We start from the raw sequence: 72,089 nt of genomic DNA on the forward strand, positions 1-72,089 counted from the left end.
GTTATTTCGGAAGGAATTTGGGTTCTTGCAAATGACTCTGACTCTTCCTATACACCGTACGTAGACCACATGCCCTTACTGCTCCCTTTAAAATGTGAATTTTTCCCTTTCATTGCTGGATTTTCCTGAAAACGAGTTGGTTGCCCGGCATTCACCAAAGGTCACCAGTAAGGTTCCTCTTTGTTGTTGTTATTGTTGATGAGTGTCATTATGAACTCCTGGCTTTTGAACATGTTGGTGGGCTTCAAACCACTGTTATGTGGTGTTGAGCAGAGGAGTGAAATGATTTGACTTGCGCTCTGCTGCTGGGTTGAAAAGAGACAGGTAAGGGAGCCAGGATGAAAGCAGAGGGGCCAGCTGGACAGCAGTACAGTCCAGGAGGTAGCTGTTGGTATCTTGGCCAGGGTGGTGGTAATGAAGGTGGTGAGAAGTGGCCGGCTTCTGGACATACTTTGAGAGAGGGGCCGAGAGAATCTCCTGACCAGTTGGATGTGGAGTGTGGGAGAAAGAGAGCACGCCGGGCCCCCTCCGAGGTTTGGGGACTGAGCAAGTGGCATTTGTGGGTCAAATGCCCTATCTGTGTTTCCTTTCACTTCCAGTTCCACACAGGGAAAGTCCCAAGGTTGTGAGTAGCAGGATTGTCCTGACAGCGGGCCACACAGGGAAAGCAAGGGCTCCCCAGAGGAGTTCATCTGAGGCCTGGTCATAATCACTCCATCGTGGAGTGATCAGCAGTGGGCGGATCTTTACTCATAAGCGTGCCCTGAGACAACATGGAATAGTTAATGTACAAAAGGCACAGCACACAAACCTAGAGAACCTTAAGTATTACAACCCAACGGAAGCTGGTTTCTAACAGTGTAATTACCATAATCCTCCCTCCCCACAAGCCACTAGTATGATTATCTGCTGGTTCACTGTTTCAGTGGAATGCGTTAAAAATAAAATACCCTTAGTGAATCCACCCATGGGAGAGAGAATTGACACGATCTTATTTCTGCAGGTGCGGAAAAACTTTCAAATCTTTTGACATGGTGAATTAGATATGCTGGAGGGGAGAATTTGTGGGTGGAGGGGTGAACAGCAACACAACTGCTAGGAGTGAATACAAGGTGAGGTATACCCAGGACACTTTCTAAGCGTGGCTGTAGCTTCAGTATCCAGTACAGTAGATGTCAGAGTAAAGAAAATGAACAAGAGCCAAAGAGAGGCCTTACAGAATGGTGAAAGGATCAGGACACCAGGGAGACATAAAGTTCCTAAATGTGTACGCACCGAACAACAGAGCCTCAAAGTACACGAAGGAAAAACTGGTGGAGCCGAAAGGAGAAAGAGACAGGTCTATATTTATAGTGGGAGCTTTCCACACCCACCTCCCCCTTAGCAAGTGACAGAATTACTAGAGAGAAAATCAGCAAGGATATAGGAGACCTGATTAACACAGTAAACTAATGAGATCTGCATGACATAAATAGAACAGTCTGCGCAACAACAGCAGAATACAGTTTTTTTCCCCGAGGGTCTCTGTAACATTCACCAAGTTAGACCATCTCCTCGACCATCAGACAAGCGTCAGTAAATTCAGAAAGAATTGAGGGACTTCCCTGGTGGCGCAGTGGTTAAGAATCCACCTTCCAGTGCAGGGGACGCAGGTTTGAGTCCCGGTCAGGAAGATCCGACATGCCGCAGAGCAGCTAAGCCCGTGCGCTTGAACTACTGAGCTGCGCTCTAGAGCCCTCGAGCCACAACTACTGAGCCCGCGTGCCACAGCTACTGAATCCCGCGTGCCTAGAGCCCAAGCTCTGCGACGAGAAGCCGCCGAAACGGGAAGCCCGTGCACCACAACGAAGAGTAGCCCCCGCTCGCCTCAAGTAGAGAAAGCCCGTGTGCAGCAAAGAAGACCCAACACTGCCATAAATAAAGAAATAAAATTATTTTAAAAAATAAAAAAGGAAGACTTGAAATCTCCCAGAGTGTGTTTCCTGGCCATGATGGAATCAAATTAGAAAACAGTAATAGAAAGCAAAAAGAAGAATCCCTAAACACTTGCAAATGCTGGTTGACACATCATTCCAGGTTATCATTCACACCCTTGTTAAAAAAGTGCTGAAATTAGGAAGAGTTGCCTGCTGAGCTGAAAGGCATTTCAGGCTGGCCCAATAGAGAGCTCACTCTGGCTCTTTCAAACAGTATTGTTCAGGGCAAGGCTGGAGGGAGGGAGACAGTTCAGGAGGCCGTTACATCAGTGCCACCTGACATTAAAGCTCCAAGTGCACTGGCAAAGGAAGTCCAGCTAGCTTGCTGGTTGTTAGTGGAATCGGTTTGGCGGCTCCTTGGACTTGGGAAGCATGAGAGAGGTATTGGTGTGGTTGCTGGAAAGTCCTGAGAGAAGGCAAGATTCGGGGGCCTTCCTGGTATCTCTATGACTGGTGTCCAGTCTAACCCATGGATGCATACACCTCGGTTCTTTATCAGTCCTGCTCCACTGTTTTAAAAGTTTCAGCGCAGTTGTCCTCTCCTGCCTCCTCTTTCTCCTCCCTCTTTGTCGTCCTCTTCCTCATCCTGCTCCTCCTCGATTCTTCCCCTGATAGTGCCATCTGTTGGATAAGGCTGTCCTCTCTGCACAGGCAGAAGAGTGTCCTTTCTGAGGCTTGTGGGACTGGTCCCTTAGGCCAGGTTGGCACTTTGCCTGCCCTACCATGCTGTTAGCCTAAGACATGGAATGTGGTAAGTGGACCACAGATGTGTCTGCAAACTTGTATTTTTGTTCCTCTTTTCAGAATACAGTGATGGTGGTAGACCACCTCAAGGAAGAAAGAAAGGCTGGAGTTCTTTCCCAGGTAATTCTGGCGAGAGGAGCCCTCATTATGAACACGATAGATGTGAGCCTCAGCCCTCACAGCTCAAGGAGGATGATGGAAACGTGGTGAAGAGGGATGTCCAGGAGGACCCCGAAGTAAGACAGTAAGTGGACAGGCAGCAGGGTTTGTGCACAGCAGCCCCTGGGACTATGCACCTCTCTCACGCTCCATGGACTTGTTTTTCTTCTCTCACTGCAAATCTGAGGCATGCTAGAAGTGAAATAATGGTTGAGCAATCCTAATTGTAGTGCTGGTGTCAAAGACACGAGGGTGTACAGAAGACTTTCTTAGCACTTAAGGCCACTCACCGTCCTTCTCTCCACATCCCCCCTGCAGCTCTCCTTGTACCATCCGAGGCAACAAGAGAGGAGTGAGATGGCACAGTGAAGGCCACATGCATACTACTATGTGGAGAAACAGAAAACCTCTGGAGAGAGAAATGGGGGAGAACACACAAGATGGAACCCCAGGGAGCTGGTTCAGGGTCACAGTGAGTATCCTGGAAAATATATGGAATGTGCAGGAGAGAAAAGGTAGGGGGAGCTGTGTTGGTCTCACGTAGAGATGCTGGTTTCTTTCACTGGGGACAGTTTGTAATCTGTCCCTTTTACTAGCGGGAGTTAACAGTCTTGTTCATCTAAGGGCAGGTTCAGAGAAGCAATGTAAAGGGAACAGGCTGACCGTGAGGAGAACGGAGGAGCCTGTCTCAAAGCAAAGATGGAAACTACTGCCAAGGATATGGAGCGACTCCACATTGGAGGTCTCAGTTTGGCAAGCTGAGTGTGGGAGACAAAGGGTCGAGCCTCTGGAGACCTTGTCTGAGGGGCAAGCAGTGTGTGCGCTGGGTAGGATCTCCTGCAAATTTATAAAAGGAACATCATCTCTGACACCTTGATTATGTGGAAGAGAGTTTGACTGGAGAGAAAGAGTACTTAGGAAATCCATATTACGCACACCCATAAGAAATCATGCCAGTGGTCCCTTCTTTACAAGCCCTTTCAAGCTCAATAGAAGGCCGGGAAAGAACAGGAAAAGGTTCGTCCTCCAGCCTAAATTCCCTGTTGTCTGTCCTCTCTCCCATGCCTTCTTTTCATCCTTAGATTCCTTGTGGGATAAAGTATGACAAGACATGGCTAATGAAGTCAATCCAGAGCCATTGCAGTGTCCCCTTCACTCCAGTGGACGTAAGAGAGGATGCCGAAGCCAGACGCGTGGGCACAGGGAAGGGGGAGAGAGAGAGACCTGGTTCAGCAGGGTCTGTTGGCTTCTGACTCTATTGCTGTTGTATTCAATCCCTGTAGTTCCACTTTGTGAAAAATGGGGCTCGATTCTTTGTCCAGGAAGCTAGCACTGCCTGTGCATTGATGGATGTCAGCTACAAGATACATGACGAGGAGAGAGGAAAGGTGTGTGTTGAGGGCGTTACGTGTACCTCACCCTGAGGCTGGAGTACAGGCCAGGGGCTGGGTTTTTTTTTGTTTGTTTGTTTGTTTGTTTTGCGGTACGCGGGCCTCTCACCATTGTGGCCTCTCCCGTCACGGAGCACAGGATCCAGACGCCCAGGCGCAGCGGCCGCGGCTCACGGTCCCAGCCACTCCGCGGCACGTGGGATCCTCCCGAATCGGGGCACGAACCCGTGTCCCCTGCATCGGCAGGCGGACTCTCAACCACTGCGCCACCAGGGAAGCCCCTGGTTTTCTTCTTTGGAACTAGAGTTCCTGGTGCTTACCCCACCTCTTCTTGCTGTAGATACCTGTCTTTGTCAGGCCCTCCGCTGTTCCCTACTCTGTGCGGTATAGGTTGAAGCCGGAAGAAATGGAGCAGCTAAAGGTAATGCAGATGCAAGGCATGTTGTGTGCCAATGCTCAGACCCACCTCTCCTTCTTCCAGTCCCCCATCCCGCTCGCCCCCGATTTCCCTGCCACCACCACAGCCTCAGAGCGGCTCTCTCCATCTCTCTCTCCGCAGCTGACCTTGAGCAAACGATTTGATGTCTCCCAGCAAGCTCTTGACCTCCAGAGGCTCCACCTTGACCCAGGTATGGCTGACAGCAGTAATTCTAGGGCGTGCGAGGGCACAGGGGTCTTCCTGGAGGGAGACTTAGGGATGGTAACGTGGGGAGGGGCTGTTGCTGGCCCCACACCCCACTCAGCCATCTGATTCCCTCCCCTCTCCTTCCTGAAGACTTGGTGGGCTATGATATTGATATATTTCTGAATCGAAGAAGCTGCATGACTGCCACCCTGCAGGTCATCGAAAAGAATTTCCCTGAGGTGAGGCTGTAGGCCCAGTGCTGGTATTAGGGTAGGGGCTGGAAGAGATGGGGAGGAGGGCAGATTTGTCTCCAAGGTCCTAGATAGTAACCTTCACTCTACCTCTTCTTGCCCCAAAGCTGTTGTCCTTGAACTTGAGCAACAACAAACTGTACCAGCTGAATGGCCTGTCTGACATTATACAGATGGCCCCCACGGTCAAGATCCTGAACCTCTCCAAAAATGAGGTGAGAAGAGGGAGCCAGGTCAAAGTTGGGTTGAGAGTAGGGGCGGGCATGTTATTGGCCATCAGAGTGATGACAGGAGGCAGATGAAGGTACCTGTGTGGGAGGGAGGGGTCTGGGGGTGCAGGGATCCAGATGTCCCTCTTTCCCTGGGATTCCTTTTCCCACTTCCACGCCATATTTCTCAGCTGACGTCTATGTGGGAGTTGAGCAAGATGCAAGGGCTGAAGCTTGAAGAGCTGTGGCTGCAAGGGAACCCATTGTGTGACACCTTCCCAGACCAGTCCACCTATGTAAGGTCAGTGTGAACACCCTGTCACCCTTCTTGGTGACCTTCACCCATGGGAGCCTAGACTATCTGTGACAGTGCCCCTTTGCCAAAGGTGGCAGCCCTGGTCTTCTGGGAGGATCACAGGCCCCACCTTCTGCTCTCTCTGTGCCTATCACCGGTGAGGAGTTTCCTTCCCCTGACCTGCTCACCTCTGCAGGCGCTCTGGGGTCTGTTTCCAGCTCTCTGCGCCCAGATATATTCCAGCAAGGCCTCCCAAGAGTGTGCCCCAGGAAGCAGGGCTTCTCCTCCTCACCAGGACCAGGAGCGACCAGCCTTGATCCAGATGCTGGCGCCCTGGACTGAGAAGGATCCTCCTGTCCAGGGCCTCTTGCTGAGAGAAGCCTTCCTTCTTCGTGCTGAGATGGGGTTTGCCTCCCCCGTTCTGAGAGGGGCCCTCTTCCCCTTCCTCCAAAGGGATCACCCCTCCTCTCCCAGGTTGACATGGGGGCTTTCCTGCGCCATGCTGAGGGCTGAGGCCATGGGTGGCTGCTGTCATGACATCCATTCTGCTGGCCCAATGCCAGGAGCTGGACCCTCCTTGGGAGAAAGCAGGGCTCCTTGAGTCAAGGGGCCAGACGTGGGCCCCTGCCAGTGATCAGAGGGCTTCCTGAGGCAGGAGTGGAAGGCAGAGGGCAGAGGTGGTAGAGGAGAGAGAAGGACAGGCCTCTGAGGGGCACTTCCCATCCCTCCCTGCACACGTCACATCATCCCGCCTGGTCCTTCACAGGAGCCCTGGGCAGCCTGAGACAGGTATGATTCCTCAGATAAAGAACCAACTCAGAGAGGTGCAGGGGTCATCGGGAGAGAAGACAGTGATCATCAGAGGGGGCCACGGATCCTCAACCCCATACTGAGCTGGGACCTGACCCTTTCCTCCTTCTGAGGAAGATCTGCCCCCATGGCTGCTCGGTTTCCCATGCCCAAGTCTGGCTGAGCTCACACAGGTGACAAAGTTTCAGCCAGCATCCAGTGGGCCCCCAGCCCAACATGTGCATATTTTCCATTCCTACCTGGTGTGTCTGGGCGATTCTGGGGCAGGTGAAGAGCTGCAACAGGTGTGCCTTTTCCCCTTTCTTCTCTCTTCTTCCCTGACCCCGACCACTGGAGAGCTTCTTTTCCTTCCCTTTGTTTTCTCTCTCTCCCTTGTCTCTGTGCCCCTATGTCTCTCTCATCTCTCCTTTCCTACCTTCACTCCCTTTCTGTCTTCATCCCCTCCATCTCCCTCCCTGAGCCCCACCTCACTCACCTCACTGTCCCAGCATCCTGGGCCATCCCGGGGGGTGTCGGGGTCTTGCCAGAGTGCTGGACCCCCAGTGAGGTAGCAGAGCCCCGGGCTCCCACTCCATCCCCTCTTCGCCCCACAGCATTCAGTGGGGCCCTGGAGGAAGGGAGGGAGGAGAAGGAAGCCCTGCAGCACGGGTTTGAAATGCTGGTCCCTGTGGCACTGGAGAAGGGAGTCCGAGTAGTCTGGGTGGGAGCTACCCAGACGAAGGAGAGGAAGGGAGGGAGGGGAGGAATATTAAAGTGAAGGTACTGAGAGAGATGAGGAGACAGTGCCTTTCAGACAGTAAGATGACAGATGCTCAGTGCTCAACAGGCAAGTGGACCGAAAACCCTTAAAATCAGGAGCAGAGGTGGGCAAAGGGTGCTGCTGGATTGGCCAGAACACACTGATCTCTGTTTATGGTATTATTGTTTTAACTCAAAGGAAGCATTGCAACCTTGAACTATCAACCACCTCTTCTCTATTTTTGGTTTTGGACAGGCCATCAGAGAATGTTTCCCGAAGTTGTTACGCCTGGTAAGTGCCTACGTAAATCATTGTCTCTTACGAATGTCGGTGGCCTCTGCACCTGCCCTCAAGCCCTTTGGGTCTTGCCTACATCACATATTAGCATCAGAACCTTAACCATTTTGGGGGACATGGACTCCTGAAAATGACATGGATATACTTGCTGGAAAAATACCCATAAATACACACACGCACACACACAAGTTGAATATAACACTAGAGACTTTCAGGACCTCATGATGAAGATATCCACTGTAAGCTTTCCCATGGAATTTCCAGGGCCCTTTCACACCTGACCTCTGACCCTCACCCTCCAGGGCCCATCCTTTTCCCGGATCATCCAGAGCCACTCCCCTGGTCTCCACTCCTGACTTCCTCTTCCCTTCTCCAGGATGGCCAGGAGTTACCGTCACCACTGACCATTGACGTTGACACTCCCTACATAGTAAAGCCCTGCAAGGTGAGGAAAAGGATCAAACAACATTTGGGGTGTTGCAGGGAGGCTTTATCTATTGCATAGTCTCAAGTGCCATTTGATTCCAGGGAAGCTACTTTGGATCTGATGAGCTGAAGAGCCTAGTCCTGCAATTCCTGAAGCAGTAAGTATCTCTGGGAAGGTGAGCAAGGGGGGCAGGTCTAGGACAGGTGAGGCCACCTAAGCACAGGTCTGCTCAGGGGAGTTTTCAAGTCCATTTGAGGTCCAGACCACAGAGATAGACTGTCTTCATTGCTTCTCCTTAGGTACTACTTGATCCATGACTATGGAGACAGACAGGTTCTCGCGGGTGCTTATCACGAGGAGGCCTGCTTCTCCCTGACGATTCCCTTCCACCCCGAGGACCCAGCCCCGTGAGTATGACAGCACAGGCTGTGCTCCCGGGCCTTGTGGCCCCCCAGCAGACACAGGCCAGCTCCTGCAAACACCCACCACCCACTGTTGCTCTTTGTCTCCTAGAAGCAGCTTGTGCGAGTATTTCAAGGACAGCAGGAATATGAAGAAGCAGGAATATGAAGAACCCCTGTGAGTGTGTGATGGGAAGACTGGGTGGGAAAGGGCGGTGAAGGGGTCAATCATAGGGCCCAGGGCGTGGCAGCCCCTGACCTTCGCTCGCTTCCCCTCCCCTCACAGACCTGCGGGTCCAGCTGCTGAAGCCCACAAAATGTGTCATTGTGCACACTCTCTGTGTGTTGCCCAAGACTCAACATGACTTCAGCTCCTTCTGGTGGACAAGTGGTTCCAGATGGTGAGTGCCTGCTTCCTCCCTCGGGCGGGCCCTGGAAGCCGCAGGTGGATGGGAGGTGGATGTGGTGTCTGGGCACCTCAACTCTTCCCTTTCAGGGAACGATGCTCTGCTTCTCTGTCAACGGGCTGTTCAAGGAAGGTGAGTGTGTGTAGACCCCCCTCCCCAGATTCCCCACTGCTCCCTTCCCGTGGCCAGGCTCATTCCCTTAACCACCCAGCTTCTCTGACCCCTCCGTCGCCTTCCCTTCCCTTCCCTTCCCTTCCCTTCTCTTCCCTGACCCCTTCCCTTCCCTTCCTTGCCCTTCCCTTCCCTTACCTGCCTTTCCCCTCCTTTCCCCTCCCCCCCCTTCCCTCCCTTTCTCTTCCCTTCCCCTCCCTTCCCTTCCCTTCCCATCCCTTCATTTCCCTCCTCCTCCTCCCCCCTCCCTCCCCTCCCCTCCCCTCTATTCCCTCCCCTCCCCTCCCTTCCCTCCCCTTCCTCTCTGTGTTCTCCAACCCTCAGTCTTCCCACAGAACACCCAAGTCTGAGCTCTGTCCGTGCCTGTCTGCCCTCCACACCCTGGGTGTTGGGCACACAGGCTGTGGAGTTTGGTGGCTCTCAACCCAAATACTTACTCTGAGAACTTGGGCCATTAATTAACCTCGCAGTTTCCGCATTTGCACAGTGGGGTAGTAGTATCCACCTCTTGGGCGGCTGTGAAAAATGCACCCCGTGAACTTGTGTGGTGGTCGTCAGGGGCCCTGTCACTGGGCGCAGACTGCTCCTATAGTTGCCCTCCCCATTCCCAACACCCTGGCCCCCGTGAACAACTGCCCTCTCAGCATGAGTGTCCAGTCACACCCTGACTGGGGACCGCTGTGTGAGCGTGTACAGCACGTGCAGCTGTAAGGGGTACTGTTGTTTGTTTGCTGTTGAAGTGGAAGGAAGTTCTCAGGGCTGTTTGCGTGCCTTCAACCGGACCTTCACCACTACCCCTGCCAGCTATTCCAGGTGAGAGCCCTGTTGTGGGTGGGAATGTCCATCCCAGCCTGGGCTCGGGGGCGTGGGAATGTGGTGGTGCAGATCTTAGGTTTACTCGGTATTGTGGAAAGCCAGCAGGGGGATCCCAAGAGCAGTGTAGCCTAGTGGTTAAGAAGAGCATGGGCTCTGGAATCGGCCTATGCATTATCTCCTTGACCTAACACTCACTCGCTCTGTGACCTTGGTCAAGTTGCATGACCTCTCTGTGACTCAGTGTCTCCTTCCAAGAATGGGGATCAGACTGTCCACCCCTTGGGGTGTGGTAAAGTGTAAATACAAAATTGCCCGTGGGTTGGGGATAAACCTATAAATCAAGTGAAGGTAGAAGACAGTCTCTCCAAAGGTGGGCTTTGTGGGGAGGGGCAGAGGTACCAGTCAAGGAACCGGGGAGACAGACACAGGAGGGACGTGGAAGGAATCTGGTTGCTGAGTGCCAGTGGGAGCAAGATTGTTGTTAGGGGTGTGGTGGTGTTCACCTGTCCAGTTATCTGAGTGACCATTTTTCCTTCAGTCTTTTCATCATGAATGATGAGCTGTTTGTATGGGATGTCAGCCCTAAAAAGAGCAAGAGCACATTCTCCATCCCAGTACCCACACCCTCCACCAGCTCCATGCCCAGTTTCTACTGGGAGCAGCAGCAAATGGTACAAGCTTTCTCCACTCAGTCTGGGATGAACCTCCAGTGGTCTCAGAAGTGAGTATTTTGTGTGCATGAGGATAAGAGAGAGCTGGGAGAATGAGGGAATTAAAAAGGGAACACACAGACAATTTGGAAAAATAAGTATTTGGGTATTTTGCTTCCAGAAAAAAAGGAAGCTCATGAAAAACGTATCCTAATTTTATGATGATATATGTGAAGCATTTTAAAAATAATATTATGCTCAGATGACATGATCTTTTATATGGAAAATCCTAAGAAATTTGCTAAGATACTGTAAGAATACATAAACAAGTTCAGCAGAATCTCAGGATATAAGATCAATACACAAAAATCATTTGTATTTCTATGCACTTACAATGAAAAATCCTAAATTGAAATTAAGAAAACAATTTGGTTTATCGTAGAACCAAAAAGAATAAATACTTAGAAAGAAATGTAACTAAAGAAGTGAGAAACTTATACTTTAAAATCTTCAAAACATTGTTAGAATAACTTAAACAAAACCTCAAAAAAATGGAAGGACATTCTGTGTTTGTAGACTGGAAGACTTAATATTGTTAAGATGGTAATACTATTCAAAGTGGTCTACAGAGTCTACACCATATCTATCAAAGTCACTGTTGGCTCCTTTCCAGAAATTGATAAGGTGATTCTACAATTCACATGGAAATGCAATAGACTCAGAGTAGTCAAAGCAATATTGAAAGGGAATAAAGTTGAAAACTCACAAGTCCTGATCTTCACAATTTCAAAACTTACTACAAAGGTACTATAATCAAGACTGTATGACACTGACTTTTGATTGGTGAATGCAATAGAACTGAGAGTCGAGAATGAAACCCTGACACTTGTAGCCAATTAATTTTCAATAGGTGCCAAAATAATTAATGGAGAAAAAAATAGTCTTTTAAACAGGTGGTTCTGGGACACATGGGTATTAACATGCAAAAAAAAAATAATTTTGACCCCTATCACACACCGTATACAAATATTGACTCAAAATGGATCAAAGGCCTAATGTAGAGTCTACAACTGTAAAAACCCTTACTGACTTTTTTCACTTAGTATGATAACCTCTAGGTCCATCCATGTTGCTGCAGCTGGCATTATTTCATTCTTTTTAATGGCTGAGTAATATTCCATTGTGTATATGTACCACACTTTCTTTATCCATTCCTCTGTTGATGGAAATTTAGGTTGCTTCCATGTCTTGGCTATTGTACATAGTGCTAAAATGAACATTGGGCTGCATGTATCTTTTCGAATTATGGTTTTCTCTGGATATATGCTCAGGAGTGGGATTGCTGGATCATACAGTACCTCCATTTTTAGTTTTTTTAAGGAACCTCCGTACTGTTCTCCATAGTGGCTGTATCAATTTACATTCCCACCAACAGTGTTGGAGGGTTCCCTTTTCTCCACACCCTCTCCAGCATTTATTGTTTGTAGATTTTTTGATGATGGCCATTCTGACCCGTGTGTGGTGACACCTCATTGTAGTTTTGATTTGCATTTCTCTAATAATTAGTTATGTTGAGCATCTTTTCATGTGCTTTTTGGCCATCTGTATGTCTTCTTTGCAGAAATGTCTATTTAGATCTTCTGCCCATTTTTTGATTGGGTAAGTGAAGTAAGACAGACAAATATCATATATCACTTATATGTGGAATATAATAAAAACAATACCAATGAACTTATTTACAAATCAGAAACAGACTCACAGTTCTCGAAATGAAACCTTATGGTTACCAAAGGGGAAATGGGGGGGGGAAGTGATAAATTAGGAGATTGGGATTAACATATACACACTACTATATATAAAATAGATAACTAATAAGGACCTACTGTATAGCACAAAGAACTCTACTCAATATTCTGTAATAACCTATATGGGAAAAGAATCTGAAAAAGAATGGAGTTATATATAACTGATTCATTTTGTTGTATAACTGAAACTAACACAACATTGTAAGTAAATTAACTCCAATAAAATATAAAAAAACACTTAGATGAAAACAGAGGTGTATATCTTCATGACCTTGAATTAGGCAACGGTTTCTTGTATATGACACCAAAAGCACAAGCAACCAAAGAAACAAGTAAATTGCTCTTCATCAAAAGTAAAAACTTCTGGGCTTCCCTGGTGGCGCAGCGGTTAAGAGTCCACCTGCCGATGCAGGGGACACAGGTTTGTGCCCCGGTCTGGGAAGATCCCACATGCTGCAGAGCGGCTGAGCCCATGAGCCATGGCTGCTGGGCCTGCATGTCCGGAGCCTGTGCTCTGCAACGGGAGAGGCCACAACAGTGAGAGGCCCGCGTACCACAAAAAAAAAAAAAAAAAAAAAAAAGTAAAAACTTCTGTACATTAAAGGACACTATCAAGAAAGTGAAAATACAACCCACAAAATGGGAGAAAATATTTGCAATCTCGTATCTGATAAGATCTACTATCTAGAATATTGAAGGATTTCACAACTCAACAATCAAAAGATAAATATCCCATTTAAAAATGGAGAAAGGATTTGAATAGATATTTCTCTAAAGATTGTATACAAGTGACCAACAAGCACATGAAAACGTGCTCAACATCATTAATCATTAGGAAAATACAAATCAGAACAACCACTTCACATACGCTAAGATGGCTTTAATCAATGAAACAAAAGATAAGCGTAGGTGAGGATGTGGAGAAATTAGAACTCTCATATATTACAGGTATCAAGGTTCAGTGGAGCACTCACTTTGGGAAAAAAATTTGGCAGTTCCTCAAAATGTTAAACACGGATTTACCAAATGACCCAGTAATCCTACTCCCAAGTATCTACCAGGAGAAATGAGAACATACGTTCACTCTAAAACTTGTTCAGGAACGTTCATAGCAGCATTATTGATAATAGCCGAAAAGTGGAAACAACCCAAATGTCCTTTAGCTGACACATGGATGAATAAATCTGGTACATCCATATAGTAGAATATTATTCACTCATAAAAATGTACAGTTCTGATATATGTCATAACATGATCAACCTTGAAAACATTATGCTAAGTGAAAAGCCAGTCACAAAAGTTGAATATAGTGTGAAATGTCCAGAATCGGCAAATCCACAGGGACCAAAAGCAGATTAGTGGTTGCCAGGTTCTGGGGGAAGGGGAGGAATAGGGAGTGATCACTAATGGTTAAGGAGTTTCTTTTCAAGGTGATAAAACTATTTTGGAATTAGATAGTTGTACAATCTTGTGGATATCCTAAAAAGCACTGACTTGTATTCTTTAAAATAGTGTGTACATTATATCTCAAAAAAAGATGGCTGGAAATTTGTACTTAAAAATGTTTCACTTAACGGCTATCATCAAAAAATCTACAGACAATAAATGCTGGAGAGGGTGTGGAGAAAAGGGAACACTCTTGCACTGTTGGTGGGAATGTAAATTGATACAGTCACTATGGAGAACAGTATGGAGGTTCCTTAAAAAACTACAAATAGAACTACCATATGACCCAGCAATCCCAGTACTGGGCATATACCCTGAGAAAACCATAATTCAAAAAGAGTCATGTACCACAATGTTCATTGCAGCTCTATTTACAATAGCCCAGAGATGGAAACAACCTAAGTGCCCATCATCGGATGAATGGATAAAGAAGATGTGGCACTTATATACAATGTAATATTACTCAGCCATAAAAAGAAACAAAATTGAGTTATTCGTAGTGAGGTGGATGGACCTAGAGTCTGTCATACAGAGTGAAGTAAGTCAGAAGGAGAAAAATAAATACCGTATGCTAACACATATATATGGAATCTAAAAAAAAAAAAGGTCATGAAGAACCTAGGGGTAAGACAGGAATAAAGACACAGACTTACTGGAGGACGGACTTGAGGTTATGGGGAAGGGGAAGAGTGAGCTGTGACAAAGTGAGAGAGTGGCATGGACATATATACACTACCAAATGTAAAATCGATAGCTAGTGGGAAGCAGCCGCATAGCACAGGGAAATCAGATCGGTGCTTTGTTACCACCCAGAGGGGTGGGATAGAGAGGGTGGGAGGGAGGGAGACGCAAGAGGGAAGAGATATGGGGATATATGTATAGGTATAACTGATTCACTTTGTTAGAAAGCAGAAACTAACACACCATTGTAAACAATTATATTCCAATAAAGATGTTAAAAGAAAAGACTAGTATGGAATCTAAAAGAAAAAGAAAGATTCTGACGAACCTAAGGGTAGGACAGGAATAAAGATGCAGACATAGAATGGACTTGAGGACACGGGGAGGGGGAAGGGAAAACAAAACAAAAACAAAAGCAAAAAAATTTTTCACTTGTTATTTTCTTGAACATCTTCCTTGATCAGTGTATATTAAGTTCCCTTGTTCTTTTGCACAGCTCTACTTTTGTGTTTTGAATTCTAGTGGGCATGAATGCTAGTGATAGATGGTTTGCTTTTCACTGGGTCTTTCTTCGTCATTACACATAGTGTTCATACTGGTACATGTGTCTCAGCAAGAAAGTGGCATAGATTTAGCGGTGTCATTGCATGGTCAGCGTGACTCTACTGTGGTACTAATGGAGATCACCTGTTGTTCTCCCACTGCAGGTGCCTTCAGGACAACGAATGGAACTACACCAGAGCTGGTCAGGTCTTAAGTATGCTCAAGGTGAGGTCTGGGAATCAAGTGGGTTAAAGATGAATGTTTCTGGGCCTTCAGGGAGGCCAAGAAGGTGGAGGCCGGTGGCCTAAGAATGGAACTTGGGGAGCTGGCTCTTCTGACATCACGACTCCTTCTCTCCAGACCAAGTGCAAGATCCCAGAAGAGGCCTTCAAAGAAATCCCCTAAAAGGAGTGCTTGGATGCCGTCTTTGTCTTCATCCATATCATCATTGTTTCTCTTTTCTCCAGCCTCAGGCCATGCCCATGAACAGGGTTGGAGGCCTGGCCGACAAAGAATCCAGAGTTACCTTGTAGGCCAGGTAACATAGCCAACTGAAGGGTCAGTTGCTTCTGTATTTTCCACACTCACAATTGCTGTTTGTTTTCATAATAAAGAGTGATGTTGCATGTTGTATGTTGTGTGTTCTGCATTGCTGTTCCCTGCCCCAATCATGAGCCAGTGAGTCCAGGCCTGAAAGGCCTTGGTTGCCTTCCTGCCCGACCCCCATTGACCCTGGCAATCCCTAGCAGATATATCAGGCTTGACTCCATAGGTAGTTTGTCAATAAATTCTGATGAGAGGGGACGTGATATGCTTCCAGGGATTGGTTTTTGGAGGCAGAGTGACTCAGTCAAATGCTCTACCTAGACACTCTCAGAAACAGGCATATGACCCGGAACAACAGAGACTTTGCAAGGGATGCCGACTGGCTAGTGGAGGGCTTTGTAAGGAAGGAGGAAGATGAGGATGAACATGTTTTACTTCTTGTCCATAATCATTTCCAAAGACCATACCGTGAACAATTTCAAGATTTGCATACAGGTGAATGAGAAACAGGCCTTTTCACACCTCTCACCATGCTTCCATAAGGATTCTCATCCATCCACTGTACTGCCCCCTCTCCCTTTCTGAAGGTGCACTGTGGGAGGGATCTCACTTCAGTACCTTAGAGTAGGGGAGAGTCAGCCTGTCTGCCCATGCATTTCTCATGTGCTTGAGCCATTTAATTTCACTTCCAAACAAACAACAATAACATGGAATCTCACATTATGGTCAGGTCTGTGTGACCTTTCTCATAAATGCAATTAGCAGTAGAGAATTGCAGGCAAGAGTTGAAAGGGACACTTGCACAACTTATTTTCTGTACTTCTGTAATTTTTGCACTTTAGACAACAAGTGGGCATAATTTTTGAAATTAAAATAATAGCAGTACCAAATTTCAAGTTACAATCGTATAATTGAACACACAGGTGAGGTACCACCAGTTTACAAATTATGCCTCCATTTTTGGGTCTTGAATAAGTTATTTCCTATCACTTGCCACTTTTCAGTTCTTTATGTCATTTACATGAAGGATCCATATATTGGCTTGTGAATGTCTTTAAAAATATGAACTAAGGAGATGATTGCCATTACATAAGGAATAATTCCATGTTATTCCATGTAGTGCCTCAATGATCAGAGACAATCTTGGCATTCTCACCTAAAGAACTGAACAGAGATCACAGTGTATACTTCTCAGCTGCACTGTGAAGAATAGAGGTAGACTCAGATGTAAACCAACAATTGCATTGTCTGGCTCAATTCAGGCTCTCCAAGCTGTTTGAGTTCCCTCGTGGGCAGGGAAAATGGAACTCATCACATGGCCCCTCTACTTCCTCTCTCTACATCATCAGGCTTCCACATCCTTCACCTCCTTCCCTAGCCAGCTCAGATGCTGCCTTTGTCTTCCATTCACTTGTTCTCCTGCCAATTCCTTGCTTTCAATTCCCTTGCTCTCATGATCCTAGGCAAATGCTAACCCTGCAGCCTGACTCTCTCTCTGTCTCTGTCTCTCTTTTTAATCTCCAACTAACTTGTGTGCCTTCCCTCAGAATTGCTCTGGCTCCTGTGTGGTACTTTCCACTCCCAACACTTTGTCCCAGAACTTTTGTCTGAACTGATGCCCTTACCCCTGGGATCCCTGCTTGTACCCCCCACCCCCAGCCATACTACTGCTTATATTCCAAAATATGTATTCCATTTATCCTATTTACCTGATCATAAAGTTTTAATGGTATCATTCCCTGAATGATCACAGGATTTCCCTCCAGGCACTACTCCTTATGATCCTACCACCCTGTAACCCCTGTGCTGGAGAAAGCCAGTGTTTGGATGTGAACACTTCATTCCCTCAGTGGCCATATCGAAGGGAAGAAACCTCAGACCCATATCATGCAAGATTAGACATTGTACCTCACCCACACCAAAATAATATAAAGAAGGAAGAATTGGTGTTCAGCTGTTCTTAGCACCCTAACATGCATCAAAGAAAGGTGATGAAGTACTGGTAGGAGGGCGCACTTCCTAGGGGTTGAGGATGGTGAGTGTCTGTGGCAGGGCCTGAAATTCTGCAGCTGTAACAGGATCCCAGGTGTGATGGTTAATTTTATGTGTCAAATTGTCTAAACTGTGGTACCCAGATATTTGGTCAAACACTATTATGGATATTTCTGTGAAGGCATTTTGGGGATGAGATTAATATTTAAATCAGTAGACTCTGAGTAAAGTAAATGACTCTCTATAATATAGGTGGGTCTCATCCAATTGGTTGAAGGCTTGAATAGAAAAATGACTGACCTCCCCAGAGGGAGAGGGAATTTTGCCAGCAGACTGCCTTCAGACTCTTAACTGCAGCTCTTCCCTAGGTCTCCAGCCTGCCAGCCTACCCTGCAGATTTTGGACTGGCCAGGTTCCACAGTTGCATGAGCCAATTCCTTTTTAAAAAATGAACAACTAGATGCCAACAAATTGAACAACCTACAAGAAATGGGAAAATTCTTAGAAACAACCTACCAAGATTGAATCAAGAAGAAATAGAAAATCTGAACAGACTAATTACTAGTAAGGAGATTGAATTAGTAATAAAAAAATCTCCCAGGGCTTCCCTGGTGGCGCAGTGGTTGAGAGTCCGCCTGCCGATGCAGGGGACGTGGATTCGTGCCCCGGTCCGGGAGGATCCCACGTGCCGCGGAGCTGCTGGGCCCGTGAGCCATGGCCGCTGAGCCTGCACGTCCAGAGCCTGTGCTCCGCAACGGGAGAGGCCACAACAGTGAGGCCCGCATACGGCAAAAAAAAAAAAAAAAAAAAATCTCCCAATGAAGAAAAGCCCAGGACTAGATGGCTTCACTGGTACATTTCACCAAACATTTAAAGAATTAATGCCAATCCTTCTCAAACTCTTCCAAACAATTGAAGAGGAGGGAACATTCCGAAACCATTTTATGAAGCCAACATTATTACCCGATACCCAAACCAGAAAAGGACACTACAAAAAAAGAAAACTACAGGCCAATATCTCTGATGAATATAGTTGCAAAAACTCTCAACAAAACACTAACAAACTGAATTCAGCAACATACTTAAAGGATCATTCTTGTCTTTTTAACAATAGTCATTCTGACTATTCTGTGACATATCTCATTGTGGTTTGTATTTGCATTTCCCTGATGACTAGTGATGTTGAGCATCTTTTCACGTGCCTGTTGGTGAAGATGTGGAGAAAAGAGAGCCCTCATTCACTGTTAGTGGGGATGCAAATTAGTGCAGCCACTATGGGAAAAAGTATGGAGGTACCTAAAAATATTAAAAATAGAACTTCCACATGATCCAGCAATTCCACTACTGGGCATTTATCCAAAGAAAATGAAAACACACTAATTCAAAAAGATATATGCACCTCAATGTTCATAGCAGCATTATTTTACAATAGCCAAGATATGAGAGCAACCTAAGTGCCCATCGACAGACGAATGGATAAAAACAATGTGGTGTGTGTGTGTGTGTGTGTGTGTGTGTGTGGGTGGGTGGGTGGGTGGGTGTGGGTGTGTATACACTATAGAATATTACTCAGCAATAAAAAAGAATGAAATATTGCCATCTGTGACAACATGGATGAATGTAGAGGGTATTATGCCTAGTGAAATAAGTCAGAAGGAGAAAGACAAATACTGTATGTTTTCACTTATATGTGGAATTTAAAAAATAGAAGAAATGAATAAATATAAAACAGAAGCAGACTCACAGATATGAAGAACAAACAGATGGTTGCCAGAGGGGAGAGGGGTGGGGGGAGGGCAAAGTGGGTGAAGGGGTTTAAAAGGTACAAGCTACCAATTATAAAATAAATAAGTTACAGGGATGTAATGTACAGCACAGAGAATATAGTCAATATTTTATAATAATTTTGTATGGTGTGTAATCTATAAAAATATTGAATATGTTTTACACCTGAAAGTAATATAATATTGTAAGTCAACTATACGTCAATGAAACATTCAAATAAAAATAAAGGATCGGGGCTTCCCTGGTGGCACAGTGGTTAAGAATCTGCCTGCCAATGCAGGGGACATGTTCGAGCCTTGGTCTGGGAAGATCCCACATGCCGCAGAGCAACTAAGCCCATGAGCCACAACTACGGAAGCCCGCGTGCCTAGAGCCTGTGCTCCACAACAAGAGAAGCCACAACAATGAGAAGCCCGCGCACCATAACAAAGACACAACGCAGCCCAAAATAAATAAATTTATTTAAAAAATAAATAAATAAAATAAAAAAATAAAGGATCAGTCATCATGATCAAGTGTGATTTATCCCTGAGATACAAGCATGATTCAATATATACAAATCAATAAATGTGATTCATCACGTTAATAGAATGAAAGAAAAAATCATACGATAATCTCAATGGACACAGAAAAATCATTTGACAAAATTCAACATCCATTCATTATTAAAAATTCTTAACAAATTAGGTATAGAAGGAATTACCTCAACATAATAAAGGCCATATATGAAAAGACCACAGGTAACATCATACTCAATGATGAAAGGCTGAGAGCTTTTTCTCAAAAGTCAGGAATAATACAAGGGTGCCCACTCTCACCACTCCTATTCAGCATAGTACTGGAAGTCCTAGCCAGATAAATTAGGTGTTAAAAAGAAATAAAATGCATCAGAATTAGAATGGAAAAAGTAAAATTGTCTCTATTTGCAGATGACAGGATTTTATACAGAGAAAATCCTAAAGACTGCCAAAAAAAACTGTTCGATCTAATCAATGAATTTAGTAAAGTAACAGGGTACAAAATTAACATACAAAAATCATTAGCATTTCTAATGCAAATCAAACCAACAATGAGGTATCACCTCACAACGGTCAGAATGGCCATCATCAAAAAATCTAGAAACAATAAATGCTGGAGAAGTTGTGGAGAAAAGGGAACCCTCCTGCACTGTAGGTGGGAAGGTAAAATGATACAGCCACTTGGAGAACAGTATGGAGGTTCCTTAAAAAATGAAATATAGAACCACAATATGACCCAGGAATCCCACTACTGGTCATATACCCTGAGAAAACCATAATGCAAAAAGGGTCATGTACCACAGTGTTCATTGCAGCAGTAATTACAATAGCCAGGGCATGCAAGCCACCTAAATGTCCATCGACAAATGAATGGATAAAGAAGATGTGGCACATATGTACAATGGAATATTACTCAGCCATATAAAGGAGCGAAACTGAGTTATTTGTAGTGAGGTGGATGGACCTAGAGTCTGTCATACAGAGTGAAGTAAGTCAGAAAGAGAAAAACGAATACCATATGCTAATGCATATATATGGAATCTAAAATAATGGTACTGATGAACTTAGTGGCAGGGCAGGAATAAAGACACAGACATAGAGAATGAACTTGAGGACACAGGGAGGGAAGGGGAAGCTGGGACAAAGTGAGAGAGTAGCATTGACATATATACACTACCAAATATGAAATGGATGGCTAGTGGGAAGTTGCTGCATAGCTCAGGGAGATCAACTTGGTGCTTTGTGACTACCTAGAGGGGTGGAATAGGGAGGGTGGGAGGGAGGCTCAAGAGGGAGGGGATATGGGGATATATGTATACATATAGCTGATTCACTTTGTTTTACAGCAGGAACTAACACAACATTGTAAAGCAATTATACTCCAATAAAGATGTGAAAAAAATCTTTAGCATTTCTATACACAACAACAAATTATCTGAAAAAGAAAATAATCCATTTACATTAGCACCAAAAACAATAAAGTGCTTAGGAATAAATTTAATCAAGGAGGTGAAATATATCCCTACACTGAAAACTACAAAACATTGATGAAAGAAATCGAAGAAGACACAAATAATTGGAAAAGTCTCTCATGTTCATGGATTGGACGAATTAATATTGTTAAAATGTCTACACTACATGAAACTTTCTGTAGGTTCAATGCACCTATCAAACTTCTAATGGCATTTTTTACAGAAGTACAAAAAATAATCCTAAAACTTATATGGAACCACAAAAGAACCAGAATAACCAAAACAATCCTGAGAGAGAAGAATTAAGCAGGGGTATCACACGTCTTGATTTTAAGCTATATTATAAAGCTATAATAATCAAAACTGTATGGTACTGGCATAAAAACAAACACAAGACTAATGGAAAAAAATGCAGAGGCCAGAAATAAAACCAAGCATATATGGTTAACTAATATTTGACAGGGGAACCAGGAATACTCAATGAAAAATAGTCTCTTCAATAAATGGTGCTGGATTGGATATACACATGTAAAAGAATAAAACTAGATCCTTATCTTACACCACTAACAAAAATTAGCTTGAAATGCATTAAAGGCTTAAATGTAAGACCTAAACCACAAAATTCCTAGAAGAAAACTTAGGAAAAAATCTCCTTGACATGAGTCTTGGGAATGATATTTTGGATATGACAACTAAAGAACAAGCAACAATATAAAAAATAAACAAGTCAGACTACACCAAACTAAAAAGCTTCTGCACAGCAAAAGCAATTATCAACAAAATGAAAAGGCAACCTATGGAATGAGAGAAATTTTTGCAAATCATATATGTAATAAGGGGTTAATATCCAAAATATATAAAGAACTCATACAACTCAACAACAGAAACAATCCAATTAAAAAATGGGCAAAGGACCTGATTAAACATTTTTCCAAAGAGGTCATACAGATGGCCAAGAGGTATGTGAAAATGTATTCAACATCACTAATCATTGGGGAAATGCAAATCAAAACCTCAATGAGATATCACCTCATGCCTGTTAGAATGGCTATCATCAAAAAGACGAGATAATAAATGCTGGTGAGAATGTGGAAAAAAGGGAACCCTTGTGCACTGTTAGTGGGGTGTAAATTGACACAGCTACTGTGGAAAATAGTATGGCGGTTCCTCAAGAAATTAAAAATAAAACTACCATGTGACCTAGTAATTCCAATTCTGGGAATATATCCATAGGACCAAAAATCACTATGTCAAAGAGATATCTGCATCTCCATATTCACTGCAGCATTATTTACAATAGCAAGTAGTAGAAACAACCTAAGTGTCCATCAACAGATGAATGAGAAAAGAAAATGTGTATATATACATATACAGTCGAATACTATTCAGCCTTAAAAAAAAGAAGGAAACCCTGCCATTTGCTATAACATGGATAGACATTGAGGGCATTATACTAAGTGAAATAAGTCAGACAGAGAAAGAAAAATAAGTATGATCTCATTTACATGTGTAATCTAAGAAAACTCATAGAAAAAGAGACCAGATTTGTGGTTACCAGGCATGAGGTTTGAGGGTGGGGAGATTGGACGAAGGTGGTCAAAAGGTACAAACTTCCAGTTATAAGATTAATAAATACTGGGGATATCACGTAAAACATGATGACTGTATTTAAAACTGCTGTATAGTATATTGGGAAGTTGCGAAGAGAGTAGATTCTAAAAGTTCTCATCAAAAGGAAAACAACCCTTTTTTCTGTTTTTAATATCTGTAGGAGAGGATGGATTCTAAAGAAACTTACTGTGGTGATCATTTCACAATATATGTAAGTGGAATCATTATGCTGTACACCTTAAATTTATATAGTGCTGTATGTCACATGTCTCAATAAAACTGAAAGATAAGGAAATACACACACAGACACACACACACATGCTATTGGCTCTGTTTCTCTGGAGAACCCTGACTAATACAACACAGAGTGCTGAAGCTGCTATTCCATGGGTCATACTTTGAGTAGCAAGGAACTAGAGAATATCTGGCATGTGGGCAGACAGCCTCATCTATAATAATGCTAATTTCAGCACTGATTGTGAGAGCAAAACTGTAGGAAAGAACAAAATGTCCATCAACAGTGGTCCAAAAAAATACATTGTGATTCATTCTTACAGTGAAATATTATATAATAGTAAAAATGAATGCCCTGGACATATAGGATTTAGGCCATGTATACATCTGAAACCTGTATGTTAAAATCAAGTTATCAAATGGAAGATAAGGACACTTACAGTATGAAATACATATATATATATATATATATATGTACATACATATATATATGTACATCTGAGGGGGAAGGAAGGATGGTGCAATAAGGAGAGGGACTCAAAGCATTTGTCAGGTTTATTGCTTATAACCTGCATAGTATGGTACGTGTGTCCTTTTTATAGCTCTTTATACAGTTTTGTAATTTGATATATTTGATAAGTAACAAATCTTTAGGGGTTGAAAGTTTTTTTCATCGTAAATGTAATGGACATTCATTTTACCAAATGACTGAAATACAGTTCACTACAGAGATGAAAACATCAATAATCAGCAAACCCACCATCACTGGAAAAAAGAAACATTTTACTGAGTTCTGTTCCCTTATTTTTAATTTGCTTGCATATACGCAAATATATTGTATATACATTACATTGACATTTCATAGAACTGTGATGCTATATATACAGTTTTTATGTTATTACTGTCTTGCTGATTTTGTAATTACTATTAAATCACTTGGTATGGCGAAACGATTTAACTTTGATTTTTTAAAAAGACTTTATTATTTTAGAGCAGTTTCAGGTTCATGGCAAAATTGAGGGGAAGATGCAGAGATTTCCCTGCTCCCACACATGCATAGCCTTCCCTATTATCAACATCCCGCACCAGAGTTGTATATTTGTTACCGTTAATGAAACTATACTGACACATTATAATCACCCGAAGTCCATAGTTTACTTTAGGGTTCACTCTTGGTGTTGTACATTCTATGAGTTTGCAAAAATGTATAATGGCATGCATCCATCATTTTAACTTTGATTTTTATTGAAAATTTATAGTTGTACATATCCAATTTCTTGAGCCACGCATCTTAATCCACACCCTTGGAAATGACACACTCATTTCATATTAAATAACGTATATATCTGGTCCTGCTCATGAGCCATGAGCTTTCGAGCCATAAGCTTTCTACAGTTTTTTTATTAAGATTTTATTTATTATTTATTTATTTTATTTATTATTTTTGGCTGCGTTGGGTTTTAGATGCGGCACGCGGGATCTTCGTTGAGGTATGTGGGATCTTTTCCTTGCGACGCGTGGGCTTCTCTCTAGTTGTGCTGTGTGGGTTTTCTCTTCTCTAGTACGTGGGTTTCACGGGGCATGAGCTCTGTAGTTTGCAACACGCAGGCGCTCTCATTGAGGTGCATAAGCTCAGTAGTTGTGGCGCGCAGGCTTAGTTGCCCCAGGGAATGTGGGATCTCAGTTCCCTGACAAAGGATTGAACCCATGTCCCCTGCATTTTAAGGCAGATTCTTTACCACTGGGCCACCAGGGAAGTCCCTTTACAGTTTTTCTCCCAACAGTGATGAAATTAACAGCACCACAGAACAATTACTTTTCCTGGCCATGCAACTCTCCCCCTGCAGGACTCTCCTTTTCGATGGCTGTAGGAGTAATGGTAATTACAATGAATACTGCAAACATGTATTCAGCACTGCAGGTGCTGCTCATTGCTCTGAGTGCTTTCAATGTAGTGCTTCATTTAATCTTCACCATAACCTTAAGGAGCAGATACCACCTCAATTCCCACCTAAGAGAAAAAGTGAGACTCAGAGAAAGGAAACTAACTGCTTACAAAAGATCATGCATTCTGCAACTAAAGGCACCTAGGGTCAAACCCACGCCTTGAACCACAGTTTCTGTATTGATCATTCTTCTGTGTTAAAACTGAGGTCAACACAAGGTAAGGGACTCACCCAAGGTCCTGTGTTTTGGCATAGGCACAGGCCTGCTGAACCCAGTCTTCTGTCCAGCAGACCTTTTATTGATTTGTGCCCATATACGCTCTCTTCATCTGAGGCTCAGTTGGAAACTGCTGCTCCAATACCAAACCAGAAGGTAAAAGAAGAGGACAGAAAATCACCTGGAGTAAAAGCAAATTATTTTCTTTTCTTTCTCAAACTTCTCACGTAATTCATCCCACAACACAGAAATGACACCAAAAGCTCATGCCTCAGGTAAATATCTCTAGTTTCTCTTCCTTGGCTACATTTCCAGGTGCTCTCTATGACAGATATGCTCTTTGGTTTATTTAAAAGTAGTCTCTTTCATGGGAGGGAGGAGCAGGTTGGGCAGTACTGTTTGTCCTAGTCATACAATGTGCCAAACATTTCTGTAGGTTTTCTCCTTTCGTCACACCAGGGCTCTGTGAGGAAGGATTCATTATTCCCATTTTATGAATGTTCAAGGATAGGTCCACAGAGAATGGTACTCTTCCAGGGTCACGCATCGAGTCAGGAGTAGAAACGGGGTACTCTCTCTTCCCCCCAATATATCCATTAGCTTCCCTTTTCAAGGATGGGCTTCCAAAGCTTAAGGACTGACTGTTTCAAACTCTCCTGGAATTGTGTCCATGGATACTTACTCAACATGATACTGATTATGGGATGAAACCTTTTACCAGGATGGTTGAGCTGGTCCCTGAAGAGTTAAGCAAGGCTGACGTGAAAGCAGAGCCATTGCTCTCTCTGGACGGTGACCTGAGAAAGGGTTACTGACATTTACACAAGGACTTTAATCAATAGGTACTTTATACTTTATCTAATTTAATCCTTACAGCTATTCAAGTTGCTGTTCATTGTTGACATAATTCAGATCAGGGTACAGGACTTATTGAAGTTAGGCAACTTTCCCCAGGGGAAAGAACTTTGTAAATTAATGCTCAGAAACTCAAAATCTGGAATTACACAAAGTGCCAATGTTTTACTGTTCTGTTATGTGGGCAGGCAGTCCAGAGGAAGCCTAAGTGTATAGTTAAGGGTTTCTCTTTAACATGAGCTTTACTGCTTTTATGTCTGAAGATATATATTATATATATATATATATGTGTGTGTGTGTGTGTGGTGTTGTGTGGTATATATCTGTATATATGCTATATATACACACTGTATATACATAAAAACACATAAAAGTACAATGTATATAAAAGGGTGGAAGAAAATATTTGCAACCTGTATTGCAGATATGGAGTTAATATCTTTGATCTCTTAACCAACAGAGAAATGAGCCAAAGATTACAACAGAGAATGTGCATTAAAAGCAATATAAATACCCAATGAAACACTTGAAAACATGCCCGAACCTATACTGATGAAATGCCAAAAGAGCTCTCATTCTAAGTAAAACGGGTAAATATCAACATAATATGCAGAGAGTGATCACAAGTTTGTAAAAGAATATGCTTTTATACTTGGATAAATATCTATACATTTTATTAAGATATATACTGGAAAAATCAACAGAATATGTATCAAATGATTAATAATGACTATCTTCTGGTTAGGGTGGGAGTTTGGACTAGAGTATTAATATCCTGATGTATTAATTTGGCAAAATGAATAAAATACCCAAAATGCTATTTTCAAATACTGGTGATGGAACAATCTTTTCAATAAAATAATGATTATCCCTATTCTTTTTTTTTTAAAGAAATTTTGCCTTTTTTAACATTTAATTAATTAATATATTTATTTATGGCTGTGTTGGCTCTTCATTTCTCTGCGAGGGCTCTCTCCAGTTGCTGCAAGTGGGGGCCACTCCTCATCACAGTGCGCGGGCCTCTCACTATCGCGGCCTCTCTTATTGCGGAGCACAGGCTCCAGACGCGCAGGCTCAGTAATTGTGGCTCACGGGGCTAGTTGCTCCGCGGCATGCGGGATCCTCCCAGACCAGGGCTCGAACCCGTGTCCCCTGCATTGGTAGGCAGATTCTGAACCACTGTGCCACCAGGGAAGCCCGATTATCCCTATTCTGAAGTGACTATTTTTCCTTCCTCTTTCTTATTTTAAAATACATAATTCAATTTAAGAGCTACCATATTTAAATGGCTACAACCCTGTGCTGAGAGAGCCGGACAGAACTGCCTAGGGTCACAGCAAAGAAGCTACAATGTGCACAGATGTAATGCCCCTAGAGCAGTGGCCAGGATACCAGAAGTAAGTGATGGGTGCCAGTATATGTCACCTCCCTGAAGGCAGAAGGGACCAGTTACAGCTCAATAGTAGTCCAGAGTGGATGGCAGAGAATATCCTTCTCAGGAGAATATCAATAAAGTGTCTGTGCAAGGAGGAAGTAGGCATATATAGGATCAGTGTTATGGGGGAGTGTCTATACCGGACACAACACATTTACAAACATAATTAATATGCCTGATGTATGAGGAAATATGACTAGTTGAAAGAGTCTTGTTCACACGTACCAACAGGTAATTCAAAGAAGAAAAATGAATTGCAATCAAACATAAGTAAAATTGCTCAACCACACCAAAAATGAAAGAAATGTAACAATGAGATACAGAACATAATGTAAAACATGATCTAAATTTTGAAGAACATACATTTTCATAAGAACGTACATATGTTATTTTCAAATAAACAATCTCACACAAACATATCTAGAGAATATTAAGAAATATATCAAATGGTTATCTTGAGGTGGGACATAGAGGTTGAAGAGGGGAGATACAAGATAATTCCTTTTATAGATGTATATTTCAGCAGTCTTTCCAGGGACTGGGGGGAACATGTACACTAATTTTTAGTAAGCAAAATAACTAAGATAAAACTATGACAGCATGAGATAAACCTGGTTGTGTTTTTATTTACAAAAGTAATGCTCAGCAGACCACAGAGACGGGCATGAGACATTAAGGCTGCTGCTGCTGCCACCAGGAAGCCTGTGTATGAGCACAGGTCACTATCCCCACCTCCCCTCCTGGGAGCCTGTGCAGTGCACCACAGCTAGGGTGATCCAGGGACAACTTCCCCGGGAGAATGCACAGCGGGCCTCAGGCTGGTGCAACATCCCACCGGCCTCTGCCGCCGCAGGCTTGCCCCGCATCATGCCCCTCCCTCCCCTGGGCCTGAGTGAGCCAGAGCCCCTGAATCAGCTGCACCTCTAACTCCGTCCTGTCAGCGAAGAACAGACGCCCTCCGGCGACCTACACGAAGAGACGGGGCCAAATCCAAAGCTGAGCCCCGGGAGCTCTGCGAACAAAGAAGAGAAAGGGAAATCTCTCCCAGCAGCCTCAGGAGCAGCAGATTAAATCTCCACAATCAACTTGATGTACCCTGCATCTGTGGAATACCTGAATAGACAACAGATCATCCCAAATTGAGGAGGTGGACTTTGAGAGCAAGATTTATTATTTTTTCCCCTTTGTCTCTTTTTGTGAGTGTGTATGTGTATGCTTCTGTGTGAGATTTTGTCTGTATACCTTAGCTTTCACCATTTGTCCTAGGGTTCTAATTGTCTGTTTTTGTTGTTTTTTTCTTTGTACTTAAAAATTTTTTTTTCTTAATAATTATTTCTTATTTTAATGACTTTATTTTATTTTATCTTACTTTATTTTCTTTTATCCTCTTTCTTTCTTTCTTTCTTTCTTTCTTTCTTTCTTTCTTTCTTTCTTTCTTTCCTTCCTTCTACTTTTTCTCCCTTTTATTCTGAGCCATGTGGATGAAAGGCTCTTGGTGCTGCAGCCAGCAGTCAGTGCTGTGCCTCTGAGGTGGGAGAGCCAACTTCAGGACACTGGTCCACAAGAGACCTCCCAGCTCCACGTAATATCAAATGGCGAAAATCTCCCAGAGATCTCCATCTCAACACCAGCACCCAGCTTTACTCCATGACCAGCAAGCTAAAGTGCTGGACATCCTATGCCAAACAAAAAGCAAGACAGGAACACAAAACACCCATTAGGAGAGAGGCTGCCTAAAATCATAATAAGTCCACAGCACCCCAAAACACACGACCAGACGTGGACCTGCCTACCAGAAAGACAAGATCCAGCCTCATCCACCAGAACACAGGCACTAGTCCCCTCCACCAGGAAGCCTACACAACCCACTGAACCAACTTTAACCACTTGGGACAGACACCAAAAACAACGGGAACTACGAACCTGCAGCCTGCAAAAAGGAGACCCCAAACACAGTAAGATAAGCAAAATGAGAAGACAAAAGAAAGCACAGAAGATGAAGGAGCAAGATAAAAACCTACCAGACCTAACAAATGAAGAGGAAATAGGCAGTCTACCTGAAAAACAATTCAGAATAATGATAGTAAAGATGATGCAAAATCTTGGAAATACAATAAACAAAATGCAATAAACATTTAACAAGGACCCAGGAGAACTAAAGATGAAACAAACAATGATGAACAGCACAATAAATGAAATTAAAAATACTCTGTAAGGGATCAATAGCAGAATAACTGAGGCAGAAGCACGGATAAGTGACCTGGAAGATAAAATAGTGGAAATAGCTACTGCAGAGCAGAATAAAGAAAAAATAATGAAAAGAACTGAGGACACTCTCAAGACCTCTGGGACAACATTAAATGCACCAACATTCGAATTATAGGGGTTCCAGAAGAAGAAGAGAAAAAGAAAGGGACTGAGAAAATATTTGAAGAGATTATAGTTTAAAAATTCCTTAATATGGGAAAGGAAATAGTTAATCAAGTCCAGGAAGCAAAGAGAGTCCCATACAGGATAAATCCAAGGAGAAATACACCAAGACACATATTAATCAAACTGTCAAAAATTAAATACAAAGAAAACATTAAAAGCAGCAAGGGAAAAATAACACACAAGGGAATCCCCATAAGGTTAACAGCTGACCTTTCAGCAGAAACTGTGCAAGCCAGAAGGGACTGGCAGGACATATTTAAACTGATGAAGGAGAAAATAATACAACCAAGATTATTCTACCCAGCAAGGATCTCATTCAGATTTGATGGAGAAATTAAAACCTTTACAGAAAGCAAAAGCTGAGAGAATTCAGCACCACCAAACCAGCTTTACAACAAATGCTAAAGGAACTTCTCTAGGCAAGAAACACAACAGAAGGAAAAGACCTACAATAACGAACCCAAAACACTTAAGAAAATGGGAATAGGAACATACATGTCGATAATAACCTTAAATGTAAATGGATTAAATGCTCCCAACAAAAGACACAGACTGGCTGAATGGATACAAAAACAAGACCCATATATATGCTGTCTACAAGAGACCCACTTCAGACCTAGAGAAACATAAAGACTGAAAGTAAGGGGATGGAAAAAGATATTCCATGCAAATGGAAACCAAAAGAAAGATGGGGTAGCAATTCTCATATCAGACAAAATAGGCTTTAAATAAAGACTATTACAAGAGACAAAGAAGGACACTACATAATGATCAAGGAATCGATCCAAGAAGAAGATATAACAATTGTAAATATTTATGCACCCAACATAAGAGCAACTCAATACATAAGGCAAATACTAACAGCCATAACAGGAGAAATTGACAGTAACACATTCATAGTAGGGGACTTTAACACCCCACTTTCACCAATGGACAGATCATCCAAAATGGAAATAAATAAGGAAACACAAGCTTTAAATGATACATTAAACAAGATGGACTTAATTGATATTTATAGGACATGCCATCCAAAACAACAGAATACACATTTTTCTCAAGTGCTCATGGAACATACTCCAGGATAGATCATATCTTGGGTCATAAACCTAACCTTGGTAAATTTAAGAAAATTGAAATCGTATCAAGTATCTTTTCTGACCACAACACTATGAGACGAGATATCAATTACAGGAAAAGATCTGTAAAAAATACAAACACGTGGAGGCTAAACAATACACTACTTAATAACGAAGTGATCACTGAAGAAATCAAAGAGGAAATCAAAAAATACATGGAAACAAATGACAATGGAGACACGACGACCCAAAACCTATGGGACGCAGCAAAATCAGTTCTAAGAGGGAAGTTTACAGCAATATAATCCTACCTTAAGAAACAGGAAACATCTCGAATAAACAACCTAACCTTGCACCTAAAGCAATTAGAGAAAGAAGAACAAAAAAAAACCCAAAGTTAGCAGAAGGAAAGAAATCATAAAGATCAGATCAGAAATAAATGAAAAAGAAATAAAGGAAATGATAGCAAAGATCAATAAAGCTAAAAGCTGGTTCTTTGAGAAGATAAACAAAATTCATAAACCATTAGCCAGACTCATGAAGAAAAAAAGGGAGAAGACTCAAATCAATAGAATTAGAAATGAAAAAGGAGAAGTAACAACTGACACTGCAGAAATACAAAAGATCATGAGAGATTACTACAAGCAACTCTATGCCAATGAAATAGACAACCTGGAGGAAATGGACAAATTCTTCGAAATGCACAACCTGCCAAGACTGAATCAGGAAGAAATAAAAAATATGAACAGACCAATCACAAGCACTGAAATTGAAACTGTGATTAAAAATCTTCCAACAAATAAAAATGCAGGACCAGATGGCTTCACAGGCGAATTCTATCAAATATTTAGAGAAGAGTAACACCTATCCTTCTCAAACTCTTCCATAATATAGCAGAGGGAGGAACACTCCCAAACTCATTCTACGAGGCCACCATCACCCTGATACCACAACCAGACAAGGATGTCACAAAGAAAGAAAACTTCAGGCCAATATCACTGATACACATAGATGCAAAAATTCTCAACAAAATACTAGCAAACAGAATCCAAGAGCATATTAAAAGAATCAAACACCATGATCAAGTAGGGTTTATTCCAGGAATGCAAGGATTCTTCAATATATGCAAATCACTCAATGTGATACACCATATTAACAAACTGATGGAGAAAAACTATATGGTCATCTCAATAGATGCAGAGAAATCTTTCGACAAACTTCAACACCCATTTATAACAAAAACCCTCCAGAAAGTAGGCATAGAGGGAACTTTCCTCAACATAATAAAGGCCATATGACAAACCCACAGCCAACATCGTCCTCAATGGTGAAAAACTGAGAGCATTTCCACTAAGATCAGGAACAAGACAAGGTTGCCCACTCTCACCACTCTTATTCAACTTAGTTTTGGAAGCTTTAGCCACAGCAATCAGAGAAGAAAAGGAAATAAAATGAATCCAAATCGGAAAAGAAGAAGTAAAGCTGTCACTGTTTGCAGATGTCATGATACTATACATAGAGAATCCTAAAGATGCTACCAGAAACCTACTAGAGCTAATCAATGAATTTGGTAAAGTAGCAGGATACAAAATTAATGCACAGAAATCTCTGGCATTCCTATACACCAATGATGAAAAATATGAAAGTGAAATCAACAAAACACTCCCATTTACCACTGCAACAAAAAGAATAAAATATCTAGGAATAAACCTACCTAAGGAGACAAAAGACCTGTATGCAGAAAATTATAAGGCACTGATGAAAGAAATTAAAGATGATACAAATAGATGGAGAGATATACCATGTTCTTGGATTGGAAGAATCAACATTGTGAAAATGACTCTACTACTCAAAGCAATCTACAGATTCAATGCAAGCCCTATCAAACAACCACTGGCATTTTTCACAAAACTAGAACAAAAAAATTTACAATTTGTATGGAAACCCAAAAGATCCCGAATAGCCAAAGCAATCTTGAGAACGAAAAGCGGAGCTGGAGGAATCAGGCTCCCTGTCTTCATACTATACTACAAAGCTACAGTAATCAATACAGTATGGTACTGGCACAAAAACAGAAAGATAGATCAATGGAACAGGATAGAAAGCCCAGAGATAAACCCATGCACATATGGTGACCTTATCTTTGATAAAGGAGGCAGGAATATACAGTGCAGAAAGGACAGCATCTTCAATAAGTGGTGCTGGGAAAACTGGACAGGTACATGTAAAAGTATGAGATTAGATCACTCCCTAACACCATACACAAAAATAAGCTCAAAATGGATTAAAGACCTAAATATAAGGCCAAACACTATCAAACTCTTAGAGGAAAACATAGGCAGAACACTCTATGACATAAATCACAGCAAGATCCTTTTTGACCCACCTCCTAGAGAAATGGAAATAAAAACAAAAATAAACAAATGGGACCTAATGAAACTTCAAAGCTTTTGCACAACAAAGGAAACCATAAACAAGACCAAAAGACAACCCTCAGAAAGGGAGAAAATATTTGCAAATGAAGCAACTGACAAAGGATTAATCTCCAAAATTTACAAGCAGCTCATGCAGCTCAATTACAAAAAAAAATCAAAGAACCCAATCCAAAAATGGGCAGAAGACGTAAATAGAGATTTCTCCAAAGAAGATATACAGACTGCCAACAAACACATGAAAGAATGCTCAACATCATTAATCATTAGAGAAATGCAAATCAAAGCTACAATGAGATATTATCTCACACCGGTCAGAATGGCCATCATCAAAAAATCTAGAAACAATAAATGCTGGAGAGGGTGTGGAGAAAAGGGAACACTCTTGCACTGCTGGTGGGAATGTGAATTGTTACAGCCACTATGGAGAACAGTCTGGAGGTTCCTTAAAAAACTACAAATAGAACTACCATGTGACCCAGCAATCCCAGTACTGGGCATACTCCCTGAGAAAACCATAATACAAAAAGTGTCATGTACCAAAATGTTCATTGCAGCTGTATTTACAATAGCCAGGAGATGGAAACTACCTAAGTGTCCATCATCAGGTGAATGGATAAAGAAGATGTGGCACATATATACAATGGAATGTTAGCCGTAAAAAGAAATGAAATTGAGTTGTTTGTAGTGAGGTGGATGGACCTAGAGTCTGTCATACAGAGTGAAGTAAGTCAGAAAGAGAAAGAAAAATACCATATGCTAACACATGTATATGGAATCTAAGAAAAAAATGTCATGAAGAATCTAGGGGTAAGACGGGAATAAAGACACAGACCTACTAGAGAATGGACTTGAGGATATGGGAAGGTGGAAGGGTAAGCTGTGACAAAGTGAGAGAGTGGCATGGACATATATACAGTACAAAACGTAAAATAGAATGCTAGTGCGAGACAGCCGCATAGCACAGGGAGATCAGCTCGGTGCTTTGTGACCACCTAGTAGGGTGGGATAGACCGTGTGGGAGGATGGGAGATGCAAGAGGGAAGAGATATGGGAACATATGTATATGTATTACTGATTCACTTTGTTATAAAGCAGTAACTGACACACCATTTTAAAGCAATTATACTTCAATAAAGATTTAAAAAAAAGTAATGCTCAGAGGAGTGGATAAAGAAGATGTACATATATACAGTGGAATATTGCTCAGCCATAAAAAAGAACGGAATAATGCCATTTGCAGCAATGTGGATAGACCTAGAGATTGTCATACTGAGTGAAGTCAGACAGGGAAAGACAAATATCGTATGATATTTCTTATATGTGGAATATAAAAAACATGGTACAAATGAAATTATTTACAAAACAGAAATAGAGGCACAGTTGTAGAAAACAAACTTATGGTTACCAGGCGGAAGGGGGTGGTGGAGGGATAAACTGGGAGATTGGGATTGGCATATACACACTATTATATATAAAATAGATAGCTAATAATGACCTACTCTATAGCACAGAGAACTCAGTACTCTGTAATGACCTATATGGGAAAAGAATCTTAAAAAGAGTGGATATATGTATATGTATAACCGATTCACTTTGCTGTATACCTGAAACGAACACAACATTGTAAATCAATTATACTCCAATAAAAAATTTAAAAAGTGATGCTGAAAAATATATATTTAGGACATTAAAATATGTTAAATATATTGTAAAGTTAAAAAGTTACACAGATTTATAACTACACACATACATGCACTTTTTTAATTTGAGAGAAGGGCCAAAGAAAACTTCCTGTCAAAGAAGTTAATATCCATGGGTTCTGTCTGCATCACCATTTAACATTTCCTTTGCCATATAAATCCCAGAAAGTTTCCTCCAGTGTGCTTTCACAGAGAAAGACCTGGGACTTGCCTGGTGGCGCAGTGGTTAGGAACCCGCCTGCCAATGCAGGGGACACGAGTTCGAGCGCTGGTCCTGGAAGATTCTACATGCCGTGGAGCAACTAAGCCCGTGTGGCACAACTACTGAGCTTGTGTGCCAAAACTACTGAAGGCCACACGTCTAGAGCCTGTGCTCCACAAGAAGAGAAGCCACCGCAATGAGAAGCCCGTGCACCGCAACTAAAAGTAGCCCCAGCTTACTGCAACTAGAGAAAGCCCGTGCGCAATGAAGACCCAACACAGACAAAAATAAATAAATAAATAAATTTATTTAAAAGAAAAAGAAGAAAGAAAGAAAAAGTCCTCTTTCCCTGTCTCTCTTGTAGGCCTATTGCTAAAAAATGATGCCAAGCTGCAATTTTGGATTTGGTCACCAGATGGCACTGACCTCCAATTTTACTTTTATTTTCCAATGGAAAAAATAATCATCTGGCAAAATGAGCAAATTCTACTTTGAATGGAGGTTATGAAACTATGTAAAACAAAATCATGATTAATTCCTTAATTCAGCAATAAAAACATTTCAAAACACTCCTTCAAAACATTAACAATGAACTGTACTGATTTCTTCATTATAAAAATCAATGATATTGAAAGATTAAAAGATGTATGAAAGGGCTTCCCTGGTGGCGCAGTGGTTGAGAGTCCGCCTGCCGATGCAGGGGATACGGGTTCGTGCCCCGGTCTGGGAAGATCCCACATGCCGCGGAGCCGCTGGGCCCGTGAGCCATGGCCGCTGAGCCTGCGCGTCTGGAGCCTGTGCTCCGCAGCGGGAGAAGCCACAACAGTGAGAGGCCCGCGTACCGCAAAAAGAAAAAAAAATGTATGAAAAATTGGAAAGGAAATTATCCACATACACCTCAGAAAACACTTTATATGCCAGGAACCCTCTTGAACTAGGATACAGATATAAGTAAATGAAAACTATAGGATTGTGATTAAGCTTATGAAAAGATACCAACAATAAATATACAAATTAAAGTTTTGGTAATTTTATCCTTAGCTAAAAAAAAGGTAAATTGCATGATAATGTTTGCTGTAATCCCATTCCCACACACAAAAAATATGTGTACATCTGCTCATACATCTTGTACATCTGCATGTATTGTATACATATATATTTGAGAAAAGCATCTGCAGAATGTGTTCCACACTACTGACAAAGGGTATCTCAGCAGAGGGAAATGAGGTAGATATAGGATCATTTCATTTTCTACATATACATATCTTTATCTTTTGATTTCTACCAATTACAAACATACATTAGTTTTATAATTGAGTAAAATGAATGAGATACACTTTTGAAAACAGGAAAAAGACTTGTTATAATCCAATCTCAGAAACATTTCATATAAATCTCCTGGTCTGAAAAGGAATTCACAGTTAATTGTTGAATTAAAAAAAAGGATTACATGATGTATGAACAATATAATCCCAATTGTTGTTGATAATACACCTATGTGTATGTGTAAATACATATATAAAGCATTGTGTCTAAAAGGATATAACCAAAAATAGCCACGGACACACAGATATACATTCCCCCAGAGACCCTCACTCTGGCTGCTTTCTCTACATGAGGTAGGGGTGGAACATCCTGTGCAGAGCTCAAGAGAACCAGGCAGCATCTGATACTGTAAGGCCTGTCTGTGCCATTCAAGCTTCCAGCAAGCCCTGGTTGGTGGGTCAGACCAGAGACCCCTCCCTCCCAGAATCTTTACCTAGCCGCCTCCCAGAGATATTGAGAGATGTCGTTCTGGTTCTGACCAGCAGGTGGAGATCATCTCAATAGGTTACCTTTACTACAAAGAAAATGTATCAATTTTTGCAAAGAGAAACAAAGACGATGTGCAATTAATAGTCCTAAATATACTTGAAAATTTCATATATATATGAAACTGAAAGTGTATGTACAGTTTCACTTGTTGGTAATGATTCACAAAACTGAGTCTTTCACAACAATTAACTTATTCAGCACACCTACGTAGGGCACTGTTAGCTTGAGTCCTTTTGTCCATCCCACTCTTCTCTCTGATCCCCAGATTCTCATTTCCAACTACCTACAGGACGGGTTCACTTGGAGAAAGATGACTACAATTCCTTTCTACGTGAGTGGAGTCAGTGTGTGTGTGTTTCTGGTGTTAAACTGAAGAGTAAAGAATCAGATAGGATAACTCATTAAATAATAAAAAGACATGGCACAAATATTCTATCCTCTTCCAAACTCCATCAGGAAACATATACAACAACAAAAACAACAAAATAGCACCACAGCCCTTAAATGTGTGTACATTTCATGTCTTGTGGATAAATATACATATGCCCTTTATTATAGTTATGCTATTTATTTTACATCAGAATCTCCTCATTTATGGAAGGGAGGACTCTGGGACTAACATTTCTTACAGGCCTAGTATGTGCCAGATATTTTCTATAGTTCATCTGATCTTCATAAAAATTCTGTTAGCAGGATTTTTGCTGCTAAGCAATATCTATTTCTTTTGTTATTACTTTCCATTCATATGTACATATGATAAAATATTACATATGTGCATGTAGTAATAAAGATGTAATTAACTATCTATGAAAACACTGCATTGATGCAAAGGGTGGAGACAAAGAAAAAGGTCACAGCCAACATCTATCACACTTCAGCAGTCACCAGTGCAGACAGCAACCTGGTGCCACAGGCTCAAGTAAGCCACCACTGACCCTGGCCTACAAACACCACCCTACAAACACCCATATAACCAAAACCTCATGAGGGAGAATAGTTGGATTGAGGGAAATGCCACCCTGAGATACTGTATAGTCTCAAGGGGACAGATGGAGGGTGCTGGACTAAGCAAAGCCAGGTGCAGTGGGAGCCAATGAGGACAGCCACACAAGTTATACAGAGATAAAAGCCCTATGTAGTTTTGCTCCTCTGAGTGCAGAGTGAGCAACTTTGGGCACTACTGTGCTAGAAGGTAATCAAATTGGAATTCTCTGTTTAGTGCTCAATGTATAAGTTAATATTTCAAGTAAAAAGTCTATTGCCTTTTCATTGTGGACATTTACCTCTTCACTATGAAGTAACACCCTGGGGGGAGACCTTCAAGATGGAAGAGGAGTAAGATGTGGAGATCACCTTCCTTCCCACAAATACATCAAAAATACATCTACATGTGGAAGAACTCCTACAGAACACCTACTGAATGCTGACAGAAGAACTCAGACGTCCAAAAAGGCAAGAAAATCCCCATATACCTGGGTAGGGGAAAAAAAAAAAAACAGAGACAAAAGAATAGGGACGGGACCTGCACCTCTGGGAGAGAGCTGTGAAGGAGGAAAGTTTTCCACACACTAGAACCACCTTCACTGGTGAGGATGGGGAGTGCGGGAGTGAAGCTTCAGAGCCATGGGGGAAAGCGCAGCAACAGGGCTGCAGAGGGAAAAGTGGAGAGATTCCCACACAGAGGATCGGTGCCAACCAGCACTCATGAACCTGAGATGCTGATCTGCTCACCCAGTGGGGCGGGTGAGGGCTGGGAGCTGAGGCTCAGGCTTCGGAGGTCAGACCTCAGGGAGAGGACTACGGCTGGCTGTGAGAAGACTGCCTGAAAGGGGCTAGTGCACCACACCTAGCCCAGAGGGAGCCCAGGAAAAAGTCTGGACCTGCCAGAGAGGCAAGAGACCATTGTTTCCGGGTACACAAGGAGAGGGGATTCCTGCTCTGTGTGCCCACAGATGGCAAAGCACTGACTAAGTGAGGTCCAGAGACGGGCCTGAGCCACAGCTATCAGCTTGGATCCCAGATGGCCATGGACTGCTAATGCTGCCACCATTGCCAGCAAGAATCCTGTGTGCAAGTGCAGGTCACTACCCACACCCCCCTGGGAGCCTGTACAGCACGCCACTGCCAGGGTCCTGTGATCTAGGGACAACTTCCCCGGGAAACAACATGGCACACTTCAGGCTGTTGCAATGTCATGTTGGCCTCTGCTGCTGCAGGCTCACCCTGTATTCCAATTATGACTACCATACCCCTCCCTCTCCCCGGCCTGAGTGAGCAAGAAAGACCTAATGAGCCACTGCTTTAACCCCCTCCTGTCTGGGCAGGGAACAGACGCCTGAGCGTGGCCTACACTCAGAGGTGGAACCAAAATCCAAGCTGAACCCCAGGAGATGTGTGAACAAAGAAAAGAAAGGGAAATTTTTCCATGCAACCTCAGGAGCAGTGGATTAAATACTCACAGTCAACTTGATAAACCCTGCATCTGTGGAATACCTGAATAGACAAAGAATGTTCCCAAAATTGAGGCAGCAGACTTTGGGAGCAAATGTAGACTTGGGGTTTGCTTTCTGTGTCTGAATTGTTTTTAGTTTTAAGTTTATCTTAGTTTAGTTTTTAGTGCTTGCTATCACTGGTGGATTTGTTTATTGGTCTCATTGCTATCATCCTCTTCTTTTATTAATATTTTTTTAACTTTTAAAATTTTGTTTTATTTTTTAATTTTTCAAATTTTTAATTTTTAATTTCTTTACCTTTTTCTCTTTTTGTGAGTGTTTGTGTGTATGTTTCTTTGTGTGATTTTGTCTGTTTAGTTTTGCTTTTACCATTGGTTTGGGGTTCTATCTGTTCAGTTTTCTTTTTCTTTTCTTCCTTTTCTTCCAAGACGTGCAGCTGGCAGGGTTTTGGTGCTCTGGCTGGTGTTGGGCCTGAGCCTCCAAGATGGGAGGGCTGAGTCTAGGATACTGGGCCACAAGAAAACAGCCGGCCCCATGTAATATCAATCAGTGACAGCTCTCCCATATATATCCATCTCAACACTAAGACCCAGCACCACCCAATGGCCAGTAAGCTCCAGTGCTGGATGCCCATGCCAAGCAACTAGCAAGACAGGAACACAACCACACCCATTAACAGACAGGCTGCCTAAAGTCAAACTAAGTTCATGGACACCCCCAAAAAAAACCCTGGACATGGCCCTGCCCAGCAGAAGGAAGAGAACAATCCTTAACCACCAGAACATAGGCACCAGTCCCCTCCATCAGGAAGCCCACACAAGCCACTGAACCAACCTCACCCACTGGGGGTATACACCAAGAATAACGGGAACTATGAACATGCAGCCTGCGAAAGGAGACCCCCAACACAGTAAGTTAAACAAAATGAGAAGACAGAGAAAAGCACAGCAGATGAAGTAGCAAGGTAAAAACCCACCAGACCAAACAAATGAAGAGGAAATAGGCAGTCTACCTGAAAAAGAATTCAGAGTAATGATAGTAAAGATGATCCAAAATCTTGGAAATAGAATGGAGAAAACACAAGAAACGTTTAACAAGGACCTAGTAGAACTAAAGAGCAAACAAACAAAGATGAACAACACAATAAATGAATTAAAAAATATTCTAGAAGGAATCAATAGCAGAATAACTGAGGCAGAAGAACAGATAAGTGACCTGGAAGAGAGTAGTGGAAATAACTGCAGCAGAGCAGAATAAAGAAAAAAGAATGAAAATAATCGAGGACAGTGTCAGAGACTTCTGGGACAACATTAAATGCACCAACATTCGAATCATAGGGGTCCCAGAAGAAGAAGATGAAAAGAAAGGGACTGAGAAAATATTTGAAGAGATTATAGTTGAAAACTTCTTTAATATGGGAAAGGAAATAGTCAATCAAGTCCAGGAAGCACAGAGAGCCTGATACAGGATAAATCCAAAGAGAACCACACCAAGACACATATTAATCAAACTATCAAAAATTAAATACAAAGAAAAAATATTAAAAGCAGCAGGGAAAAGAAACAAATAAAATACAAGGAAACCCCCATAAGGTTAACAGCTGATGTTTCAGCAGAAATTCTGCAAGCCAGAAGAGAGTGGCAGGACATATTTAAAGTGATGAAAGGGAAAAGCCTACAACCAAGGTTACCCTACCCAGCAAGGATCTCATTCAGATTCGAAAGAAAAATTAAAAACTTTACAGACAAGCAAAAGTTAAGAGAATTCAGTACCACCAAACCAACTTTACAGCAAATGCTAAAGGAACTTCTTTAGGCAGGAAACACAAGAGAAGGAAAAGACCTACAATAACAAACCCAAAACAATTAAAAAGTGGTAATAGGAACATACATATCGATAACTACCTTAAATGTAAATGGATTAAATGCTCCAGCCAAAAGACACAGGCTCACTGAATGGATACAAAAACAAAACCATATGTATGCTGTCTACAAGAGACTCACTTAAGACATAGGAACACATACACACAGAAAGTGAGGGGATGGAAAAAGATATTCCAGGCAAATGGAAATCAAAAGAAAGCTGGAGTAACAATTCTCATATCAGACAAAATAGACTTTAAAATAAAGACAAGAGACAAAGAAGAATACTAAATAATGATCAACAGGTCATCCAAGAAGAAGATATAACAACTGTAAATATTTATGCAACCAACATAGGAGCACCTCAATACATAAGGCAAATGCTAACAGCCATAAAAGGGGAAATTGACAGTAACACAATCATAGTAGGGGACTTTAAGACCTCACTTTCACCAATGGACAGATCATCCAAAATGGAAATATATAAGGAAACACAAGCTTTAAATGACACATTAGACCAGATGTACTTAATTGATATTTATAGGACATTTCATCCAAAAACAACAGAACACACTTTCTTCTCAAGTGCACATGGAACATTCTCCAGGATAGATCATATCTTGGGTCACAAATCAAGCCTCAGTAAATTTAAGAAAATTGAAATCCTATCATGTATCTTTTCTGAACACAATGTTATGAGACTAGATATCAATTACAGTAAAAACACTGTAAAAATACAAACACATGAAGCCTAACCAATACATTACTAAATAACCAAGACATCACTGAAGATATCAAAGAGGAAATCAAAAAATACCTAGAGACAAATGGCAATGAAGACGTTATGACCCACAACCGATGGGATGCAGAAAAAGCAGTTCTAAGAGGGAAGATTATAGCAATACAATCCTACCTCAAGAAACATCTTAAATAAAAAACTTAACGTTACACCTAAAGCAATCAGAGACAAAAGAACAAAAAAAAAAAAAAACCCCAAAGTTCACAGAAGGAAAGAAATCATAAAGATCAGATTAGAAATAAATGAAAAAAAGAAGGAAACAATAGCAAAGATCAATAAAACTAAAACCTGGTTCTTTGAGAAGATAAAATTGATAAACCATTAGCAGACTCATCAAGAAAAAAAGAGAGATGACTCAAACGAACAGAATTCAAAATGAAAAGGAGAAGTAACAACTGACACTGCAGAAATACAAAGGATCATGAGAGATAACTATAAGCAACTATATGCCAATAAAACAGACAACCTGGAAGAAATGGACAAATTCTTAGAACAGTACAATCTTCCAAGACTGAACCAGGAAGAAATAGAAAATATGAACAGACCAATCACAAGCACTGAAATGGAAACTGTGATTAAAAATCTTCCAACAAACAAAAGCCCAGGACCACATGGCTTCACAGGTGAATTCCATCAAACATTTTGAGAAGACCTAACAGCTATCATTCTCAAACTCTTCCAAAATACAACAGAGGGAGGAACATTCCCAAATACATTCTATGAAGCCACCATCTCCATGATACCAAAACCAAAGATGTCCCCCAAAAAGTAAACTACAGGCCAATATCACTGATGAATATAGATGCAAAAATCCTCAACAAAATACTGGCAAACAGAATCCAATAGCACATTAAAAGGATCATACACCATGATCAAGTGGGTTTTATCCCAGGAATGCAAGGATTCTTCAATATACACAAATCAATCAACATAATACACTATATTAGCAAATTGAAGGATAAAAACCATATGATCATCTCAATAGATGCAGAAAAAGTTCTTGACAAAATTCAATGCTCATTTATGATAAAAACTCTCCAGAAAGTTGGCATAGAGGGAACTTACCTCAACATAATAAAGTCCATATATGACAAACCCACAGCCAACATCGTTCTCAATGGTGAAAAATCGAAACCATTTCCACTAAGATCCAGAACAAGACCAAGTTGCGCACTCTCACCACTATTATTCAACATAGTTTTGGAAGTTTTAGCCACAGCAATCAGAGAAGAAAAAGAAATAAAAGGAATCCAAATCATAAAAGAAGGAGTAAAACTGTCACTGTTTGCAGATGACATGATACTATACATAGAGAGTCCTAAGGATGCTACCAGAAAACTACTAGAACTAATCAATGAATTTGGTAAAGTAGCAGGATACAAAATTAATGCACAGAAATCTCTTGCATTCCTATACACTAACAACGAAAGTTCAGAAACAGAAGTTAAGGAAACACTCCCATTTACCATTGCAACAAAAATAATAAAATACCTAGGAATAAACCTACCTAGGGAGAAAAAAGATCTGTATGCAGAAAAGTATAAGACACTGATGAAAGAAATTAAAGATGATACATACAGATGGAGAGATATACCATGTTCTTGGATTGGAAGAATCAACATTGTGAAAATGACTATACTACACAAAACAATCTATAGATTTAAAGCAATCCCTATCAAACTACCAACGGCATTTTCACAGAACTAGAAGAAAAAATTTCACAATTTGTATGGAAACACAAAAGACCCCAAAGAGCCAAAGCATTCTTGAGAAAGCAAAATGGAGCTGGAGGATCAAGCTCCCTGACTTCAGACTATACTACAAAGCTACAGTAATCAAGACAGTATGGTACTGGCACAAAAACAGAAATATAGATTAATGGAACAGGATAGAAAGCCCAGAGATAAACCGATGCACATATGATCACCTTATCTTTGGTAAAGGAGGCAAGAGTATACAATGGAGAAAAAGCAGTCTCTTCAATAAGTGGTGCTAGGAAAACTGGACAGCTACCTGTAAAAGAATGAAATTGGAATACTCCCTAACACCATACACACCAATAAACTCAAAATGGATTAAATACCTAAATGTAAGGCCAAACACTATAAAACTCTTAGAGGAAAACATAGGAAGAACACTCTATGACATACCTCACAGCAAGATCATTTTTGACCCATCTCCTAGAGAAATGGAAATAAAACCAAAAATAAACAAATAGGACCTAATGAAACTTAAAAGCTTTTTCACAGCAAAGAAAATCATAAACAAGATGAAAAAACAAACCTCAGAATGGGAGAAAATATTTGCAAAACGAAGCAACTGACAAAGGATTAATCTCCACAATATACAAGCAGCTCATGCAGCTCAATATAAGAAAAGCAAACAACCCTATCCAAAAATGGGCAGAAGACCTAAATCGACATTTCTCCAAAGAAGATATACAGATTACCAACAAACACATGAAAGGATGCTGAACATCACTAATCATTAGAGAAATGCAAATCAAAACCACAATGAGGTATCACCTCACACTGGTCATAATGGCCATTATCAAAAACTCTAGAAACAACAAATGCTGGAGAGGGTGTGGAGAAAAGGGAACCCTCCCACACTGTTGGTGGGAAATGATTCAGCCCCTATGGATAACAGTATGGAGGTTCCTTAAAAAACTAAAAATAGGGCTTCCCTGGCGGCGCAGTGGTTGAGAGTCCGCCTGCCGATGCAGGGGATGCGGGTTCGTGCCCCAGTCCGGGAAGATCCCACATGCCGCAGAGCGGCTGGGCCCGTGAGCCATGGCCGCTGAGCCTGCGCGTCCGGAGCCTGTACTCTGCAATGGGAGAGGCCACAACAGTGAGAGGCCTGTGTACCGCAAAAAAAACCAACCAAACAAACAAAAAAAACTAAAAATAGAATTACCATATGACCCATCAATCCCAGTATTGGGCATATACCCTGAGTAAACCATAATTCAAAAAGAGTCATGTACCACAATGTTCCTCACAGCACTATTTACAATATCCAGAACGTGGAAGTAACCTAAGTGTCCATCGACAGATGAATGGATAAAGAAGTTTTGGCACATATATACATTGGAATATTACTCTGCCATAAGAAGAAGTCAAATTGAGTTATTTCTTCTGAGATGGATGGACCTAGAGTCTGTCATATAGAGTGAAGTAAGACAGAAACAAATACTGTATGCTAACACGTGTGTATGGAATCTAAAATAAATGGTCTGAGGAACCTAGGGGCAGGACAAGAATAGAGACGCAGACATAGCGAATGGACTTGAGGACATGGGGAGGGGGAAGGGTAATCTGGGACGAAGTGAGAGAGTGGCATGGACATATATACACTACCAAATGTAAAATGGATAGCCAGTGGAAAGCAGCTGCATAACACAGGGAAATCAGCTCGATGGTTTTTGAAGACCTAGAGGGTTGGGATAGGGAGGGCGGGAGGGAGGCTCAAGCAGGAGGGGATATGGGGATATATGTATACATATAGCTGATTCACTTTGTTATAAAGCAGAAACTAACACACCATTGTAAAGCAATTATACTCCAATAAAGATGTTAAAAGTGAAAAAAAAATAAGGTAACACCCTGCCCTCATGCCTTCTGCCAAATCATTTCTGTTTCCAGTGCATGAAAATGTACTGTCTCAATGGGAGAACAAGGATGCTTTGTATTCAGTCATATTTATTTTGAGAATTTAATAGAGAGTATTCAGAGTGAGACTATGTTTTTGTCAGACAGCCCTTAAATAAGAATGAAGGCAATCTAATTTTGTTCTCAGTTGGTGTGGTCTGAATTTATATTACCCACAAGCAAATATATTGTCATTCAATCTCATATTGGTGATTGCATTAAAATTAAAATATTTAATTCCAAGAAAAATCCTGCAGTAGGAAATTATGTTTTTCTATGCTTGCTGTGTAATTTTGACAATGAGATTTTTGAACTAGTGAATTTTTTTTCAGAGTCGAATGAAAAATAGGTTTCTTTTCTCTTGTAAACACTGTTCATGTATTAGCAGATAAAACTTTATAAATTAAGGTAAAAGGTGTCCTGAGTCTTTTGTATTAATAGGATTTAAAAAAATAGTATTCAAAGCTCAGCAAAGACTAGTGCTGACTTTCTGTAATCTAGACATCCGGTTGACATTTCTGGCTTCACTATGTGAACTTATAACTGAGATTTGCATGAATAAAAGGTTACTTATTTCTAGTCCTTTTTCTGTAACATCGTTTATGTTCTTGATTTCCTGATCTATGAAATGTGGATCATCACTCCTTGACAAAAAGGAGACTGTGGTCATTATACAAGAGCTTATAAAAGGAATCCTTGTACAACAAAAGAAAGTAATATTTACACCACTCATGGCATGTAAAAACTGAGAGCCATTCTTATTTTAGGAAGGCTCTTGGAGGTCAACCATAGTGTCCCCATTTTTCTCATTGAATAATATATTTACCCTTCATAGTTCTGAATTTTTGGTAAATGTTTTCATTAACCTCCATGATAACTCAAGCAATAAACTCTTCTCATCTCCTATTGTCTGGAAGAAGTATGTAATGTCAGCTTCTTTGTCTTTCTTTTCTTAATTTCATTCCTTCTGTTTCTACTTCTGATTGCTTAATTAACTTTTTAATCTAAAGATAATTGTGAAATACTAATCAAATACATCTTTAGTCTTGATTTTAGCTTATCTGGTTTTAGATATCATATTCCTTCAATTAATATTAGTTTACAACAGAGAATAAAAATTGGTGGTTCAAGGAATACAATTTTTTCCATATAATGTTTAATTTTTAAAATAGTTTCCAACATCTAAAAATTGGAAGATTTCATATATAAATGCAGTTCCTGGGCTTATCTTGAAAAATGAAGTTTGACCTCCTGGGGCCTACATTTTTACACTCCCTCAAGGAAACAAGTGGCTGGACCTGATAGTTTCCTCAACCCGTTCACCACAGTTCTTACCGCTCTCTATTGTATAACCTCCCCCCTCCACTGACACAGAATATTAGTTTCTATTTTACTGTTATTGCTATTGCTTTTCTGAAAAGAAAAATTGAAACATTTCTTGCATCCACTTAGTCAGTCAAAAATGGGGGACAAAAAGACCAAGAGCATTGTTCATTTTAAGAAAACTGGAGAGAGAGAATTTACCTGTGGAATCAAAGGCTTGTCCCAAGATTTATATATATATCTGTCTCTATTATTTACATTACCAATGTGGCCCCCATAGGCCTTTGAGTTTAGCCTTCCTGGAATTAAAAGTTTTCCATGTCACACCACTAATGTGCCACACAGCTTTTCTGAGGAGAGTATGATGCATATGCACATTGTAAAATCTTTAAATAAGTAAAGGATAAGTCTATTTGAAGCAACTTTTTAAATGACAGACTAGAGGAATGTTTGATAGGATATAATGAACCATCATTTGCCATATTTAGTGCTGTCATATTTTCTTATCAGAAAAAGGATTATATTCTTCCTGCTCACAGGTCACAAAGGGATTTTTGAGGATAATACATCATCTGAATTTATTAGATAAATTCAGTTCTGTGCCAAGTTACCTCTGGCCATGATATTTTCCTCTGACCCAATGAGTTAAGTTATGTGGGAATAACATTTCAATTGTGCCAACTCAGTTTTAGAGGTAGATACTGGTCTGCGTTAGAAACCTGTAAGACAAACTTTGTCTGTTTTAAGAATGGTTTGCTTTATGCCTTTATGAGAATTGCATTGCAAATATTCAACATAACTATAAGCACCTAAAAGCTTACAGAAATGAATTTAATGGACTTGGATTGTAGGTAACAGAAGTAATTCCTTCTGCCTTCTACTTTTGTAACTTTTATTTGTGGATCATGAGAAAGCATTAACTTAACTGCTAAATGCCTTCCCTTAAAATTTCAGGTATTTTATTTGTTCATATTCCCTGATGGTCCTTGCTTATATCCAGCTGTTTGGTAATACCATGTTTATTTCTTTGCCTATTGGTTTAATCAATTATGCACAGTTATTATCTGCCTTGGTTTAAAAATGAGCACATGATATGCAATTCCACTTCAGGGTGTATACACAAGAGAATTTAAAACAGGTGTTCAAATAAAAATGTATACATCAATGTTTAAAGCAACATTATTTATAATAGCCAAAAGGTGTAAAAACTCAAATGTCCATCAGTGGATGAATGGACAAATGAAATGTGGTATATCCATATAATGGAATATTATTCAGCCTTAAGAAGTACTGTTACATGCCCCAACATGGATGAAAGTTGAAAACATTATGCTAAATGAAAGAAACCAGGGGCAAAAGGTCACATATTGTATGATTCCATTTATATGACATGTTCCTAATAAGAAGAGTCATTGAGACAGAAATAGATTAGTGGCTGCTTAGGGCTGGTGGGAGAACAAGGGGCCAGAAGAGTGATAGCTAAATGTACAGGGTTTCTCTCTATGGTGATGAAAATGTTCTAAGATTGACTCTGATGATGGCTGCTTATATCTGTAAATATACTAAAAACCATTGAATTGTACACTTTAAATGGGAAAATTTTATGGTATGTGAATGATATCTCAATAAACTGTCACAAAAATGTAAAATTTAGAAGTGAACACATGAGCCCACTGGTTTTGATCACTGAACTTTCAATTCAAGTAGTACTTGGGTACACCATATTCAAGTTTTCAGATTGACTCCCTGTACAAATATAGCAGGGCAGAGATTTTTGTTTATTTTGTTTAACACTGTATCTTCTATGTCTAGCACAGTGCCAATGAATTCCCTTTCGAACACTGTGGGTAATTCTCTAACATTTAAAATCATTACCTGCTAAAATATAAGCTTCGGGCTGGCAAGGATTTATGTCTCTTTTCTTCACTGCTGATTCTCCCGACCTTTAAGAATGCCTGGTACAAAGATGGCACTCAACAAATATTTGTAAAATAAATGTACTGCTTTTTCTGTCCCCTGCTCAACGGAAAACTGTATCTAACACCCAGACAGGTAGTAAAATGGTGGGAGAGGACAGTAAATGAAAGAAAAGAATTGGCAATGAATAAATACAGATCATTCTAAGAAGAAATGGCAATCAAATGTGTAAAAATTTTTCACAGCTCCTAACAACCGAAGGAATTAAAGGAATGCAAAGTGCAGGCTGACTGCTCTGAGCACTTGCTGAAACTAAAGCTCAAGTCAGCACTACACCAAAATATTCAGTTCATGTCTCCCCTACAGAAACACACAAGCACAGCTGGAGAGACAAAAGACTTCATGCTTGGTGAAGATGGAAGTGCATTAAGAGTGGTCCAGAGAGCTGACTCTCCTGATAGGGGACTTGGTTGTCAAACATGTCATACATCTGCATCCTCTCCTCTATTCCTTACATTTGGAGTGTGTGTGTGTGTGTGTGTGTGTGTGTGTGTGTGTGTGTGTGTATTTATATGTCTGCTGTGGAGTGAATCAGATCCAGGTCTTGGAACCCCCCTTCAACCAGAACCTCTCATCTTACATCTGTTCATCAGGTAAGATTTAGTGTAAGAAAGGTTCACACCTGAGGTTTTCAAGAGAGTGCCTGCACATCGTTACCTTCAATGCCCAAAGGAGGAGACAGTGAAACATAAAGCTGATGTAAAAAAGTCAAAGAAAACTTGAAGATCCATCCCAAATCCAGGGCTTTTACATATAATTCAACTAGGGAATGAAAGGTGCAATGAACTAAGATGACACAGTTAATTAATCGGAGAGAGAAGTCTGGGACTTGATTCTCAGAAATAAATCGTATCCATTACCCTGCATGGTAAGTCAGGACGTTTATATCAACTGATTTATAACTGTAGGATTTACTGTTGAGGCTCCATGGCATTCAGAAAGGAATGTAGGACTGTCAGGCAGAAGGGTTTTAGTCTCAAATGTTTAACATTCAGTGGCTGTGTGATCCCAGACAAGATGATTCATTGATTTGTGTCTCAGTCCTTTTACCTAGGAAATGGAGGTGTTAATTCCCCACATCACAAGAACATAGAGGAAAAAACTGACAGCACTGATAAGGCAGAAGTCAGTGTCTGGCACACAATAAGCACTTGGAGTTCCCTCAGCTCCCAAGCAGGCAGAAACCATGTGCCCTATTTCTCGACTCCTCTTCGTCTTCCCTACACCTCAGACTTCTGTGGTCCTAACGGCCTTCCCCAGCACAATGACTAAACACGGAAAGGGCAATGATGTTCCTCCAAGAGGGAAACTCCCAAAGGAACCTAATGCCAGTGTGAATTTGGTTCCTCATTCTATTGCCAATGTTCTTGCTGACCTTAACATTAACCTCCAGATGAGGTGCCTCCCTTTGTTCAACCCCTGTGACCCCACTGAATATCAGAACCTTCCCCTCCACTAGGCAGCCTCAATGCCATTGCTTCAACAACCTACAGAATGGGAGAAAATATTTGCAAACTATGAAACCAACAAAGAATTAATTTTCAAAATATACCAACAGCCCATACAGCTCAATATCAAACAAACTATCCACCCAATAAAAAACTGGCAGAAGATCTAAATATACATTTCTTCAAAAAAGACATACAGATGGCCAAGGGGCACATGAAAAGCTGCTCAACATCACTAATTATTAGAGAAATGCAAATCAAAACTACAGTGTGGTATTACTTCAAACTGGTTAGAATGGGCATCTTCAGAAAATCTACAAACAACAAATGCTGGAGAGGGTGTGGAGAAAAGGGAACTAAAAATAGAACTACCGTATGACCCAGCAATCCCACTACTGGGCGTATACCCAGAGACAACCATAATTCAAAAAGACACATGCACCCCAATGTTCATTGCAGCACTATTTACAATAGCCAGGTCATGGAAACAACCTAAATGCCCATCAACAGACAAATGGATCAAGAAGATGTGGTACATATATACAATGTAAAATTACTCAGCCATAAAAAGGAATGAAATTGGGTCATTTGTAGATGGACCTAGAGACTGTCATACAGAGTGAAGTAAGTCAGAAAGAGAAAAACAAATATCATATTAACGCATATATGTGGAATCTAGAAAAATGGTACAGATGAACTGGTTTGCAAGGCAGAAATAGACACAGATGTAGAGCACATACGTATGAAGACCAAGGGAGGAAAGTGGGGGTGGGTGGGATGAATTGGAGATTGGGATTGACATATATACATTAATATGTATAAAATAGATAACTAATAAGAAAAATAAAGTAAGCCTAACTTACTTTTGCGCTGAGAGCTTTTGCTCACGCAAGCATAATCAAGCCACATGTTGGCGGCTTCATGGGGTAGGAGACATAACACAAAACCCAGGGCCTGCCTAGTAATAGCAAATATAAATAATATTTAAAAAAATAAGTAAATAAACATTGTCTACAGGAAATGCAATTTAAATATAAAGGTCAAATAGGCTGGAAGTAAAAGGAGAGAAAAGGATGTACCATTCAAACAGTAAGCATATGAAAACTGTAGTGGCTATACTAATATCAGATTTCTTTTTTTTTGCGGTACGTGGACTTCTCACTGTTGTGGCCTCTCCTGTTGTGGAGCACAGGCTCCGGACGTGCAGGCTCAGCGGCCATGTCTCACGGGCCTAGCCACTCCGCGGCATGCGGGATCTTCCCGGACCAGGGCACGAACCCGTGTCCCCTGCATCGGCAGGCAGACTCTCAACCACTGCGCCACCAGGGAAGCCCTAATATCAGATTTTTGACTTGGTAGCTACAGGATTCTCTGTGTCTCTGCCTCAGAATATAATCATTAACAGAGTCCTTGCCTTTACGGAGCTTATGATATAATGGAGTGGGTAATAGACAGTAAACAAGAAGTAAAATATAGAGTATGTAAGATGGCATAGGTGCTTTGGAGAGGAGCAACAGGATAACGATTAAGATCAGGGAATTAGGAACCAAGATGATGAGTTTCAGTGAGTTCTGCCCCCATTACAGCTGTGTGACCTTAGGGAAGGTACTAAAAACTCTCAGGGCCTTCCTTTCCTCATCACATAGATGTAGGTAATAATAACAACAACAATAATATTGGTTATAATAATAGTACCTCCCTTGATGTGAGAAATAAATGTGTTAGTACATACAAAGCACTTAAAACAGTGTATGTCTAAGAGTGAGCATTACTTAAGTTTTTGCTATCATTTTTATTTTGGAAAAACTAATGAAGGGAGAGGGGATAGGGAGTGCCTGGGAGAGGGGGAGATGAATTTTTTAAGTAGTGTAGTCATAAAAGTCCTCACTGAAGAAGGCAACACATGAGCAAATACATATTTCTATATGGAGGATTATTGTGTGTTAGAGTAGAAACCAGCATAGAGCAAGTGATTCACTTAGTCTTTTATTTATTTATTTATATATATATATTTTTTCCACTTTAGGGGTAATTTATTTGTAGAGATTTAGTTTTTCCAAACATTAGTATTAATTGATCTTTTATATTTAAAACGTACCTCGTCATTTTTTATAACTTATTTCTCATCTAAGACATATGGACCACCCAAAAAAAGCAACTGAAAAAAACCCCACTCCCCTTATTTTAGGTTTTATCTGTGCCAGTTCTGCAAATAATTTTGTAAAGCTAACAAGGTTCCTATAATTCTATTAGGCATATAATATTTGTATTAAACCTCTCCACATTTAATAATGTCAAGATTCCATTGAAATGTTTAACTCTTACTTATTCTCGTGCCAATTCAATGCAAAACATGCAAACTTAAATAAATGGAGAGGAATTAAACTAACCTTTTTAAATACCATTTATATGCCAGGCATTCTTCTTGCCTGCAAATACTGTATTTCCTTCTTCCAACAACTCTGCAAGGTAAGGATTGTAACCCTAATTTATAAGTGAGAAAATAAAAGTTCAGAGTATTTGGTAAAACTAAAACTGTCTGACTTCAATGGGTGGTCTTTCTTATTACTTCAATATACTGTATTCCCAACAGCAGTAAAACACACTCCAAATTCCTTCACTAACTAGGAACATCAAACAAAATGACCCTGAAATATGTGTCTGAAACGTTTTGTGTTCACTAATCAGTGGTAGTGTCGAGCAATGGGTGAAATATGGTCTTTCAACCAAGGTAAACACTGGTTAAGAAACAGGATCTGCCTCTTACAAGATGTATGTATGATCTTATTTCCTCTTCTACAAAATGCAGGTAGTAATAACTAACTTGCAGTGTTTTTATGAAAATTGCCAACAATTTATTTTAATCATGTAACACTTTTCTTGAAACACTATGGTTTCAATAAATGCTATCTTTTAATATATTAGAAGAAATTATACCAGTTTCAACTGTACAAATTTTTATTTGTCCTATACTACTAATCTAATTTGTCTGGCTGCTAAAATGCAAAGGTGTTGTACAAATATGAAAGTAGTTAGATTTTAGTAATTCTAACTTTATCGAAGAAGTAATGCAAGGGGTCATTTTTTTCCCCAAGAACAGTTCTTCTTCCATTTTCTTTTTTTTCCCCTGCCTATTTGTTTGAAGTCAAAAGGATGGAGAACCGGTGAACTAATAACTCTGCTCTGTGTCCCTCTTCTTTAATTTATTAATTTCTCTTTTAGCTATTTTATAAAATCAGATTTCATGATATTTTGTTTAAATAAAGAGCTCCTTAGCCAACAGGCAAACAACAAACATACTCGTTTAAAAACCTTCCAGGCTTATGGATACATAAAATAAGGCCCAGGGAAAATGGCATACAAATGTAGAAACGACAGACCCAAGGTCATAACAGAATCAGGTCTAAGATGTACTTATGTCTAGGGAATTTCAGTGGTATTTTAGTCCAAATTTATCTATTTATTTATTTTTTAATTTGATTTTATTTATTTTTTAATACAGCACGTCCTTATTAGACATCAATTTTATACATGTAAAATCTATACATGTCAATCCCAATCGCCCAATTCATCACATCACTACACGCCCACCGCTTTCCCCCCTTGGTATCCAAACGTTTGTTCTCTACATCTGTGTCTCAGTTTCTGCCCTGCAAACCAGTTCATCAGTACCATTTTTCTAGGTTCCACATATATGCGTTAATACACGATATTTGTTTTTCTCTTTCTGACTTACTTCACTCTGTATGACAATATCTAGATCCATCCATGTCTCTACAAATGACCCAATTTCATTCCTTTTTATCATTGAGTAATATTCTATTTATATATGTACCACATCTTCTTTAACCATTCGTCTGTCGATGGGCCTTTAAGTTGCTTCCATGACCTGGCTATGGTAAATAGTGCCACAATGAACATTGGGGTGCATGTGTCTTTTTGAATTATGGTTTTCTCTGGGTATATGCCCAGAAGTGGGATTGCTGGATCATATGGTAATTCTATTTTTAGCTTTTTAAGGAACCTCCATAGTGTTCTCCATAGTGGCTGTATCAATTTACATTGCCACCAACAGTGAAAGAGGGTTCCTTTTCTCCACACCCTCTCCAGCATTTATTGTTTGTAGATTTTCGGATGATGCCCATTCTAACTGGTGTGAGGTGATACCTCATTGTAGTTTCGATTTGCATTTCTCTAATAATTAGTGATGTTGAGCAGGTTTTCATGTGCTTCTTGGCCATCTGTATGTCTTCTTTGGAAACATGTCTATTTAGGTCTTCTGCCCATTTTTAGATTGGGTTGTTTGTCTTTTAAATATTGAGCTGCATGAGCTGTTTATATATTTTGGAGATTAATCCTTTTTCCATTGATTCATTGGCAAATATTTTCTCCCATTCAGAGGGTTGTCTTTTAGTCTTGTTTATGGTTTCCTTTGCTGTGCAAAAGCTTTTAAGTTTCATTAGGTCCCATTTGTTTATTTTTGTTTTTATTCCCATTACTCTAGGAGGTGGATCAAAAAAGATCTTGCTGTGATTTATGTCAAAGAGTGATCTTCCTATGTTTTCCTCTAAGAGTTTTATAGTGTCCGGTCTTACATTTAGGTCTCTAATCCATTTCGAGTTTATTGATGTGTATGGTGTTAGGGAGTGTTCTAATTTCATTCTTTTACATGTAACTGTCCAGTTTTCCCAGCACCACTTATTGAAGAGACTGTCTTTTCTCTATTGAATATTCTTGCTTCCTTTGTCATAGATTAGTTGACCATAGGTGTGTGGGCTTATCTTTGGGCTTTCTATCTTGTTTCATTGACCTATGTTTCTGTTTTTGTTCCAGTATCATATTGTCTTGATTACTGTAGCTTTGTAGTATAGTCTGAAGTCAGGGAGTCTGATTCCTCCAGCTCTAGTTTTTTCCCTCAAGAATGCTTTGGCTATTCAGGGTCTTTTGTGTCTCCATACAAATTTTAAGATTTTTTGTTCTAGTTCCATAAAAAATGCCATTGGTAATTTGATAGGGATTGCACTGAACCTGTAGATTGCTTTGGGTAGTATAGTCATTCTCACAATATTGATTCTTCCAATCCAAGAACCTGGTATATCTCTCCATCTGTTGGTATCTTCTTTAATTTCTTTCATCAGTGTCTTATGGTTTTCTGCATACAGGTCTTTTGTTTCCCTAGGTAGGTTTATTCTTAGGTATTTTATTCTTTTTCTTGCAATGGTAAATGGGAGTGTTTCCTTAATTTCACTTTCAGATTTTTCATCATTAATGTATAGGAATGCAAGAGATTTCTGTGCATTAATTTTGTATCCTGCAACTTTACCAAATTCATTGATTAGCTCTAGTAGTTTTCTGGTGGCATCATTAGGATTCTCCATGTATAGTATCATGGCATCTGCAAACACTGAGAGTTTTATATCTTCTTTTCTAATTTGTATTCCTTTTATTTCTTTTTCTTCTCTGATTTCCATGGCTAGGACTTCCAAAACTATGTTGAATAAGAGTTTTGAGAGTGGACATCCTTGTCTTGTTCCCGATCTTAGAGGAAATGCTTTCAGTTTTTCACCATTGAGAATGATGTTTACTGTGGGTTTGTCATGTATGGCCTTTATTATGTTGATGTAGATTCCATCTCTGCCCACTTCCTGGAGAGTTTTTATCATAAGTGGGTGTTGAATTTTGTCAAAAGCTTTTTCTGCATCTATTGAGATGATCATATGGTTTTTATTCTTCAATTTGTTAATATGGTTTATCACATTGATTGATTTACATACATTGTAGAATCATTGTATCCCTGGGATAAATCCCACTTGATCATGGTGTATGATCCTTTTAATACGTTGTTGGATTCTGTTTGCTAGTATTTTCTTGAGGATTTCTCCATCTATATTCATCATTGATATTGGTCTGTAATTTCCTTTTCTTGTAGTATCTTTGTCTGATTTTGGTATCATGGTGATGGTGGCCTCATAGAATGAGATTGGCAGTGTTCCTTCCTCTGCAATTTTTTGGAAGAGTTTGAGAAGGATGGGTGGTAGCTCTTCTGTAAATGTTTGATAGAATTCACCTGTGAAGCCATCTGGTCCTGGAGTTTTGTTTGTTGGAAGATTTTTAATCACAGGTCAATTTCATTACTTGTGATTGGTCTGTTCATATTTTCTGTTTCTTCCTGGTTCACTCTTGGAAGGTTATACCTTTCTAAGAATTTGTCCGTTTCTTCCAGGTTGCCCATTTTATTAGCATAGAGTTGCTTGTAGTAGTCTCTTAGGATGCTTTGTATTTCTGCAGTTTCTGTTGTAACTTCTCGTTTTTCATTTCTAATTTTGTTGAGTTGAGTCCTCTCCCTCTTTTTCTTGATGAGTCTGGCTAATGGTTTATCAATTTTGTTTATCTCCTCAAAGAACCAGCTTTTAGTTTTACTGATCTTTGCTATTGTTTTCTTTGTTTCTATTTCATTGATTTCTGCTCTGATCTTTATGATTTCTTTTCTTCTGCTACCTTTGAGTTTTGTTTGTTCTTCTTTCTCTAGCTCCTTTAGGTGTAATGTTAGATTGTTTATTTGAGACTTTTCTTCTTTCTTGAGGTAGGTTTGTATAGCTATAAACTTCCCTCTTAAAACCACTTTTGCTGCATCCCATAGATTTTGGATTGTCGTGTTTTCATTGTCATTTGTCTCTCGATATTTTCTGATTTCCTCTTTGATTTCTTTAGTTATCTCTTGGTTATTTAGTAAACATATTGTTTAGCCTCCATATGTTTGTGTTGTTTGCCCTGTAAATCATATCTAATCTCATAGCGTTGCGATCAGAAAAGATGCTTGATATGATTTCAATTTTCTTAAATTTAGTGAGGCTTGATTTGTCACCCAAGATGTGATCTACCCTGGAGAATGTTCCGTGTGCACTTGAGAAGTGTAATCTGCTGTTTTTGGATGGCATATCCTATAAATATCAATTAAATGTATCTGGTCTATTGTGTCATTTAAAGCTTCTGTTTCCTTATTTATTTTCATTTTGGATCATCTGTCCATTGGTGTAAGTGAGGTGTTAAAATCCCCCACTATTATTGTGTTACTGTCGATTTCCTCTTTTATAGCTCTTAGCAGTTGCCTTATGTATTGAGGTGCTCCTCTGTTGGGTGCATACATATTTATAATTGTTATATCTTCTTCTTGGAATGATCCCTTGATCATTATGTTGTGTCCTTCCTTGTCTCTTATGACATTCTTTATTTTAAAGTCTATTTTATCTGATATGAGTATTGCTACTCCATCTTTCTTTTGATTTCCGTTTGCCTGGAATATCTTTTTCCATCCCCTCAGTTTCAGTTGGTATGTGTCCCTAGGTCTGAAGTGGGTCTCTTGTAGACAGCATATAAATGGGTCTCATTTTGTATCCATTCAGCAAGCCTGTGTCTTTTGGTTGGAGCATTTAATCCATTTACGTTTAAGGTAATTATCGATATGTATGTTCCTATGACCATTTTCTGAATTGTTTTGGGTTTGCTTTATAGGTCCTTTTCTTCTCTTGTGTTTCCCACTTAGAGAAGTTCCTTTAGCATCTGTTGTAGAGCAGGTTTGGTGGTGCTGAATTCGCTTAGCTTTTGCTTGTCTGTAAAGCTTTTGATTTCTGCATTGATCTGAATGAGGGCTTTCACGGGTAGAGTAATCTGAGTTGTAGGTTCTTCCCTTTCATCACTTTAAGTATATCATGCCACTCCCTTCTGGCTTGTAGAGTTTCTGCTGAGAAATCAGCTGTTAACCTTATGGGAGTTCCCTTGTATGTTATTTGTCATTTTTCCCTTGCTGCTTTCAATAGTTTTTCTCTGTCTTTAATTTTTGCCAATTTGATCCCTATGTGTCTCGGCATGTTTCTCCTTGGGTTTATCCTGTATGGGACTCTCTGTGCTTCCTGGACTTGGGTGGCTATTTCCTTTGCCATGTTTTGGAAGTTTTTGACTATAATCTCTTCAAATATTTTCTTGGGTCCTTTCTCTCTCTCTTCTCCTTCTGGGACCCCTATAACGCGAATGTTGTTGCGTTTAATGTTGTCCCAGAGGTCTCTTAAGCTGTCTTCTTTTCTTTTCATTCTTTTTTCTTTATTCTGTTCTGCAGTAGTGAATTCCACCATTCTGTCTTCCAGGTCACTTATCCGTTCTTTTGCCTCAGTTATTCGGCTATTGATTCCTTCTAGTGTAGCTTTCATTTCAGTTATTGTATTGTTCATCTCTGTTTATTTGTTCTTTAATTCTTCTAGGTCTTTGTTAAACTTTTCTTGCATCTTCTCAATCTTTGCCTCCATTCTTTTTCTGAGGTCCTGGATCATCTTCACTATCATAATTCTGAATTCTTTTTCTGGAAGGTTGCCTATCTCCACTTCATTTAGTTGTTTTTCTGGGGTTTTATATTTTTCCTTCATCTGGTACTTAGCCCTCTGCCTTTTCATCTTGTCTATCTTTCTGTGAATGTGGCTTTTGTTCCACAGGCTGCAGGATTGTAGTTCTTCTTGCTTCTGCTCTCTGCCCTCTGGTGGATGAGGCTATCTAAGAGGCTTGTTTAAGTTTCCTGATGGGAGAGACTGGTGGTGGGTAGAGCTGACTGTTGCTCTTCTAGGCAGAGATCAGTAAAACTTTAATCCGCTTGACTGCTGATGGGTGGGGCTGGCTTCCCTCTCTGTTGGTTGTTTGGCCTGAGGCAACTCAACAGTGGAGCCTACCTGGGCTGTTTGGTGGAGCTAATGGTGGAGTCTGGGAAGGCTCACACCAAGGAGTACTTCCCAGAACTTCTGCTGTCAGTGTCCTTGTCCCACGGTGAGCCACAGCCACTGCCTGCCTTTGCAGGAGACCCTCCAACACTAGCAGGTAGGTCTGGTTAAGTCTCCCCTGGGGTCACTGATCCTTCCCCTGGGTCCTGATGTGCACACTACTTTGTGTGTGCCTTCCAAGAGTGGAGTCTCTGTTTCCCCCAGTCCTGTCAACATCCTGCAATCAAATCCCACTAGGCTTCAAAGTCCGCTTCTCTAGGAATTCCACCTTCCGTTGCCCAACTCCCAGGTTGGGAACCTAACGTGGGCCTCAGAACCTTCACTCCAGTGGGTGGACTTCTGTGGTATAAGTGTTCTCCAGTCTGTGAGTCACCCACCCATCAGTTATGGGATTTGATTTTACTCTGGTTGTGCCCCTCCTACCATCTCATTGTGGCTTCCCCTTTGTCTTTGGATGTGGGGTATCTTTTTGGGTGTTTTCCAATGTCTTCTTGTCAATGATTGTCCAGCAGCTAGTTGTGATTCTGGTGTTCTTGCAAGAGGGAGTGAGAGCACGTCCTTCTACTCCAACATCTTGGCTCCTAATCTCTATTTATTTATTTTTTAATTGAAGTATATTTGCTGTACAATATTATGTGTTACATGTGTACAGTATAGTGATTCACAATTTTTAAAGGTTATACTGCATTTATAGTTATTATATAATATTGGCTATATTTCTTGTGTTGTACAATATATTCTTGTAGCTTAATTATTTTACACCTAATTGTTTGTACTTCTTAATCTCTTACCACTATATTGCCCCTCTCTCCTTCCCTCTTCTCACTGGTAACCACCAGTTTGTTCTCTATATCTGTGAGTCTGTTTCTTTTTTGTTATATTCACTAGCTTGTTGTATTTTTTAGATTCCGTATATAAGTGATATCATACAGTGTTTTTCTCTGTCTGACTTATTTCATTTAGCATAACGCCCTCCAAATCCATCCATGTTGCTGCAAATGGCAACATTTCATTTTTTTGTATGGCTGAGTGGTATTCCATCGTATATATATACCACGTCTTCTTTATCCATTCATCTGTTGATGAACACTTAGGTTGCGTCCCTATCTTGACAATTATAAATAATTCTGGTATGAATATTGAGGTGCATGTATCTTTTCAAATTAGTGTTTTTTGCTTTTTTCAGATATATACCCAGGAATGGAATTGCTGGGTTATTTGGTAGTTCTAGTTTTTAGTGTTTTTGAGAAACCTCCATACTGTTATCTACAGTGGCTGCACCAATTTACATTCCCACCAACAGTGTAGGAGGGTTCCCTTTTCTCCACATCCACACCAACATTTGTTACTTGTGTTCTTTTTGATGGTAGTCATTCTGAAAGGTGTGAGGTGATATCTCATTGTGGTTTGATTTGCATTTCCCTAATGATTAGTGATGTTGAGCATCTTTTCATGTGCCTGTTTGCCATCAGCATTTCCTCTTTGGAAAAATGTCTATTCAGTTTTTCTGCCTATTTTTATTTGGGTTCTTTGTTTTTTTGATATTGAGTTGTATGAGCTGTTTATATATGTTAGATAGTAACCCCTTATCAGTCATACCATTTGCAAATATTTTCTCCCATTCAGTAGGTTGTCTTTTCATTTTGTCGATGGTTTCCTTTGCTGGTCAAAATCTTTTAAGTTTAACTAGGTCCCATTTGTTTATTTTTGCTTTTATTTCCTTGGCTTTAGGAAATGAATCCAAAAAATCATATTGCTGCAATTTATATCAAGGAGTATACTGTCTATGTTTTCCTCTAGGGGTTTTATAGTATCTGGTCTTGCATTTAGGTCTTTAATCCATTTTGATTTTATATTTGTATATGGTATCAGAAAATGTTCTACTCACACTCTTTTGCATGTAGCTGTCTAGTTTTCCCAGCACCACTCATTGAAAAGACTGTCTTTTCTCCATTGTATATTCGTCTCCTTTGTCATAGATTAATTGTCATGAAAAAATATATATATACATACATTTAATATGCATGCATAGATACACACACGTATATAGAGAGAATTTAAAAACAGAGGTTACAGAAAGTTTTAAAAAATATATACCTGTATGCAGGCATTTATGTATGTGTCTTCTATATATATATACATTTTTTTAACATTACTCCCCTATCTCTTTTTCTCTCTATCACACACACACACACACACACACACACACACACACACACACACATACACACAAAGGCAGATTTTTATATCCTGGAGGATGATGAAGAAGACTTCCTGTCATATCATTTAATGTCCTTGGGCTCTGTCTGAATTACTTTATCTTCTTAGTAAACTTCTAGAAAGTTCCTTCTGACACGGCTACTCCTTCCCTACTAAATTATGTCCAATCCACCATTCTGGATCTTATCACTAGATGACACTAATCTCCAATTTCTGATTTTCTCCAATAGAAAATATTATTTGAAAAAATGAAACAAATACCTATTAACAATCATCTACTTTGCATTGTGAGTGGTGTCAGTGTATGTAAAACAAAATCATGATCAAATTCCTTTATTCAACAGTTTTCTTCTCTATGGTTCCATGACGTTAAACATAGTAATATTATCACACTCTGCTGTAAGGACTGGTGGATATTACAGGCCTGGGGTAAGAGTAAAGAGGGCAGAAGAGGTTCAGATAATTCTACAATTGTGCCATTAAGTTTCACATAGTTTTTTGGACATGTCCAACTGTGGGTTGTGTATTTCCACACAGGATTTTCTCAAGAGTGAACCAAGTCATAGAGTATTTCCTGGCTCTTATAACTGGTTATGGTCTCAGATAAGCTCTGTGATCCCCTCATCCCCTGGCTAATGTCTCTTTACCCCTCAGGTCTCAGTTTAAGCATCACTTGCTGTGGGAAGCCTTCTCAGACACACCATCATAGTTTGATTATTGTTAGTCATCTAGGAGCTCCTCCAGCTCACCATTTTCAGATACATTGTTTTTTCATTTGAAAGGGGTCCAATGAGAGTGAGTTCAAAATTCCTCATGGGTTGTGGCTTCACACAATGGACTGAAGACTCTAGAACTTTCAAATGTCTTATATGAAGCTTTGTCCCAGGATTCGGCTCTTCCACTTTTGAGGGGGATGCTGGGGACACAGATCAGATCAGCAGTGGAAGCCCAGAGTTGTTCTGCAGACAACTGTGGCATGCACTTCAGATAAGCTGTGGAAGTTGTTGATGGATGCTTCCTCCTCTGAAAGATCCCATGAGAGTTCTGAAATGACAGTCTGTGACTTTTAGCAGATACATTTTTACCTGACAAAGTACATATGAGGTAGAATTACAGGTTTGAAAGTTTTAAAACTATTGACGTTGTGGAATTTTTTTTATTTAAATAAATTTGGAAAAGAGGAAAAACTAAAGAAGCAAGCCAAATTCTCTATTAGGCTCTGGTTAGATATGATCATTCTTTATATTCTTACTAATTGTGTGCCTAATATGACAGTGACTTATCTTTTAATCTACAAGATCCACATGGTGTTTTCCTCTTTAAAGATGAGGAAGCTGAGCCTCACATCCCAGGCCTGACCAAGGCCAAAACACCTGCATGACTTTCATTGCCTTGTGATTTCATCAAATGCCAACAAGAACCCTCTGAGGGAGGGTCCTCTCCTCAACCACTGGCTGGAGAACCTGAGGCTCAGGGAGCTCAGTGCCCTCCACAATGGAGCTGATGGCTTTCTGACTCCAAAGCCCTTACTCTTCCCATTGAGAATACTGTTATGTGTTTTGTTTCTGACCATGGCAAGAGTTCACACTCAGTTTAGACAATGTGTAAAATATTTCCAGGGATGGAGTGGTAAATATAAATAACCAGCAAACCCTACAACCCACTGACAGTTAACTTTTTGTGTTCCCTTCCTGACGCTTAAACACTATTTAAAATATAATTTCAATTTATTGTGATGATTTGTGGCAACTCTATGTTTTCATTGCTATAGTACTAAATCATATTACATGGATATTGATTTTAATACATAAGGAAAACAATATATCATTTCTCTTTGAAAATGAACTATTACAAAAATATCACTGGCAAAACCTGGCAGACACATTCAAGGAACATAGTTCCTTGTTTCTTAAAGAGCTTCATTTTAAAGCAAATTACAATTAAATTCTGTATAACAGCATGTTTGCTTATAGGCAATGCAAACTCCAGAGTATATAAATTGAAGCCAAAATTAAGTCACCTTCATACATGTTCATAGGACTCTTGAGAGAAGTACTTAGATGGGCCTAAATTGTTGAGCTACCAAGACCCAGTTTATTTATTTATTTATTTTTATATCTTTACTGGAGTATAATTGTTTTACAATGTTGTGTTAGTTTCTGCTGTACAACAAAGTGAACCAGCTATATGTATACATATATCCCCATATTCCCTCCCTCTTGACCCTCCCTTCCACATTCCCTATCCCACCCCTCTAGATCATCACAAAGCATCAAGCTGATCTCCTTGTGCTCTGCAACAGCTTCCCACTAGCCATCCATTTTACATTTGCCAAGACCCAGTTTAAATAACATTCATTACTTTCTCAAAACAAATATGGCCGGATACAGAGCAATCCCTGTGCTCCCATCAAGACAATCCATTTTCAGGAGATAGGAAAAGTACAGACGTGAATGTGCACAATGGAGAGGAAATTGACTTTCTACTGGCAAATGTATGATATACTCATACTTTAATATATTGCGTACTATCCTGAACATGAGAAGAAAATAGCTGAAAACTTGATTCATGACAATCTACACCTGTAGAAACCCCAGGTGTGTGTGATAGGGCACTGTGTGAGAATAAATAGCCACACCTCACTTCCTCCACACTGATCCTCGGCCTTAACTGGTTACAGCAATCTAGGATCCTCCTCATGTCTCACTTCCTTACACAAAAAACCACACTCCTCACCCCTGGATGAGTTGTGTCCCTTCCCCTGTGCTGGCCTTATCTGTAAAAGAGGTTAGCGCCAAATCTCAGTGGTTAAGAGCCTGAACAAGGGAGTGAGGATGGAATCATGCATAGTGGTGAAGCATGAATGGACTATAACTACAGGTATGAGCACACAGAGCATCTCAAAAACATAAGGTGAGGTGCGAATAGCAAGAGAGATAAGGACACCTACATTATCAGATCCATTCTGCTAAGCGATGTAGTCACTGCTAATGAAAGTATAAAGTAAAGAATGGGAATCATAGAAACCAATTTCAACTTCTGGGAAATGGGAAAGTACAATAAGAGAAAAGTATACAGTGGGCTTCCAAAGTAATTACAGCTATAAATTTCCCTCTTAAAGTATTTCAGCTGCATTGCATACTTTTTGGTATGTTGTGGTTTTGTTGTCATTCATCTCAGAGTGCACGTGGAATACTCTCCAGAATAGACCATATGTTAGGCCACAGTACAAGCCTCAATAGCTTTAAAAAGAGCAAAAGCTAAGAAAGCATCTTATCTGACGCAATGGCATGAAACAAAAAAATCAATAACATAGAGAAAATTCAAAAAATCACAAATATGGAAATTAAACAATGTATACTTAAACCACTAATGGTCAAAGAAGAAATCACAAGAGAAATTACAAAATACTTTGGAATAAAAATAAAAACAGCATACCAAAACTTATGGATGAAGTTAAAACAGTGGCCAGAGGGAAATTTATAGCTATAAATGCTTACATTAAAAAAGAAAAGGATTTCAAATCAGTAACTTATATTTATACCTTAAGGAAATAGAAAAAGAAGTACAAACTAAACCCAAATCTAGCAGAAGAAAGAAATAGTAAATATTAGAGCAGAGATAAGTGAATAGAGAATAGAAAAACAATATAGAGAATTGACAAAACCAAAAGTTGGTTCTTTGAAAAGATCAACAAAATTGATAAATCCTTAATTATAATGACAAAAGAGAGAAGCTTCGAATAACTGAAGTCACTAATGATAGGGCATTCCTACTGACCTTACAGAAATAGAAAAGTATAATAGAATACTATGAACAATGATATGCCAACAAATTGTATAATCTAAGTGAAATGGACAAATTCCTAGAAAAACACAAATGATCACAACTTAAAAAGAAAAGAAAATCTCAACAAAGCTATAACAAGTAAAGAAATTGAATCAATAATCTAAAATCTCTGAAAAAAGAAAAGCCCAGGACCTTCATTAATGATTTTTACCAAACATTTAAAAAGGAATCAACACCAATCCTTCTAAAACTCTTCCAAAAAATCGAAGAGGAGAGAGTACTCCCTAACTCATTCTCTGAAGCCAATACTCCTCTTATACCACAAGAAAAATATAAACTAGTCTCCCTTTTGAATATAGATGCAAAAATCCTGAAGGAAACACTAGTAAACTGAATCCAAGGGCATGGTAAAAAGATTTTACACTATGACCAAGTGGAATCTATCCCATGAATGCAAGGGTGATTTAACATAAGAAAATCAATAAATGTACTGTATCACATTTATAGAAAAAAAGGGGAAAAAACACCTGATCATTTCAATGGATGCAGAAAAAGCATCTGACAAAATGGGACACCCTTTCAAGATAAAAGCACTCAGAAAACTAGGAATAGAAGGGCACTTTCCAAACATGATAAAGGGCATTTCTAAGATCAGTAAGAAGACAGGGATGCCTGCTTTCACTACTGCTATTCAACATAGTACTGAAAGTTCTAGTCAGAGCGATCAGGAAAGAAAAGAAATAAAAGACATGCAAACTGGAAAGGAAGAGTTAAAACTATTTCTACTAACAGGTGATGTGGTCCTATATGCAGAAAATCCCAAAGAATCCACCAAAGACTACTCTGGCAAGTTTCAGAGTACAAGATCAACACAAAAAAAATCAGCTGTGTTTCTGTACAGTAAAAATGGACAATTGAAAAGGAAATTAAGAAAACAAGTTTATTTACAATAACATCCAAAGTAACAACATACCTAGAAATAAATTTAACCAAGGAGGTGAAAGACATGTACAATGAAAACTACAAAATATTGCTGAAAAAATTAAAGAAGGCCTAAATGAATGGAAAGACAGTCCTTCCTTGTTCATACTTAGAAAACTTAATATTGTTAAGATAAAAATACTACTCAAAGCAAACTGTAAAAAAAAAAACTTAATGGCAATGACTAAATAATAATAAGTTAAAGTACAATTTCCAGAGAAGTAGAATTAAACCAAGGATTTAAAAGGGGAAAAAATGCCTGAAAGAATCCAAAAGTTTTCAGGAAAGTAGAAAAAAATAGGAGCATAGAAAAGGCAGGAAAATAGAAAGAACAAATTAAAATTGTATAAATAAATCCAAATGTATAAGAAATCATTCTAAATATAAATAAACTAACCCAACCAGTTTTTAAAAAACATATCTGATTGATTTTTTTAAAGTCTAGGTGCATGCGATTTATAAGAGACACGCCTAAAACGTAATGGTACAGAAGGGAAAAAATAATTCCAGATATACGGAGTTAACAAGATTTACAACTGAAATATAACAGCATAGAACTGTTGAAAGTAAGTGGACAGAAAAAGATATGCCAGGCTAATACTGAACAAAAGAAACCTGATGTAGCTATATTATTGTCAGGAAAAAAAGTTTTTAAGGCAAAAAGCATTATTAAGGATAATCAGGGTCAGTACAAAATGATGAAAGGTATAATTCTCCTGGAAGGCATCACAGTTATATACTTTTATGCCTCCTAATAACACAGCTTCAAAGCCCACAAAGCAAAAATTGCAAAGAGAAATTGACAAATCTACCATTACAGTGAGAGTTCTTAACATACCTCTCTCAGTAACTGATAGATCAAGCCGGCCAAAAAAAAACAAAAAAAAACAATAGAACAGTAAAGATATAAAAGACTTGAAAAACAAAATTAACAAGGTTGATCTAATGGACTTAGGATTCTACACCAACAATAATTAGAGAAATCAAGTTCTTTTCAAGCATTTTGTAAATGAAACTATTATAAAAATGGACATTATACTTGTCCATAAAATAAGTCTCGAAAATTTACAAGCTGATTCTTAACTGTGTTGGGAAGAGCAAAAGTGCCAGGAATAGCAAAGAAAATTCTGAAGTCAAAAACAAGGTAGGGAGACTTGCTCTACTGGACACCATGACCTATTAGAAATCTATAGTAATTAGGACAGTATGATGTAGGCACAGGGACAAACAAATAGGCTTGTCAGATAAAATACAGGAAGCCCAGTTAAACTGGAATTTCAGATAAACAATGGGTATATGTGTTATGTGCTAAATCTGGCAATCCTATAAATAAATAAATCATTGGAATCTAAGAAAGAGCCTGGACACAGAACCATCCAGGTATAGAACCTCAATCTATGACAGAGGTAGCAGATCAGGTCAGTCGGAAGAGATGGGATATTCAATAAGTGGTATTGGGACAATCGTTTATTTATATGTAAAAGTAAAATAAAATAAAATTGCATCTGTATCTCACACTAACCAAAATCCAATCCCAAGTGGATTAAAGATTAAATGTGAAAAACAAACTTGAAACACTTAGAATTAAATATAGAAATTAACTTTTTGACATTGGAGTAGGAAAACTTTCTAAGACCCAAAGAGTACAAACCATAAAGCAAATGACTGATAATTAAAGTATAATAAAGATAAAACTTCTGTGTATCAAAACATGCATTTTAAAGCCCAGGAAAAGGCAAACCTCAAACTAGAAAAACATATCTGCAACAAATTCATGTATAATATGTAATGCATTGTATGAATCAATAAGAAAAAGGTACCACACAGTCTATGTAAGGTTCTAGAAAATTCAAATATCTTGACCATTCTGAATTTTGGGTGGCTTCTACTCTTCATCCTGTAGGTCTGGTCACAAATGGACTTCTAGAAGGCCCTTAAGCTTCTTAGACTGAAGAGGGATGGAAAGTGAAGCAGTGTGAAACTACTTTCTCTGAATGGCTGCTATGAGTGGTAGAAATTCCTTCATATGGGTCAGAGGCAACATGATGCCCCACTTCTTTCTTTTAAGCAAGAAACAGTTTTGTTTAGAATTTTAAAGTCTTGTAAAAACAGAACCAGTCAAATGCTTTTACCTGTAGGCCTGCAGAAGCAGATGTGAAGTATCACCCAACAGGGTCTTGGCAAGTGATGGACACTTTCAGATTTTACTTTATATGTTCACTTACTTTTTAAATTGTTAAAGGCACATATATTAAACAATATTATCTTCTTATAATTCACACAATATAAACAAAAATGGCTTTATTTTGTGTTTCAAAGCTCTCTCATTTGTCTTTCCTCTGGACCACTCTGCTCCCTCCTTTTTGAAGGTGCATTTTGTGATGCGTCTCACTTTAGCACATTTAGCTGCTTGGTCTCTACATTTTAGGAAGAGGAAAACATGGTACTCTATGTCCATGCACATTGGGAAATTTATTTCATTTAAAAACAAGCAATAACAATTAATCTCATATGAGGGTCAATTCTGTATGGTGGAGTTTAGCAGTACAGAGTAATAAGGAAATATAGAGTCAGGGAGACTTTTATATTTTACTTTACACATGTCTATATTGTTGGCATTTAACAGAACAAGTAATATTTTATTATTAAAATAATGCTGTGAAAAGGAAATGAAAGTGAAAATTCTGGAACTAAAGTTTTAGCCTCTTGAACTTACCTTTCTCGTATCCTCCCTCAGTTTTCTTTTATTCAACTAGAATTTTAATGCCCAGCCAAAACCATGTTAATGTTATGTCAACGTTACCTCAATAAAAGAAAAAAAATTTTAAAACACATTTATTTCCTACCTTTAGTAATCTTTCCATGCCTTTTATAGGCAAGACCTTTACCAGGTTTTGCTTATTTCCAACATCCTGGCACTTTCCATTTGTTTCTGTATGTACATGTCCTGCAGTAAGAAAACTCCATATATAGTAGTGTGGATTCTATTAAGTAGGAAGCATGAAGGAGTAAATCCCATTACTTAGCAATGCAACTGCACGCATCTTTCAAAAAGAACACCCTCCAACATCTCACCCCACTCCCAATCAACCCTGGCCCCTGACCAGAGGTATTAACTAAATCTTTAAAAATTATTCTGTAAGTAACACATGGAAGGGAGGCAGAGCAACGTAAGGTGGAGTGTCAGGCAAGTGAGAATTTTAGATAACAAAATGTGAATGGATTAAAGTGATCCTGATGATAGACTCCATCTTCTTAATATTTATTTACAGCTGAGGAAAATGTGGCACACAGATATGCATTGACTTGCCCAAGGTGCACAGAACCACTGCACAGGAGGGAACAGACTAGCACCTAGCTATCAGAAACGAATATGAATATTTCTACCATATCACACAAAAAAGACAATAGGAGAAGAAAACATTACCTGATTTATACAAGTCTGATTTACCACTTAATTTTTTAAATTATACCAATTATATTTTCTGATATCAGAAAAACATAGGCTTCAATCTCAATTTTCAACAGAATAGATGCATGGCCCTACACAAATTGCTGCATTTCACCCATTCTAAGACACACTTTTTTTTTTCATCTCAATCACTGGTATTTTATAACAGCAAGCATTCTGTCTTTCTTAGTAGTGCCTAAAGTAGCATGTGTCTTAAAAGCGATGACATCTTAAATTCAATGAAACATAGTTCTTCACCTGTTAGAGCCTCAGTTTCCTCCTTTAGAGATTAGAGCTGAAAACATCCCCTTCACAAAACTGTTATGAGGATTAAGGGAGGTAAAACTATATATGGCAGGAATCCCAGTGCCAGGCACAGAGTAGGCACCCATAATTCCCTTGGTTCCCTGGGGGTGGGAGGCATGGACCAGGAACCCATCATCTTACCCTTCTACTTTCTCCTCGTGCATCACCCCACTTAAATCTGTCACTCTTTCCCCATTCAGCTTACAGTGCATGGCCCATCACTTCAACAGTTTCATTTCAGTAATCTTCAACTCTCCTGTTCCTTGATCCTTCTGCCTCAATCACAGGGTAAATCTCTGTAATAGAGTTCTGTGCAGATTGTCCTGCAGGACAAGTTCCTGCAAGAGGAATTTCTGGGTTGAAGTGCATAAGCTCCTTTTTAAATGATTGGGTCTCTGTGGAGAAAGAGGAATTCTCACCCATCTTTGGTGGCAGTGGGAACTGGTGTTGAACATTTAAAATCTGCATTTGGCAGTGCCATATGCTTTGGCTGAAAATTTTCACTCTCAGGAATTTATCCCATGGAAAATCTTACACAAATTGCAAAAAGATATGCATAATCACCATAACTGTACCATTGTTTCAAATAGGAAATTCCTGAAGCAAGTTTTGTTGTAAGATAAATTCCTCAGGGCAGAATGGCAGGATCAAGGCTTTGCAGGATAGAAAATATTTAATTAAATAGGAGAAAGTAAGAATTACTTAAAGAAAATAAAAATTACCATTAATTCTTCTGCCACCAGTCAGAAAAAAAACACCTCTTTATTTTCTATTACTGGTAGGTGTAATATTCATGGATATAGGTACCTGGGGGAGTGCCTACCATGACACTATGTTTGACAGCTAACATCATATATAATATCTCCAGATCAATATTATCAGTACATTTAAAGATGAGGAAACTGAGGTTCTGAAGGCTGAAGAAACTTGTAGGAATAAATAGCAGAGTTGGAATGGGATCCCAGGTATACTTGAGAATAAAGCACAACACAATAATCTATAGTCTGACAATTCTATCAAATTACTTAGATAAACCTATAAAGAAAGGATTACTTTCCTTCTTTTCAGAATGGGAAAACTGAAGCTCAGAGAGATTAAGTAGTGGGTTGGCCAAAAAATTCATTAGGGTTTTTCCCAGCCATCTTACAGAAAAACCCAAACAAACTTTTGGCCAACCAATACCTTACCTTCGGGTCACTCCCCAGTAATGAGCAGAGCCAAGGTGAGAACACAAAGTGTGTATGACCCCAAAGCTTTTTTCTCTTTCCAACCCCTCATACTGCCTTGTGTTCCTTAACTATAAAAGCTTTTAGGCCTTCTTTCTGACTATAAAAGTAATTCATGTTCACTCAGGATATTATCAAAAGTATAGAGAAGTATAAAAAGATACAAATAACCTCCAATCTCACTCTCACTGATAAAGAGCATTCATGGTTTCCTGCATCCCTTTGCAACCAGAAACATCCACATATATGCACAAATATTTATAGCTGCACATACTTTTATGTAACTAGAATCACATTAGATGTATATGTGGTACTGTGTATGAATATTTTAGCCTTCACATCATATCATATGGCATGTGGATAAGATCTCCCTTTCCTTTGCAGTGAACAGTTTACCAATTATCCAGAACCAATTCTTAGTCTATGAATTCTCAAGCAATTGAAAAAGCAAAATTTATCGGATACTTAATATTTCTGTGCACTTGGTTCTACTTCTTATTTTTCTATTCTGTCCTATTAAAATATATGTCAGATCTTTCACCAAGATTGAAGTGTTTTAATACTGCATCTTTGGGGGACCTTCAAGATGGCTGAGGAGTAAGAGGTGGAGATCAACTTCATCCCCACAAATACATCAAAGATACATCTACATGTTGAACAACTCCTACAGAACACCTACTGAACACTGGCAGAAGACCTCAGACTTCTCGAAAGGCATGAAACTCCC

General features: G+C 39.8%; 1 protein-coding gene across 1 annotated transcript; it reads left to right on the top strand.

The window, feature by feature from the left end:
* Positions 1 to 338: 338 nt before the first annotated feature.
* Positions 339 to 15,370, top strand: LOC109549487 (nuclear RNA export factor 2-like). The gene is given in 23 exon segments (XM_073798883.1): positions 339 to 533; positions 2,117 to 2,357; positions 2,781 to 2,964; positions 3,198 to 3,351; positions 3,962 to 4,045; positions 4,163 to 4,273; positions 4,611 to 4,691; positions 4,830 to 4,899; positions 5,046 to 5,134; positions 5,254 to 5,361; positions 5,547 to 5,660; positions 7,455 to 7,490; positions 7,873 to 7,941; positions 8,025 to 8,080; positions 8,223 to 8,330; positions 8,437 to 8,510; positions 8,611 to 8,697; positions 8,700 to 8,725; positions 8,821 to 8,863; positions 9,643 to 9,715; positions 10,257 to 10,439; positions 15,008 to 15,068; positions 15,204 to 15,370. Coding segments are annotated over 23 exon segments (2,292 nt in total). The 3' UTR covers positions 15,249 to 15,370.
* Positions 15,371 to 72,089: the final 56,719 nt, after the last annotated feature.

The sequence above is a fragment of the Tursiops truncatus genome, chromosome X (assembly GCF_011762595.2).
Source record: "Tursiops truncatus isolate mTurTru1 chromosome X, mTurTru1.mat.Y, whole genome shotgun sequence".
In the NCBI taxonomy this organism is placed as follows: domain Eukaryota; kingdom Metazoa; phylum Chordata; class Mammalia; order Artiodactyla; family Delphinidae; genus Tursiops; species Tursiops truncatus.